The sequence below is a fragment of the Ceratotherium simum genome, chromosome 39, assembly GCF_057802395.1.
Source record: "Ceratotherium simum simum isolate JZ-2026a chromosome 39, ASM5780239v1, whole genome shotgun sequence".
In the NCBI taxonomy this organism is placed as follows: domain Eukaryota; kingdom Metazoa; phylum Chordata; class Mammalia; order Perissodactyla; family Rhinocerotidae; genus Ceratotherium; species Ceratotherium simum.
In genome coordinates, this window is record NC_141938.1 from 404482 (window position 1) to 476570 (window position 72089).

The 72089-nt window shown below is 39.0% G+C and overlaps 2 protein-coding genes and 1 long non-coding RNA gene across 3 annotated transcripts; 2 read left to right on the forward strand and 1 right to left on the reverse strand.

Annotated features, from left to right (window-relative positions):
* Positions 1 to 2170: 2170 nt before the first annotated feature.
* LOC101399186 (olfactory receptor 2M3-like) lies at positions 2171 to 3218 on the forward strand. The gene has a single exon (XM_004443419.2). The coding sequence runs from the start codon at positions 2271 to 2273 to the stop codon at positions 3216 to 3218; it is 948 nt and encodes a 315-aa protein (XP_004443476.1). The 5' UTR covers positions 2171 to 2270.
* A 17950-nt stretch (positions 3219 to 21168) lies between these two features.
* On the reverse strand, positions 21169 to 24550 carry LOC147912085 (uncharacterized). Its single transcript, XR_015550162.1, has 3 exons — positions 24471 to 24550; positions 23113 to 23250; positions 21169 to 21603 (listed from the first exon to the last, which is right to left on the reverse strand). It is a non-coding gene; the product is annotated as an uncharacterized LOC147912085 (long non-coding RNA).
* Positions 24551 to 27216: 2666 nt separating this feature from the next.
* Positions 27217 to 28155, forward strand: LOC101397139 (olfactory receptor 2M3-like). The gene has a single exon (XM_014797639.1). The coding sequence runs from the start codon at positions 27217 to 27219 to the stop codon at positions 28153 to 28155; it is 939 nt and encodes a 312-aa protein (XP_014653125.1).
* The last annotated feature ends 43934 nt before the right edge of the window (positions 28156 to 72089 follow it).

Consider the following 72089-nt stretch of genomic DNA (forward strand, 5'->3'; position numbering starts at 1 on the left):
AGTGTGCAGCAATATTTTTTTTATGCAAGTGACAATTACTTCATTTTTTTTCCTTTAAAACATTTTATGTAATCTGTTCACATATAAAACTTATGGCAAACTGAATTTCCATGCATAATTTAGCAGCATGGAATATGTCTAGTAGCAGGTATATATATCTATATATATTAATCATGGGCTGGGATTCAGCCCCCATTCACCCTGTTGGCCAGGCATTTGTGTTGGACATAACATGCACAGCATTACCAGTCATCCTTGTTTGAGTAAACTCCTAGTAATGCTTCAATATACATATATATATATATTTATATATATGCAGAGTTTATATATATATACATAAAGAGTAGAGTATACATACATTGGTTAAAATACTTTTGAATGCATTGAAAAATAAGTGCTCTTAATTTAAAACATTTTTTACACTTATTTGCATGATAACATGTTCGTTAGAGTTTAATTGATTTTAAATCTATTATTGTAGGGGCATTTTATTTGTTTATTTATTTTATTTATTTATTTTTTTTGTTTATTGCAGTACCATTGGTTTATAACATTGTATAAATTTCAGGTGTACATCATTATACTTCTATTTCTGCATAGATTACATCATGTTCACCACCCAAATACTAATTACAACCCATCACCACACACATGTACCGAATTATCCCTTTCACCCTCCTCCCTCCCCCCTTCCCCTCTGGTAACCACCAATCCAATCTCTGTCTCTATGTGTTTGTTTGTTGCTGTTATTATCTACTACTTAATGAGGAGGTATTTGACCTCCCTCTGACTTATTTCACTTTGCATAATACCCTCAGTGTCCATCCATGTTGTCACAAATGGCTGGATTTCATCATTTCTTATGGCTGAGTAGTATTCCCTTGTGTATATATACCACATCTTCTTTATCTATTCGTCCTGTAGGGCCATTTTAAATGGTACTGGGCTAATATGATTACTTTTGCTAGATATTAATACAAAACAGGTAAGATAATGCATAATAATATCATGTTTTGAATCAGTTTTTGTCAAATAAAATGCACAATTTTAATAAATTTGGTAGAACCACAAGGAAATTTTTTATTCTCCAAAAGTTAAGATAAAAATATCAAGACACTTGTCTAAATTACTCCCAGAAGAGGAATAGCCCATGAAAAGGGATAGAAAGGAAGCCAATGCCTTGACCATTAAAGAGAGTCAAGAGAAAGGAGAGAAAGAGAGGCAAGAGAGAAGAAAAGAAAGAGGTGAGAATATAGAAAAATAAAAATATGCTACTGTGTAGCTAAAGAAATCCTGTGGAAGAGTCTTGTAAAGGAAATGGAAGATTGATTTTATATAAACTAGAATAATCTAAAGACAAAGTCTCTCTTCCCTCCAACAGTATTTATTTATTAAAACATTTATATGGTACAAACTATATTCCAGGTAATGTTCACACACTATGAATGTGATCTCAGTCTTAGGAACACCCTACAATATAAATATTAACAAATATCAAAAATTACAGAGTAGAAAATAAGACTTGCAAAAATTAATTATCTAAGGTGTGTGACCAAAATAATCTATTCCAGATATTTGAACTATGCTCTTGCACTCTCCTCTAGTTTGCTCTGCACTAAAATGGCATATACCAGAATGTCTCGTGGATACACTCATTTTAAGAGATGGAATAAAGGATGGGCAAATTGGTGAGGAACTACTTCCACTACAACTCACCATTATTAACAATAAATATTATTTAATAGACTTCTGATTGATGATTTCTCAATGTCTTCTGTTGACCAGGCATTTGACTAACCCTATCTCATTTTCAGTGGCGCATGCTTCCCCCTACACTTTGGTAGATAGAATTGTTATTAGTGTCATGGTGTGATATTCTAAGTTCCATGGAAAATGCCATTGATTTCCCAGCATTTCATGAGTCTTATGACTTTTAGTGTATTTCTGAAGGGATGATCTGCAGTACATATTTGAGTTGACTGGCTGCTAAAATTAGATTATATGCAATTTTGGCAACCTCCTATGGCCTAATGATAAAACTTTTTATGTCTGTTAGCTAATGTGCTTTATATTTAAAATTGCATCAAGATAAAAATAAGCTTTAATATTACTAGTCTATGAATTAAAAAAATTGATGTCCAGAGAAATAATTTTTCATATGTACAAAATATTGTAAGTGTGATGATCTAGGCTGGAAGTCCTTGACACTTCCATAATACAATCCTGGCTATTTCTCACGTGTTGTGTTCTCCACAGTGAATATATTCATCATGGCATGGGAAAATCAGACTTTCAACTCTGATTTCATCCTGCTGGGAATCTTCAATCACAGCCCCACCCACATCTTCCTCTTCTCTCTGGTCTTGGGCATCTTCACAGTGGCCTTCATGGGAAACACAGCCATGGTTCTCCTCATCTACCTGGACACCCAGCTCCACACACCCATGTACTTCCTCCTCAGCCAACTCTCCCTCATGGACCTCATGCTCATCTGCACTACTGTACCCAAGATGGCCTTCAACTATTTGTCTGGCAAGAAGTCCATCTCTTTGGCTGGTTGTGGTGCCCAGATATTCTTATATGTGTCCCTGCTTGGAGCTGAATGTTTCCTGTTGGCTGCAATGGCCTATGATCGTTATGTCGCCATTTGCCACCCGTTACGATACTCAGTTCTCATGAGCCAGAAAACCTGTGGTCTTATGGCTGTTTCTTCCTGGATTTTTGGCTCCCTTGATGGTATAATTGTCATTGCTGTTGCATTGTCCTTTTCATATTGTAGTGCCTGGGAAATACCCCATTTTTTCTGTGATGTCCCAGCCCTTCTCACTCTCTCATGCACTAACACATTGCTATTTGAAAGGCTAATGTTTATTTGCTGTGTAATTATGCTTCTCCTACCTGTAGCAGTCATTATTGCTTCCTATACTCATGTTATTCTGGCTGTCATTCGCATGGGGTCAGGGGAAGGTCGCCGCAAAGCTTTCACCACCTGTTCCTCCCACCTCATGGTGGTGGGAATGTACTATGGAGCTGCCATGTTCATATACATGCGGCCTGTTTCTGATCGTTCCCCCACCCAGGACAAGATGGTGTCAGCCTTCTACACCATCCTCACTCCCACGCTGAATCCCCTCATCTACAGCCTCCGCAACAAGGAAGTGGCCAGAGCTTTCATGAAGGCGTTAGGGAAGGGCAAATCTGGAGAGCAAATTGCCTAGATTTATAGGTAAGCACACAAGACTTTGAAAGTGGAAAACTATCGCATGCTTGTTTGTTCAAATATTATATTTCTTTTGCTATGGAAATTCAAAGTATGGCTATAAGTAAATATTTGCTGCAAGACAATATGAACAACTGTATACTTTGTTTTACATAACACCAGTTAACAAATGAGAGGTATTTACCCATCACGATACCACATGATACCATAATACCACAGAGCACAGTAAACGTTCTGTGTTTTAACATATAATAGTTTTACCTTTGGCCAATCAAAGAGTTCTGCCGAGTTCAATATCATATCTTGGATTGACCGATTTGTTAAAATGAATGACAAAGTTAATTATATACAAAGTTATAGCTATATTTACAAGATGGTTATAAGATTTAATAAAATACCCAGATAGAGAACAGAGGTATTGGATTGGTGGTCAAGATTTTGGAGCCTATCTTGTAATGGACACTGTCCCTCTTCAGGATACTGGAGGACTGGGGAGCTCCCATCTATTTCCTTTTTCTACAGAAATCAGCCTTATACATGGGAGACCGATATGTGAATATGAATCCTCAAAGTTTGGACTTTTCATCTTCAGATATCTTGATCCTTACTTATCAATGTCATGTTTTCATCATGTAATTCATAACTCCTAAATCACAAAATCTGTTTGCCTGACAGTGTTGTAATTGGTTCTAATTCTGTTTTCATTTAGAAGATAAAAACAACAACAAACACCTAGAGACAGAGATTGGATTGGGGGTTACCAGAGGGGGAAGCAGTGGGGAGGAGGGCGAAAGTGATGATTAGGCACATGTGTGTGGTGATGGGTTGTAATTAGCATTTGGGTGGCAAACACGATGTAATGTATGCAGAAATAGAAGTATAATGATGTACATCTGAAATTTATACAATGGTATAAACCAATGTGATCACAATAAAATTAAAAATAATAATAAATAAATAAGAAAATTAAAAAAAAAGAAAATATGGACTTCTTGAGAGTTCATGTTCAGTCCAGTTATTGCCAGATCTTAGGTACTATTTCTTCAAAACCCTTATCAACAAATAGGCAAAGCTACCCACTTTTTTCACCTGCACATATATGAAGAATATAAGGTATGGTTGGACCACAGTTTTGTTTCTAATCATTTCCTCACTTTGATTCTATCACTTTTACATAGTGGGAAAATTCTGTTTTCTTATCTTTAAACATACACATTAACTAGAAGAATTTAAGTACAAACTACATCCTCTAGTTCCATGTCGGCTGAGATGCTTTCCTATGGTGTGCTTGGTTTTCCTACCTCAAAATTCCTTCCTTTTTTCTTGCCTCACTCCTTTACTTCTTCCTTTCCTTCTTTCTTTACTTATTCACTCATTCCCAAACTTTCTTTATTTCTACATCTGTCACCTCCTAATAACAACTTCTTTACATCTTTCTTCAGTCCCTACCTTCCCTCTCCCACCCACCCATTGTCTTTTTTTTTCTCCTGAGGAAGATTAACCCTGAGTTAACATCTATGTCAGTCTTCCTCCACTTTATATTTGGGTCACCACCACTTCATGGCTGATGAGTGGTATATGTCCACACTCGGGATCCGAACCTGCAAACCCAGGCTGCTGAAGCGGAGTGCACCAAACTGAACCACTATGCTATGGGGCCGGCCTCATCCACCCATTGTCTTTTAACTGACTATTCCACATTCACAATATACCTTTCTCATTTTTGCCTTCATATCTTTGTTCATGCTGCCAAAGAGATTCTCATATAGAAAAGTGTGCACAGATGTTTATAAGGTTGATTTATGGTTAAATACCCTGAAATTGGTCTAATAATTAACTTGTGAGTGTTTATTGGAGGCTTTGAGCCAGGCAGTGATGTATGGAGGGTGGTATATAAAAAGCCTAGTAGTTATTTTTAAGAGAGACATTGTCTAGCGTTGGCGTACATTATGGAAGCAAAAGGTAGTAATATTCAGTTGGTGGGGAAAAATTTAAAATAAGAGGGAGGATATGGACGGCACAGTAAAGGTAGAATAAAGGAAGAAGGAGTAGGAGGAAGGGGAGAAGAAGGAAAAAGAGGAGGAGGGGATAGAGGCTAACTCTGGGGCTGCATACATAGATGGTGTAAAGAAGGTAATGAGTTTATTTTTAGGCCACTTGTGTTTGAAGTTCTGTGGGCACAAAAGAAGATACTTAAAACTTGTTGCTGAATGTGCAATAATAAGCTTCAGGGTATAATTCTGAGATCAGAGATTAAGATTTAGAAAACATCATGGAAAACAATGAGAACACTGAAGGGAGTCACAAATTAAGAAAAATAATGTTCATTACACAACTGAAGATCAACATTACATAGAAGAATTTAGGTTAAGAGCAATATATATATATATGCATACGTATACATATATATATATATACAATCATCTCAGAAGTATATATATTTTAGGAATAAGGTATAGAAGCAAATATACAAATTGTAGGTATAGGTTAAAAAATTGAACTTATTTAGAATTTAAGGGCATTATTCTTTGTTATGCAGCTAATAGAGGGAATATCTATATGAAAACTTGACCTTGTATATGCCATTAATATTATTTACCCCTCAGTTATCTCATCTGTATAATTGAGATAATGTAATAATAATAATAACAACCTTCCTATCTACTTTACCTTCCTAGACTTTACAGATCTATTGTGATAAAATATAGCATTTAGCACATAATAAAGTACCACAATAATATTTTTATTTTATCTTTTCCCAATTTGATGTACAACCTGAAACTAATATGATATTGAACGTCAATTATGCTTCAATAAAAAAGTGCTCCCGGAGCTGGCCTGGTGGCATAGAGGTTAAGTTCACATGCTCCACTTCAGTGGCCTGGGGTTTGCAGGTTCGGATCCTAAACATGGACTTATGCACCAAGCCATGCTGTGGCAGGCGTCCCACATATAAAGTAGAGGAAGATGGCACAGATGTTAGCCCAGGGCCAATCTTCCTCAGCAAAAAGAGGAGGACCAGCAACAGATGTGATCTCGTGGCTAATTGTCCTCACCAAAAAAAAGAAAAAAGAAAGGCCCCTATTATGCTATTTTAATTTACTTCTCTAACTTTATGTTTATTCATTGAATGTGTTTTTACCTCATCAAAGCTGTTAGTCATTCAAAATCACTTAATATGGATTTATCTCTGTAATGTCTTGCAAAGAAAAGATGCTCTCAAATATTTATTGAATATTTCACATTTGAAAATTAATAATGGCTTAAAACACTTATTTTCAATAAGATACAAATGTAAAAATTTGAGTGAAGCAACCATCAGTCTTTAAAATAAGATTTAAAAATTGTTTCCTTTTCAATTCTGTGTAAATTAAACCTATTTATAGCCTTACTTGTGAATCAATTTTATTTTAACAATATGTGAGATATTGACACTATAATCTTGGATTAAAGGGGTAGAAATTTAGATGACTTGGAAAGTGAACAGGAGAGTTCTGTTTAGATTTCTTTTTACCTCTCTTGTGGACAGAGCCCCAGAAAAAGGTGATGGTGCTGCAGCTCTTCTAAACAGAGAGTCTAAGGGAGACAAGTGAGACAGGGTGGCATATGATGAAATAAAACATCTAAAGTACAGAATATAAAATTTATTAGAAGAAAATACAGTGGAAAAGGGACAGCAGAATTTGCTGTTTTAAAGAACTGGTAGTATGAATAATAAACTCAAACACTTAAGTGTATTAATATTTATGTTTTTAAAGTAGCCAAACATTATGCAAGAACTACCATTCTTGACATACATGTCCCAACCATCTCTCCACTTATTCTTTCCGATTTATGACAGCCTCTCAGCAAGCCCACTCTCAAGGTGAGAGCTTCCTCCACTTCTTGTCTCAGATCTAGGATCTGAGCTCCAGGGAGTTTTACCTGGGCCCCCAGGTGAGGTCATGACACCTCAGATTCTCACAACTTTCTACAGTTACCCTATGAAAATTAAGGACCAAATCACTCACAGCTTAATTCAATTTTTTAAATTAGTATATTTTTAAACACACATCTCCTTCATTAAAATATGAACTAGGTAGAGATTATAACGTTTAGTTGACTTATAACTTTGGCACAGCTGATACTCCAAATAAATGTTGTGTTAACAAAGGGTAATTACTAATGATGGCTATTATTGATCATTTGAAAATTACAGAAGTTCTCAAACCACAGAAAAGTTTACATGAAAAGATGGAACTGAGAAGACTGATGTGATAGGACCCAGAGAGCACAGGATGCCACACACAAAATGTTAAAATTGGCTCCAGTTGGCTGTATGGTAAACCAGATTATTGAACAATAGTTCCTAATAAAAAAATAAGAAGGCATTTTTAATGCCTTATTTTTAATGATACTTAAAACAAACTTGAACAAAATTTGCTAAATATGATATTTCCATGGAGCAAACAAAAGAAGATAAAAATTAAAAGCAAGAAATGTGAAAACAGGAAGAGTAAATTTAAGGATACAAATAAAATAGATCATATCAGTTTTCACAGGTAATTTCAATGTCTTAAATTGCTTATTAAAAGGCAACATTGGGGCCGTCCCAGTGGCTTAGCAGTTAAATGAGTGCGCTCCGCTACTGGTGGCCCAGGGTTCGGATCCCAGGCGCACACCGACGTACCGCTTCTCCGGCCATGCTGAGGCCACGTCCCACATACAGCAACTAGAAGGATGTGCAACTATGACGTACAACTATCTACTGGGGCTTTGGGGGAAAAAGGAGGAGGATTGGCAATAGATGTTAGCTCAGAGCCGGTCTTCCTCAGCAAAAAGAGGAGGATTGGCATAGACGTTGCTCACCAAAAAAAAAAAAAAGGCAACATTGCCCAAAATTTAAAAATAAAGATAAATACAAATAAAAGCTAATTAAAATAGAAATTCCTATAAAAAATTGAGATTAAAAAGTTAAAAATGAATGGTTGTTGAAGATGTGGTACATGTAATAAGAAAGTAGAGTTTAATGAATTAATTTCAGATAAAAGAACATTTAAGGAAATCAATAGTGAATGGGACAAAATGCCATATTACGTAAACATTAAAATCCACAATGATTTGTGAATTAAGATATTATTTAAATACCAGGAGTTTCTTATGGCTGAGTAGTATTCCATTGTGTATATATACCACAGCGTGTGGTGATGGGTTGTAATTAGTATTTTGGTGGTGAACATGATGTAGTCCATGCAGAAATAGAAGTACAATGATGTACACCTGAAATTTTTACAATGTTATAAACCAATGTTACTGCAATAAACAAACAAACAAACAAAAAAACCAGGAGTACTCTCTTTCATTGTAACACACCAAAATTCTCCTTGACGAACAGACTTACCAAAAATGGAAAAGGTAAATATGTAGATGGCACCATCATAGAGCTATCCTACCATAAATGTTACCAGCACTATGACCACAACAAAAGAGAGATCAGCATTTCCATTCTAAATGGACAATTAAATAGATAAACGTGTTCCAAACAATGGCAATACAGTATATTACACAACAATGGAAATAAAAATATAGAACAAAAAGCAGAAACTGAAGGCAACAATAAAAATTAAAACTTCTCTCAAAAAAACTGCCCCCCACATTGGAGGAAAAATAAATAAACATTTGAAAATTAAAACAAACAGCTCTTGCAAACAATGTTACATAAAAATATAATATTAAATAATATTTATTCATCACTTAATCTGGAGTATACTCTATATGAGGTACTTCACATAAATCAAAACCTTTCATTCTAATAATGTAAATGGAGGAGTAGATCAATTTTACTCCCAATTTACAAATAATGACATTGAAGCACAGAAAGAAAAAGGAAATTTCCCAAATAATTTACCAGATAACTACAATTTATTTTCATCTTTTTTACTATGAGAAATTTCAAAAAAAAAATATACATAAACAGATACATAAAACAGAAAAAAGAACCCATTACTTAATTTCAATAATCATTATATATTGTATTATATAATACATACATATGTGTATAATATATACATCTGTATATATTGTATAATATATACATATTATACATGTATAACAATATTATACATGTATAATATTGTTTTTCCTACATAATTTGTTCTTTCCCTTCCTAAAATTTTGAAACAATTCCAAATTATATAATATCATCAATATACACTTAGTATATATCTCTAAAAGAAAAAGACTACTTTACAAATGTAACTACAATATCATTATGCTTCTTCAAAATTGTAAAGATATACTTTTCACATTTTCCCAATTGTCTCATAACTTTTTTTTTTTATGAGGAAGATCAGCCCTGAGCTAACATCCATGCCAATCCTCCTCTTTTTGCTGAGGAAGACTGGCCCTGAGCTAACACCCGTGCCCATCTTCCTCCACTTTATATGGGATGCCACTGCAGCATGGCCTGACAAGCAGTGCATCAGTCCGCGCCCAGGATCCGAACCCAGGCCTCCAGCAGCAGAGCGCACACACTTAACCGCTATGCCACCGGGCCGGCCCCAAGGCCCTCATAACCTTTAATCTAGTATAGAATACATTCTTCAAATACAGGTTGAAATGAGGTCCATATATATGTAATAAAAGTCTTCTTTAATCTTCAAGGTACTGCCAATACAATAGACACCAGCTGCATGTGGCTATTTAATTTTAAATTTAAATGAACTAAATTCAAAAAAATTAAAACTTCAGCTCCTCATTCCCACTGGTCTTTTCAAGTGCTCAGAAGACATTTAGTTACTAGTGGACATTGTATTAGGCAGAATAAATAAAGAGCATTTACATCATCACAAGAAAGTTCTCTTGATATGCTTCAAGTTCAACTTTTAGTGAGACTACCTCACATGTTATTTAGTACATCAACAAGGAGGCACATACTGTGTAACAATCTCATTGCGGTATTAGGGTGTTGAAGACAGCATTAAGACAGTCCAAATCCAGCATTTCATTAAGGAGTGAAAACTGCTGATATTATAATGATATTACTCCTTATTTTCTGATCATTTACAGTACTTCTACAAAAATAAATGTCTATTCATTACCTATTTGGCTACCAATGGATAGAATCCACACATAAATGACAAAATAAATGTTTAACTGTTTTCCTCTCTTTACTGGTTTTTTTTGTTGTTTTGTTTTGTTTTTCAATTACTTTATTGAGGTCATAATGGTTTATAATGTTATGCAATTTCTGGTGTACATTATTATGCATCAGTTTCTGTATAGACTGCATCGTGCTCACCACCAATAGTCTATTTTTCATCCATCACCATACATATGTTCCCCTATACCCATTTCACCCACCCCCCCATCCACTTCCCCTCTGGTAACCACTAATCTGTTCTCCTTATGCATTTGTTTGTCTATCTTCCACATATGAGTGAAATCAGTGGCGTTGTCTTTGTCTGGCTAATTTTGCTTAATGTCATCCCCTCCAGGTTCATCCATGTTGTTGCAAATGGGATGATTTTGTCTTTTTTATGGCTATGTAGTATTCCAATGTGTGTGTGTGTATATATATATATATATCTATATATATATACACACACATATTCTTTATCCATTCATCAGTTAATGGGCACTTGGGTTGCTTCTATGTCTTGGCTATAGTGAATAATGCTCCAATGAACATGGGGTACATAAATCTCTTTGAATTGTTGATGTCAAGTTCTTTGGATAAATATCCAGTAGTGGGATAGCTGGATCACATGGTATGTCTATTTTTAACTTTTTGATCTCCACACTGTTTTCCATAGTGGCTGCACCAGTTTGCATTCCCACCAGCTGTGTATGAGGGTTCCCTTTTCTCCAGAACCTCTCCAACATTTGTTATTTTTTGTCTCGGCAATTATAGCCATTCTGAGCAGTGTAAGGTGATATATCATTGTAGTTTTGATTTGCATTTCCCTAATAATTAGTCTTGTTGAACATATTTTCATATGCCTGTTGATCATCTGTATATCTTCTTTGGAAAAATTTCTGTTCCTATCCTCCGCCTATTTTGTTTTGTTGAGGCAGACTCACCCTGAGCCAACATCCATTGCCAATCCTCCTCTTTTTGTGCTTGAGGAAGGTTAGCCCTGAGCTATCATCTGTGCCAGTCCTCCTCTATTTTGTATGTGGGACACCACCACAGCATGGCTGGTGAGTAGAGCAGGTCCACGCCCAGGATCTGAACCCACAAACCCGGGCCACTGAAGTGGAATGTGCAGAACATTAACCACTTGGCCATGGAGCCAGGCCCTCCTCTGCCCATTTTTTGATTAGGTTGTTTGTTTTCTTGCTGTTGAGTTGTATGTGTTCTTTACTGGATTTTAAAATAATGAATTGTTTTCCTAGCATCTGCCACAGTTGACCAAGAAGCATGTTGTTGTTTTGTTATTTTGGCATCATTATAAATGGGTGGAATTAAAGTCATTTGCAATGTTTCTATTCATTGATGTAATAATCCCTTTTGATGTTTAAATTGTCCCATTTTAGTCTAGCGTGATCCTCTTCCATTTGCCTCCTGAAACTTTACACATCACCCAGGTGAACTTGGATATATCTCTTGCTATATATCTGACACAATGAGATGTTCCAGTCTCATCTTGTATATTTCCATGCAACTGGCATCAAGTATTTGTCCAATGGTAAATTTAGTGTGAAATTACATTAATCTATTGAAATCATGGCACCAGAGCTGCACTTTTCTGTTGACTTTGTTTCTAGATTTTATCAATGAAGAAAGCTGAGATCTAACTAAATAAATATATGTGTTATATAAATATTTGAACACAAAATATAATCATGTGGGTTCCTCATTCAGCATGTAAGGCACATGGAAGTTGTCGCTGCATTCTAACGATAAATAAAAAGATGACCAAACACAAAATCAATGACTCTTCTTAGGTCTGTCAGAGAATCGAGGTCACTAGGCAAACTGATGCCTCAAAAATTGGAGAGAAAAATAGATGGATACAGAAAGTGACAACTTACCTGAGCATAAATCTCCAGAGAATCTCCATGGGACCCAGGGCAGAAACCTCTGAGGAAAATAGTATTGAATACCTTTTACCCAGTATTATGTCTGGATTTCAACAAAAATTACAAGGCATACAAAAGGTCGCAAAAGCTTAGTTTGAGGAGACAAAGCAAGCCCTAGAATCATACTGAGGTATGCTAAGAATGTTGGAATTTTCAGACCAGGAATTTAAAATAGTCGTGGCTAATATGCTAAAAACCCTAATGGAAAAAGTATATAAAATGTAAGAATGGGTGGTAATGTAAGCAGTATATGAAAATTCTAAAAAAGAATAAAAGAGAAATGCTAGAGGTCAAAAACACTATAACATAAATAAAGAATGCTTTTGGTAGGATTGTTAGTACAGTAGGCTTGGCTATAGAATTTCTGTTCGAGGATATGTCAATAGAAACTTCCCAAACTGAAAAGTAAAGAGAAGGAGATTTAAAAAAAGAAACAGGATGTCCATGACTTGTGGGGCAAATTCAAGAGGTGTAACATACACATAACGGGAATATCAGAAGGAGAAGAAAGAAATAAAGGAAGAGAAGAAATATTCAAAACAATAATTCCCCCCAAAATAATAATTTTGGAGAGAATTTCCCCCAAATTCGTGACAGACACCAAATCACAGAGCCAGGAAGCTCAGAGAGTAAACGATCTCAAAAGAAGCCTGAGGGGGGGAATACAGATTTCCTATAGAAGAGTAAAAGATAAGAATTACATTTACCTTTGCATAAACCATGCAAGAAGAAGAGAGTGGAGTGAAATTTTTAAAGTGTTGAAGGAAAAATAAAACATAATTCTAGAATTTTGAAACCTGGAAAATTATCCCACAAAAGTGGAGAGAAATAAATTCCTTTTTTAGAGAAACAAAAATTGTAGGAATTTGTTGCCAGTACCTGCCTTTCAAGAAATGTTAAAAGAAGTTCTTCAGAGAGAAGGAAAATTGTCTAGATCAGAAATTTGACTCCACATAAAGAAAGGAAGAGCATGAGAGAAGGCATAAATGAAGGCAAAATAAAAATTTATTTTTCTTAGTCTTAATTGATCTAATATAACATTTTGTCCAAAATAATAAAAACAACAATGCATTTGATGATTATAGATGATGCAGAAGTGAAATGCATGAGAACAATGATGCAAGAATGGGAAGGAAGAGAATACTCGACTATTAGTAGGTATGTGCAGTATCAGTGAAAAGATATAGTTATCTTAAAGCGGACTTAGATTAGTTGTAATTGCACATTGCAAACTCTAAGTCAACTACTGAAAAAGTAAAAGAAAACATGTATAAGTGACATGCTTGAAAAAGAGAACATGGAATCCCATATAAAGCTCAATCAAAAACACAAAAGGTAGAAAAAGAGTACAAGACAAAAATAAGACAAAAGAACAAGGACAACAGGTAGAAAAGAGTAACATAAGTAGGTATTAATCCAAATATAGCAACAATCAATTTAAATCTCAATGGTCTAAATGAACCAATTAAAAGACAGTGATTGTCAGAGTGGATCAAAAAACAGACGCAACTATATGTTGTCTGCCAGAAATCCACTTTAAATATAAAGATACAAATAAATTAAAATTATTATTTTTTAATGTTTATTTTTTGTTTTTTTATTGAAGTAACATTGGTTTATAACCTTACGTAAATTTTATGTGTACATCATTATATTTCAACTTGACGTATAGACTACATCATGTTCACCATCAAAAGTCTAATTTCCATCTGTCACTGTACACAGGTGCCCCTTTACCCCTTATGCCTTCCCCCCAACTACAGTCCCCTCTGGTAACTACCAATCTGTTCTCCATATCCATGTGTTTGTTTATCTTCCAATATGAGTGAAATCATATAATTAAAAGGGATGGAGAAAGATATATCATGTTAACAATAATAAGAAGAATATTGGAGGAACTATATTAATTTCAGGCAGATCAGATATCAGAGCATGGAGAATTATCAGGGATAAAGAGTGGCATTAAATAATGATAAAGAAGGCAATTCTACAAAAAGATATAACAATCCTTAATGTGTATGCACCTAAGTTATCAAAATATATGAGGCAAAATCTGATAGAACTGCAAGGAGAAACAAATGAATATACTATTATAGTTGGAGACTTCAACCCCCTCTATCAGAAATGAACAAACCTAACAGTCAGAACAATTAGTAAGGGTATAGTTAAACTCAAAAGCATTATCTGTCAACTGAATGTTATGCACATCTATAGAATACTTCACCCAACAACAGCAGAGTACACAATCTTTTCAAGCTCATATAGAACATTCACCAAGATAGACCACATTCTGAGCCATATAGCACATAAATTTAGAAAATATAAATTATACAATTTATGCTTTCAGACCACAATAGAAATAAATTAGAAATCAATAACAGAAAAAAAGTGGAAAAATCCCCAATATGTGGAGATTAAACAATGCACTTCTAAACAACACACAGGTCAAAGAAGATATCTAAAGATAAAGTAAAAGAAATAGTTCGAACTAAATGAAAATAAAAACACAACTTATCAAAATTTGTGAGATGCAGTAATAGTGTTCTCAAAGTGGAATTTTAACATTTAATACATATATTAGAGAAGAAGAAAGGTCTAAAAATAATAACCTAAGCTTTCACATTAGGAAACTAGAAAAAGAAGAGGAAATTAAAGTGAAAGTAATGACAAGAAAAAAATAGAGCTAAAATCAATGAAATTAAAAATAGGAAATAAGTAGAGAAAATCAACCAAACCAAGAGCTGGTTCTTTTAAAGTATCAATAAAATCAATAAGCCTCTAGCTAGGCTAAGAAAAAAAAAAGGAAGAGAGAGAACACAAAGTACTCGTATCAGAAATGGAAGAGGGAACATCACCACAGATACAATGCATACTAAAAAGGTAATAAAGGAGCACTATTAACAACTCTATGCCAAGAAATTTGATAATCTAGATGAAACGCACCAATTTTTTTAAGTGCATGTTGTGCCAAAACTCGCGCAAGAAGAAATAGACAATCTGAATAGGCCTATACATATTAAAGAATTTGAATCAATAATTACTAACTTTCCCAAATAGAAAGCAACAAGCCCAGATGGGCTCAATGGAGAACTCTGCCAACATTTCAAGGAAGAAATTATGCCAATTCTTTTCAATCACTTCCAGCAGATAGAAGTAGAGGGAATACTTCCTAACTCATTCTATGAGCCAGCATTACCCTAATGCCAAAACCAAACAAAGACATTACAACAAATGAGTACTATTGACCAATAACTCTCATGAATGTTTTTGCAAAAATTCTCAACTAAATATTTTCAAATTCATTTCAACACTGCATAAACTTAATTATACAGCAGGACCTAGTGGGATTTATTTCAGACATGCAAGGCTGGTTTAACATTCAAAAATAAATTAATGTAATTTATCACATCAACAAATTTTTTAAAAATAACATGATCATATCAATATATGCAGAACAAAACAATTGATATAATGGAACATCCGTTCTTTTTATTTTTATTTTTTTCGTTGAGGAAGATTCACCCTGAGCTACCATCTGTGCCAGTCTGCCTCTATTTTGTATGTGGGTTGCTGCCATAGCACGGCTGATGAGTGGTGTAGGTCCATGCCTGGGATCTGAACCCATGAACCCAGGTGGCCAAAGTGGAGTGCACTGAACTTAACCACTATGCCACAGGGCAGGCCCCTTGAATATCTATTCTTGATAAAAATTATCAGCAAACTAGGAATGCAGGGGATTTCCTCAACTTGATAAAGAACATCTACAAAACACCTACAACTAACATCATACTTATTGATGACAAATTGGAATCTAGTCTGCTAAGATCGGAAAAAGATATCTCCTTTCTTCACTTTGACTCAATATTGTACTGGAGTTCTAGCAAATAAAATAAGACAAGTAAAATAAATAAAAAGAATACAGACTGGGAAAAAAGAAATAAAACCTCTCTTTGTTCACAGATGGCAATATATCTATGTAAAAAAATTGCAAAGAATCAACCAAAAAACCCTTGGAACTAATAAATGATTACAGCAAGTTTGCATAATTGAAGATTAACATGCAAAAGTTCATTGTCTTTCTATATACTAGCATTGAATAATTGTAATTTGAAATTAAAATCACATTACCATTTGCATTAGCACCATCAAGAATGAAATACAAAGGTCTATATATATATAAATCTAACAAAGGTCTATATAAGGAAACTAGAAGATTCTGATGAAAGACACAAAAGAAAAAACTAAATAAATGGAGAGAATTCATGTTCATGAATAGGAAGTTTCAATATGCGTCAAGATTTTTTTTTTTCTCAAGTTCAACTGAAGATTCAATGCAATCCCAATCAAATCCCTGAAAGTTATTTTGTGTATATCAAAAATGTGTTACTAAAGTTTATACAGAAGACAAAGAATCTGGAGGAGACAACAAAACATTGAAGGAGAAGAACAAAGTTGGAGAACTGCCAGTACCCAGCTTGAAAGCGAGGATTAGGCAAGTGTGTGGTGATGGATCGTAATTAGTATTTGGGTGGTGAACATGATGTAATCTATGGCAGAAATAGAAGTATAATGATGTACACCTGAATTTTATACAATGTTATAAACCAATGTTAACTGCAATAAAAAAAAGATATCCTATAAAACTACAGTAATCAAGACAGTGGAGAAATAGATAAATCAATGGAGCATAACAAAGATCCCAGAAATAGACCCTCAGAAAATGATTTTTGACAAAGGAACAAAGCCAACAGAATGGAGCAAAGACAGCCTTCTTAACAAATGGTACTGCAACAACTGGATATTCACATGCTGAAAAATGTATTTAGACACAGACAACACTTTCCACAAAAATTAACACAAAATGAATCATAGACCTAAATGTACAACACAAAATTATAAAACTCCAAAAAGATAAAATAGGAGGTAATTTGGAATACCCTGGCTATGAAGATCATTTTTTAAATAAAATACCAAATGGACAATTCATGTAAGAAATTGATAAACTGGATATCTTTAAACCTAAAACCTTCTCTGTGACAGATGCTATCAAAAGAATAAGAAAACCCAAACTTGGAGAAAATATTGGCAAATACCTATTTGAAAAATGACTGTTATCCAAAACACATAAATCCTTAAAACTCAACAATAAGAAAATGAACCACCAAATTAAAAAAAGAGCAAAAGATCTGAACAGATACTTCACCAAAGAAGATATACAGATGGAAAAGAAGGGTATAAAAAGATGCTCAACATCATATGTCACTAGGGAATTGCAAATTAAAACAACAATGAGATACAACCACAACAATGAGATACCTATTAGAACAGCCAAACCCAGAACACTGACAACACCAAATGCTGTAAGACATGGATTAACAGGAACTCTCATTCAAAGCTGGTGGAATACAAAATGGTACAGCCACTTTGGAAGAAAATTTGACAATTTCTTACAACGCCAAACATGCTCTTACCATACAACCCACCAATTGAGCTGTTTGATATTTATCCCAATGAGTTGAAAATTTTTGTCCACATGAAAAGCTACACAATTATTTGTTTTATCCTCCAAAACTCACACAGCACACATAGAATAACAGTACCCACAAAATCATCACTATTATGAATTTCTGAGACATTTAGTGTTTTTCCATTTTATTTTTTCCTTAGATGTTTTCCATTAAGGATATATAGTCAAATTATTATGTTTCAAAGTTACTTGAATCAGTTCTTTAGCTACCTTGTGATAATATCTTGACATATTTCAATTTGTTTGCTATATTTTTCTTTTTATCTTTCTGAAGTTTTTAATTTTTTTTAATTAGAAATAATGTTATAGTGACAGAATTAGTGAAAATAGGGAAAAAAAACTTTAGAGAAACTGAAGAAAGAAAATCATTCTCAGACAACACAATCCATGACAAGTGTCATTAATCAAATTCAGTATGGACAATGATATATTGAAATGGAAAAAGGAATATAGAAAAAGACACAATAAAAACATCTTTTTTAAAAAAAGCATATTGTGAAAATCTTCCCACTAATAGACTATGAAACCTTAGATAGAATGATTTAGTTACCCAAACTGACTCAAAAAATGTATAAAAATGTATGAAAAGGTTACATATATAATGTAATCCTAAAATAAATTGTCCTAAAAAATCTACTTAAAAGGAAAGAACGTAGAACAGGATGTTTCTCTAGGTATATGCAAGTTACTGTTCTAAAGACATTTACATAACTTCAAATAATATTACGAGGCAGCAGTTGCCGTGTAATTTCATGATATCTAAACTGCAAAATAATATTTCAAAAAATCTTTAGCCTTTCTCAATTGTTAATAATAATTTAACAAATAATCAAAATATATGCAAATAAAATCTAACAAGACAGGAGAAAACAAACAAAACAAATCTTGTGGGAGTCACCCATGAATGCTGGGTTCCAAAATTAAACATTCTAGTCCCAATTATCCATTGTTGCATAACAATCACCCCAAATTTAGTAGCTTTAACCAATATGATAATTTTATTACCTCTCATGTTTTCTGAGTCAGGAATCCAAGCAGGCCTCGTCCGGGCAATCGTAGCATAGATTCCCTCACGTGGTCGGTCATATGGACGCTGACCCTGGAATAGCAGGGTTCTGAGGCAGGTGGGAGCTGCCTGAGGATCTTTCCCTCTCTCTCTCTCTCTATCACATCCTTTCTCTCCGTATAGTCTCTGCATATGGCAAATTTGTTCTCCACATCGTGAAAACCTCAGGGAAGTAGATTGTTTATAACATGGTTGACATATTTAAAAACAAGTATCCCCAAAAGAACAAAGTAGAAATACAGAGTCTCTTCATGGCCTTGCCTCAGACATCACAGAATATTATTTTGGCCGCTCTATTTGTCATTGCAATTTTCCTAATATACAGTTCTTCCTCAACTTATGATCTGGTTACATCCCAATAAACCCATTGTAAGTTGAAAATATCATAAGTCAAAAATACATTTAGTGCGCCTAACCTACCAAACACCATAGCTTAGCCTAGCGTACCTTATACATGGTCAGAACACATACATTAACCTACAGGTGACAAAATCATCTAACGCAAAGCTTAATTTATGATAAATTGTTGAATATCTCATGTAATTTATTGAGTACTGTGCTGAAAGTGAAAAACAGAATGGTTGTCCTTGTGCAGAATGGTTGTAAGTGTGTCAGTTGTTTACCCTCGTGGTGGTGTGACCGACTGGGTGCTGTGGCTCACTGCCCCTGCCCAGCACCATGAGAGAAGACTGCACCATATATCACCATCCCAGGAGAAGATCAAAATTCAAAATCTGAAGTACAGTTAATTTTGAATGTGTATCACCTTCACACCATCATAAAGTCAAAAAATTATAAGTTGAATCATAATAAGTTGAGGACCATCTGTATATTTACGTATAACACAAAGATATATTTGTGAAGCTATCCTGGTACAAGCATCATAAAATTAAAGGAGATCATTGAGACATTATTGAGATCTCAAAATACAACTTAAAGCAATACAAAAAAAAATTCATATAAAAATGACAAAAAAATTGTGACCTGGTGTAGAGAAAGCTTGCTTATTACATAGAGGAAAAACAAATTTAGATTCTTACTTAAACGTATATTCAAGCTGGACTCTAGATTGGTTAAAGTCTTAAGTATGGAATGCAATGGTACAGAATTATTTCAACATAAAATAAAACAATCTATTTCATATGAAGAGAAATCAATTTATTATACAATAAAAGATTAATATAACATTATTTAATTACTTTAACATTAAGAATATTCATCTGGTAAAGGACCGCATGGCCAAAATTATCACACTGAAACAGACTGAAGGAACATATTTTCTACGTTAAAACCAACAAACCAATAAAAACTAAAATATTCAAGGAACCACTACACATTCAAAATTTGTGAAACAAAACAGAGTAACATTTATCTGAAGAGATACATAATTTCATTAATAATCAGACAAACAGCAATTTAACAATGATAAACTATCACTTTGTGCCCAACAGACATGTAAAATTTCAGAAGCTGAGTTATGCTAACTGATGGCAAGGATGAAGACAGAAAAAAATTCTCAAAACTGCTTTTGAAAACATGTTCTGATATTGGCACCTTGGAGAGCAATCAGCTGGTATCTAGTTAATTTATGTTTACATATAAATTAGAAGGTCATTTCTGTTCATGGCTATTAACACTAAACAAATTCTAACTATGATCCAGAATTAAGAAATCATCCAAATAATTTAGAAATTACTTTTAGTTATAAATAACTGATTTTCTATCATATGTGACTTCATATGTGACTGAAACACAAAATAATTCATTTTGTCATGTTAAAACCCAGACTTAAGCAGTTTGAGGATAACATGGGGCTTCTCAAAGGCTCCAGTGAACCACATGTGCTATAATTACAATACTATAAGTCACAACAGTTTTTGAAGAAATTAAAAAAAAAACTGATTATAAGATTAATATGGAAAATAAAGTGGAAAGAATACTTATTAAATCTTTAAAAGTAAAGAATATAACAAGGGATGAAATTGTTGGTGGCACAAACATTTGTTTTTAGCCATAGAAATAAAAACCAAGTAATAATCTAATAAAAAAATGAATCCATTTAAAGAGTCCAGAATCAGAATCTTTAACATGAGAATTTGGTTAATGATAATAGATGGCATTATAACACAGTGTAGAAAGAGGGTCCAAGCCCACAACATAATTCTACAAAAATTGACTATCTATATAAAAAGTATGAAATTATATTTCTATCCTTTTGCTTTCACAAAAGATAAATTAATGATGATTTATTTTTCAATGCAGTTCATTGAAAAGCAAATACAAATAGCCAATAATTACATGAGACAACCACACCAGTCAGTAAAGAAAATGCACATTAATGTAGGAGTGAGAGACCATTTCTCACAACATAGGTTCACAAAAGTTTAAAAAAAAACAAGCAAGCAATATCAAATGAACTTGAGAACATGATGAAAGCAACTGCTTTTTCTGTTTACATAGCTAGTGAGTACATAAAACAGTCCAAGAACTCTTGCATGCAATTATGAAGTAATCCTGAAAATGAAGGTATTTCTTCTCTAAGATATTGTTCCTGCATAACACCTAGTGAGGAGCATCACTAACAACATGGAGGGTGACTTACAAGCTGAAATGGACTTTTTTAAAGCAGTAGATTCATTGGCAGATGAAAGTTCAGAATTTGCCATTGTCAGGATGAGGCAAGAAAGAACTATCAAAGTACTATAAATGGTAGGCTTGTGGTAACATCTGTAATTCAGAAAAAACATACATGTTGAAAACATGCAGATGGAGTCATCATACGTGTGAACAAATCGGAAAGAGAAGCAAGAGCCTAAAAATCATGGGGAATCAAATTATTCCATGGAGAGAAAATTAAGCCAGTATATTTGAGGATATATATTTGATAAGGCAACTAATAGTAGAATCAGAAAAGAGTAACAACCAATGGCAAGCTTTCAAACAAAGAATAATTTGCAATAGTGCTGAAATCTCAAACATAGGAATCTCAAGTTTAATGATGCCCAGAATAAGACCACTTGATTTATCAGTTTGAAAATATTGTTGAACTTTAACAGAGTTCTATTTACTGGTAACTAAGGCCAAAGCACAATGAGGAATTTATCCATTCTATATAAAATGAGAAATTCAACTGCAATTTTTACCTTAATTTTATGGAATTAATAGAGAGAGTTTGAAAACATGAGAGAGAAAAAATGGAGAGTGAAAATGGTATCATTAATATATGAATGAGCCAGGAAGAAAGAGTAGAAAATAATAGAGTTTATATTATTAGTCAAGATAACAGAACTTTCTACTTGATCTTAAAATCAATAAAATTTATATTTCCAAGTTGGAAACTAATTCTACATGAGGCCCTAGGAGAAAAGGTGGATGATAACTCACAGTACTATAATTGAAGACAAGGGACTGAATTCCTTGGAGGGGTATAAAATTAAATCACAGATGACTTAGTAAAATTGTGTTGTGTAGGTTTTCTCTAGAAGTTTAAAGGTTTTCAGTTACTCTGTGAGTCATATCACTTCTTGTTGAGAACATCTAGAAGGTAAGACCGAGGGAGACATACATTCCAAAATATCTAAGGCATTCAGTTCAATCAAATGAAACCAAATTGTATTCAAAAGTTATATACAGTAGAATTTTTGATATTTTAAAATCCTTTAAATAGATAATTTTTCAGGTTGAACTACAACTTATCTCTATATTCTCTGTAAAATCATTATGTTTCTTATATGTCACAGGTTTTTTTGAAGATTAACTGAAATAATACGTGTGAAGATGCAAGTAAACATAAGGCATGATTTAGAACAATGTAATATATGCTAAATTATGAATAATTGCAACATTTTCCAGTGGATCTAGTCTATTTGATAATACTCTCAATCACTTCTGGGGATCTTATGTCCTCCATCTGTGTCCAAACCTCTCTTGTTTGATTAAGAGCATATAAAATAAGCATATAGCTTATGAAACAGGAACCAATGATACAGTAAAGAAAACAGAATATTTTCAAAAATAATCACAGGTGAATAACGGTGGAGGTTATTGGAAGATTACAAAAAAATAAAAATGTGACAAGAATCTGTATAATGATGGTAATGCTCACGTAGTAAATTCATACTGTGAAACATGTATCTGATGTGGAATTTTTAAGAATGAACTCATTCTATCTTTGCATCAACCCTGTGAGGAGTGGAGAGAATTAAAAAATAATCTCAGAGATGTTAGTTAACCTACCTGGTGACATAGGAATTGGTGGCAGAGCAAGATGGCAGACCCAGGTTTGTGTGCTCTGAAAGTCCATGATATTCTCTTTCATACAGAAAGAGGTAGAGGCCACACTTCTGTGAGTTCAATATACACGGAACTTGCTGTCTGCAGAAGAAACAGGCATTAGGAAAGATACGTGTGTGTGTGTTGGAACTTGAAGGAGAGATATGATGTACAAAGGTAACGGGTCGTGGGATATGAAAGACATTCAGGGAAGAGAAACCTCCTCAGAAGAGCCCTAAGCTCAGTTTTACATGCTGTATTATTGGGACCTGTAAGGAGAAATGCAGAGTTTGCACTGGGAAATGGAGAACAGATTACTGGAAATAGAGGCTTGAATGACTCTCTGCAGTACCTCACAAGCAAGATCCATAAGGAGATGGAAGTCTGTTCTGCAGATAATTTGAGCCATTTGAGAGTTGAATTTTTAAGTGGAGTGACACAATCCAATGGTGCTTTGGGAAAATCAAAAAGTAGTGTATGGTACAAACTGAAGAATAGAAAGTTATTTTTATCCATAATATCAGTGGGTGCAGATGCAAAGAACAGGGGGTTTACATACGCACTGAAGAGCCTTTCCAAAAGGCATCAGCAATCATTTTTGTGAGTTGTGATTTGAAGATTCTGCCTGTACGCAGGGGATGTATTAGGTGAATAATGTCAAGTTTCAGCAATGACAGTTCCTATGTGCCACTGTATTTATAATGTAGGGTCTAGTTGTTGTATCTTTGTTAGGAGGTGGGGGCATGACTTCTCTGTGGACAGAATGCAGCACATCTAAGGCAGCCATGCGATCTCAGTGATCCCAATCGGCATTCAACCTACTCCTTCTTGTCTCATTTTTATGTCCCTTATTCATTGTTCCTCTCAAATTTCTCTCCAATTCCATTTTTTCCTTTAATACACACTCTTTCAGTATTCTGCTGATGTAAACTGCCTTTACTCAGTCAACATGACTCCTTTCCTCTGCTTTTCCTACCCACTCCCTCAAATTCCCTGTCATCAGAATATACTCCTTGTAGCCTGTGAATATAATTACTAAAAACAAAAATTAACTGTTAAAGTTGTATCATAGACTATTTTTGAGGTATTTGGGGGCAAATAAAGGCTATTAATTTTATACCATGAGGGATTTGATTGAATTTATGATGTGCATAAGCTTGTGATGAAATTATTATACAATTTATAAAGCAATGAAGTCATGAACATTATGTTTCTAAGTTCATAGCCATAATGTCTACATCAATTTCTCATGCTATTGTATCTATAACAAAATGTGTTCTTATAAATATTACATAACTGACTTTCACTAAGACATCGCTTACATGAGGTTGATGTGGAGGAGCCCGAGTTGAAGGTGTTCAGAAGTAAGTGCCTTGACAACCATGACATTTTCACAGTTGTTTCCTGTAACATGGTAGTAAAAGCAATAAAAATTTATGGGAGGGGTTTGTCAAAAAGAGAGATAATACAATACAGTTCCATACAATATAATATCATATAATAGTTATATCCTTCTATGCATGTCGACCTTGAAGAAATGAGAAACAGAAAAATTACAGAAATATATAGGCTAAACTTCTCCACCTACTATACTGTAAACACTACATTTCTCTACTGGGAATGAACAACTTAAAACTGCTTCTCAACTCAGACTGATCAAGATTTTACTAACTGACGTTAATAGAAACCAGCTTGTCATGATTGGTTCTATTATCCCACACTGCTATACTTCTGGAGGGTTCTATCACAAGCTAAAATGAATAGATAATTTTACAGATGTGGACCTAAAGTGAAGAGACATAAACTTAAAATATATTGCAGTTTGTTGTTAACACAGGGATCATGAAAAGCATCCACGAGCAAAACCTGGGATGGCAAATGAGCCCTAATAACAGAGTGAGGTCTTGCCATTAGTTAATAGTGGGGACTAGGGCAGTATGGTGCTGAACAATTACAGCACTGCCTTAAGCAATTTCTATTTTAAAAGACACTCCAAAGCTATTTGATTTTGAGGTTTGGACTAGAATGAACTTCAGGATGGCAGCAACATTTCACTTTCCCAGATGATCCCAATATGTGAATAAGATTGAAGCTCAACAGCAGTATATGGCTGTGGCTAGGTGGAAAGATAAACAATAAGAAAATTAAATACAGGTCAAAATATTATCTGGTCCATGGAATTCCTCAGGCTGAACAGCTTTCATGGCACTCCTAATCTCCTAAATTATAGAGAAATTGATTATGCAATTTAGGCCCAAATTGAAAGAATTGATGATTCTGTTGTTCTGGATATTATTCCAGGATGCAACACAATTGACTGAAACACTGCTTTATACAACAGACAAAAGGAGCAAATTATCAGGAGATGACTTCATGTGTGCTGTTTTTCATAAATATTAACATTTATTTTTTAAAACACACGGAGAGAGAATATCCACCCATGTGTAACATCATGAGTGAACTTGAAATAGAAAATACATGTCACTTTTTGGGACTGAAATTATACTGAGTCAAGTGATATGATAATTTTCTATTGGGCAATAAATTTCAGTCAAGTGGTATGAAAAATCATGGGCAATTTTCAATAGAAATGTTTGAAGGTTTTCCTGTGGTGTGTATAATGACAGGTTTGCAAAACATTAAAAGAATGTTTTAGAGATTTAATTAGCAGTTTTGTGTAAGAAGATTGGAAAAATAAAAATACCTGAAAAAAATTAAGTAGAATTCTTTATAATTATTCACACAGTGTGGGTTTAATTTCTTGATAAGCATTGTATATGAAAGAATTATTTGTAAGTGTGTTTATAACTAATTAGAAATTTCGGATGTAGTGAACACTGGCTTATAATTGAAATGTTGTTATATGCACAAAATTGGTGACTACTACACAGGTAAAGCGTTTAGGAGGACACAAATGTGGAAGAGACAGAGTTATGTCTACAATTTGTTCAGGCGGTATTAGGGGAGAAAGAAAGTAAAAGAATGTCTTGTTCCTTGGAGAGGGAGGTAAAGAAAGAAAAATAAATAGATGTGAAAATAGAGAATTATAAATATGCTATTGTGTAGCCAAAGAAATCTCGTTAAAGGGACTTGCTAAGAAAATGAAAGAGATTAATTTTATGTAAACAAGAATAGTCTAGAGATAAAGTAGGAGTAGCCTTTCTTCCCTCCAATAGTGTTTACTTATTTAAAAAAAATACTTATACAATACAAACTATATCCCAGATAATGTTCATACTTTATGAATATGATCTCATTTAGTGTTCATAACATCCTATGATACAGATATTATAAATATTCAAATTTGAAGAGTGGAAAATAAATCTTGGAGAAATTAATAATTGCCTAAGATCACACAGCTAAAGTGATCTGTAGCAGGCGTTTGAACTATGCTCTTGCCGTCTCCTCTATCTTCCTTCTTGAGTAAAATGTCCTATATCTGACTTTCTCATGGACACACCTCATTTTTAGAGATGGAGTGAAGAAAGAGCATATTAATAAGGAACTACTTCCACTATAATTCACCATTATTCAAATAAGTATTACTTAACAGACTTCTCATTGTTGATTGCTAGATGTCTCCTGTTTACCTGGCATTTGACTAACAATGTCTCAATTACACAAATACATGCTTCCCTGTACACTTTGAAAGAATTTTTATTAGCATAGTAGTATGATATACTGAGTTCCATGGAAAACCAATGAAAATGACTTCCCAGAAATTCATGAGTCTTTCATGATATCAGTGTAATTATAAAGGGATGATCTACACTACACATAGAAGTTGACTTGTTGCCCTACTTGATTATATGACTTGAAAAAACTCTCATATATTTATTATCTCTATTAACAATGTATTTTGCATTAAAAATCACATAAAGCTAAAAATAAGCTTTAATATCCCTAGTATAAAAATATAAAAATCAATGACCAGAGAAACAATTTTCCCATGCTTAGACAATTGGATAGATGTGATGACACAGGAGGAAAGTCCTTGATATTTTGATAACACAATCCCAGCCATTTCTCACATGACATGTTGTATTCTATGTAGTGAACATATTTATCATGGCATGGGAGAATCAGACCACCAACTCAGACTTCATCCTGCTAGGAATCTTCAATCACAGCCCCACTCACATCTTCCTCTTCTCTCTGGTCTTGGGCATCTTCACAGCGGCCTTCATGGGAAACACAGCCATGGTTCTCCTTATCTACCTGGACACTCAGCTCCACACGCCCATGTACTTCCTCCTCAGCCAACTCTCCCTCATGGACCTCATGCTCATCTGCACCACCGTACCCAAGATGGCTTTCAACTATTTGTCGGGCATAAAGTCCATCTCTCTGGCCAGTTGTGGAACTCAGATATTTTCCTATGTGTCCCTGCTTGGAGCTGAATGTTTCCTGTTGGCTGCAATGGCCTATGATCGTTATGTTGCCATTTGCCACCCATTACGATACTCAGTTCTCATGAGCCAGAAAACCTGTGGTTTCATGGCAGCTTCTTCCTGGAGTCTTGGCTCCCTTGATGGTGTAATTGAAGTGGCAGTCGCATTATCCTTCTCATATTGCGGTACCAGGGAAATTCCTCATTTTTTCTGTGATGTCCCTGCCCTTCTCACTCTCTCATGCACTGACACATTGCTATTTGAAAGAATGATATTTATTTGCTGTGTAATTATGCTTCTCTTCCCTGTAGCAGTCATCATCGCTTCTTATGTTCATGTTATTCTGGCTGTCATTCGCATGGGGTCTGGGGAAGGTCGCCGCAAAGCTTTCATCACCTGTTCCTCCCACCTCATGGTGGTGGGAATGTACTATGGGACAGCCATGTTTATATACATGCGACCCACTTCAGATCGTTCCCCGACCTGGGACAAGATGCTGTCAGCTTTCTACACCATTCTTACACCCATGCTGAATCCCCTCATCTACAGCCTTCGCAACAAGGAAGTGGCCAGAGCTTTCATGAAGGTTTTAGGGAAGGGCAAGACTGGAGAGTAAATTGCCTAATAATCCTTATGCTTTGCTTTTTTCCCTACATCCTTTGCTTTATGCTTAAATTGATTTATTCAACCTATACAATTCAGTATCTAACATTTACCCATTATTATAGATTTATAGCAACAACATAAGGTTTAGAATCTGAAAAAACTGTTTGCATTCTTTTTTTTCAAATATTTCATGTTTTTTATAATAAATTCAACATATGATTATAAGGAAATATTTATTGCAAGACAAAAACGCATAATTTATACTTTTTTAATCACATCAGTTAACAAACGGGAGACATTTTCCCATCATAATGCCCATCAACTGATGGTTGGATAAAGATGTGGTATATATATATAATGGAATACTACTCAGCTGTTGAAAAAAACAAAATCATCCCATTTGCAATGACATGGATGGACCTTGAGAGTATGATGTGAAGTGAAACAAGCCAGACAAAGACAAATTCTGCATGATTTCACTCATATGTGGAAGGTAACAAATACGTGGATAAAGAGAACAGATTAGTGGTTACCAGAAAGGAGGGGGGGTGCGGGGTGGGTGAAAGGGATACATATGTACGGTGATGGACAATAATTAGACTACTTGGGGTGACCACGATGAAGTCTACTGAGAAATTGATAAACAATAACGTACACCCGAAATTACACAATGTTATAAACCATTATGATCTCAAAAAGTTACTGGGGAAAAAACAGAGTTAAATAGTGTCTCAATTAATAAATTTTAATCGAGTAGGAAAAGAAAATGTTTTTAAGAGTGGAAAAATATAAACTTATTACATAATGATAAAGGAGCAATTCTTCAAGAATACATAACAATCTTTAACGTGTACATGCCTAAAAACAGAGTGTCAACTTACATGAAGCAAACTATGATGGAACTGTGAGGAGAAATGGACAAATCCACTATCATAGTTGGAGACTTCAACACTCCTAGATCAGAAATGGACAAATACAGCAGACAGAAAGCAGGAAACATACCTGAACTAAACAACACAATCAGTCAGTTATATAATATTGACATCTATAGACTACTTAACATAATAACAGCAAAATATACATTTTTCTCAAACTCACAGGGAACATCACCATGGTAGGCCACATTCTGGACCATAAGGCACAGCTTAACAAATACAACATAATAGATATCATACATCTGCTCTCAGACCACAATGAAATTAAACTGGAAATCAATAATAGAAAGAAAACTGGAAAATCTGAAAAAAAAAAGTGAAGATTAAACTCCACAATTCTATTTATTTATTTATTTTTTATAATTCTTTCCTTGTTTATTGCAGAAACATTGGTTTATAACATTGCAAAAATTTCAGGTGTACATCATTGTACCTCTATTTCCGCATGGACTACATCATGTTCACCACCAAAACACTAATTACAACCCATCACCACACACATGTACTGAATTATCCCTTTCACCCTCCTCCCTCCCCCCTTCCCCTCTGGTAACCACCAATCCAATCTCTGTCCCTATGTGTTTGTTTATTGTTGTTATTATCTACTACTTAATGAAGGAAATCATATGGTATTTGGCCTTCTCCCTCTGACTTATTTCACTTTGCATTATACCCTCAATGTCCATCCATGTTGTCACAAATGGCTGGATTTCGTCGTTTCTTATGGCTGAGTAGTATTCCATTGTGTATATATACCACAGCTTCTTTATCCATTCGTCCCTTGATGGGCACTTAGGTTGCTTCCGAGTCTTAGCTATCGTGAATAAGGCTGCAATGAACACAGGGGTGCATGTACCTTTACAAATTGGTGTTTTCAAGTTCTTTGGATAAATACCCAACAGTGGAATAGCTGGATCATATGGTAGTTCTATCTTTGATTTTTTGAGGAATCTCCATACTGTTTTCCATAGTGGCTGCACCAGTTTGCACTCCCACCAGCAGTGTATGAGAGTTCCCTTCTCTCCACATCCTCTCCAACACATGTTGTTTCCTGTCTTGTTAATTATAGCCATTCTGACGGGCGTGAGGTGATATCTCATTGTAGTTTTGATTTGCATTTCCCTGATAGTTAGTGATTTTGAACATCTTTTCATGTGTCTGTTGGCCATCTGTATATCTTCTTTGGAGAAATGTCTGTTCAGGTCTTTTGCCCATTTTTTAATTGGGTTGGTAGTTTTTTTGTTGGTGAGATGCATGTGTTCTTTATATATTTTGGAGATTAAACCCTTATCAGATGTATGGTTTGCAAATATCTTCTCCCAATTGTTGGGTTGTCTTTTCGTTTTGTTGATGGTTTCCTTTGCTGTGCAGAAGCATTTTAGTTTGATGTAGTCCCATTTGTTTATTTTTTCTATTGTTTCTCTTGCCCGGTCAGATGTGGTGTTTGAAAAGATGTTGCTAAGACTGATGTGGAAGAGTGTACTGCCTATGTTTTCTTCTAGAACTTTCACAGTTTCAGGTCTTACATTCAAGTCTTTAATCCATTTGGAGTTAATTTTTGTGTATGGTGTAAGGTAAGGATCTAATTTCATTTTTTTGCATATGGCTATCCAGTTTTCCCAACACCATTTGTTGAAGAGACTTTCTTTTCCCCATTGTATGTTCTTGGCTCCTTTGTCAAAGATTAGCTGTCCATAGATGTGTGGGTTTATTTCTGGGCTTTCGATTCTATTCCATTGATCTGTGTGTCTGTTTTTGTGCCAGTACCATGCTGTTTTGGTTACTATAGCTTTGTAGTATATTTTGAAATCAGGGAGTGTGATACCTCCAGCTTTGTTCCTTTTTCTCAGGATTCCTTTAGCTATTCGGGGTCTTTTGTTGTTCCATATGAATTTTAGGATTCTTTGTTCTATTTCTGTGAAAAATGTTGTTGGAACTTTGATAGGGATTGCATTGAATCTATAGATGGCTTTAGGAAGTATGGACATCTTAACTATGTTAATTCTTCCAATCCAAGAGCATGGAATATCTTTCCATTTCTTTGTGTCTTCTTCAATTTCTTTCAGAAATGTTTTATAGTTTTCGTGTACAGATCTTTCACCTCTTTGGTTAAGTTTATTCCTAGGTATTTTATTCTTTTTGTTGCAATTGTAAATGGGATGGTATTCTTAATTTCTCTTTCTGCTACTTCGTTGTTAGTGTACAGAAATGCAACTGATTTTTGTATGTTGATTTTGTATCCTGCAACTTTACCATATTCGTTTATTACTTCTAAAAGTTTTCTGGTGGATTCTTTAGGGTTTTCTATATATAAAATCATGTCATCTGCAAATAGTGACAGTTTCACTTCTTCCTTTCCAATTTGGATCCCTTTTATTTCTTTCTCTTGCCTGATTGCTCTGGCTAGGACTTCCAATACTATGTTAAATAGGAGTGGTGACAGTGGGCATCCTTGTCTGGTTCCTGTTCTTAAAGGGATAGCTTTCAGTTTTTCACCATTGAGGATGATATTAGCTGTGGGTTTGTCATATATGGTCTTTATTATGTTGAGGTACTTTCCTTCTATACCCATTTTATTCAGAGTTTTTATCATAAATGGATGCTGGATCTTGTCAAATGCTTTCTCTGCATCTATTGAGATGATCATGTGATTTTTGTTCTTCATTTTATTAATGTGGTGTATTACGTTGATTGATTTGCGAATGTTAAACCATCCCTGCATCCCTGGAATAAATCCCACTTGATCATGGTGTATAATCTTTTAACGTATTGTTGTATGCGATTTGCTAGTATTTTGTTGAGGATTTTCGCATCAATGTTCATCAGTGATATTGGCCTGTAATTTTCTTTTTTGTGTTGTCCTTGTCTGGTTTTGGTATCAGGGTAATGTCAGCTTCGTAGAATGAGTTAGGAGCTTTCCCTCCTCAATGTTTTGGAAGAGTTTGAGAAGGATAGGTATTAAGTCTTCTTTGAATGTTTGGTAGAATTCACCAGGGAAGCCGTCTGGTCCTGGACTTTTATTTTTGGGAGGTTTGTGATTACTGTTTCGATCTCCTTACTGGTGATTGGTCTATTCAAATTCTCTACTTCTTCTTGATCCAGTTTTGGAAGGTTGTATGATTCTAAGAATTTATCCATTTCTTCCAGATTGTCGAATTGGTTGGCATATAGCTTTTCATAGTATTCTCTTATAATCTTTTGTATTTCTGAGGTGTCTGTTGTAACCTCTCCTCTTTCATTTCCGATTTTACTTATTTGTGCTTTCTCTCTTTTTTTCTTGGTGAGTCTAGCTAAAGGTTTGTCTATTTTGTTGATCTTTTCAAAGAACCAGCTCTTGGTTTTATTAATTTTTCTATTGTTTTTTTGGTCTCTATTTCATTTATTTCTGCTCTGATCTTTATTATTTCCCTTCTTCTACTGATTTTGGGCTTTGTTTGTTCGTCTTTTTCCAGTTCCTTTAGGTGCATTTTTAGATTGTTTATTTGAGATTTTTCTTGTTTGTTGAGATAGGCCTGTATCGCTATAAACTTCCTTCTTAGAACCGCTTTTGCTGTATCCCATAAATTCTGGCATGTCGTATTTTCATTTTCATTTGTCTCCAGGTATTTTTTGATTTCTTCTTTGATTTCTTCGTTAACCCAGTCGTTGTTCAGTAGCATTTTGTTTAATCTCCATGTATTTGTGGCTTTTCTGATTTTCTTCCTATAGTTGATTTCTAGTTTCATACCGTTGTGGTCAGAAAAGATGCTTGGTATTATTTCAATCTTCTTAAATTTATGGAGACTTGTTTTGTGGCCTAATATGTGATCAATCCTGGAGAATGTTCCATGTGCATTTGAAAAGAACGTGTATTCTTCGGTTTTTGGATGGAATGCTCTGTATATATCTACTAGGTCCATCTGTTCTAAGGTGTCATTTAAGGCCAATGTTTCCTTATTGATCTTCTGTTTGGATGATCTATCCGTTGGTGTAAGTGGAGTGTTAAAGTCCCCTACTATTATTGTGTTACTGTCTATTTCTGTTTTTATGTCTGTTAATAATTGCTTTATATATTTAGGTGCACCTACATTGGGTGCGTAGATATTTACAAGTGTTATATCCTCTTGTTGGATTGTTCCCTTGATCATTATGTAATGCCCTTGTCTCTTTTTACAGTTTTTGTTTTAAAGTCTATTTTGTCTGATATGAGTACTGCTACCCCAGCTTTCTTTTCATTGCCATTTGCGTGGAGTATCTTTTTCCATCCCTTCACTTTCAGTTTGTGAGTGTCTTTAGGTCTGAAGTGTGTCTCTTGTATGCAGCATATATATGGGTCTTGTTTTTTTATCCAGTCAGCCACCCTATGCCTTTTAATTGGGGCATTTAGTCCATTGACGTTTAAAGTAGCTATTGATAAGTATGTACTTACTGCCATTTTTTAACTTTTTTTTTTTCCCTCAGTGTTTTAGTAGTCCTTCTCTGTTCCTTACTTCTTCTATACAGAATTGATGGTCACTTTACTTTGACCTCTGTCTGAAAGCTGTACTCTTTAACTACCCTCCTCCCTCCTTTTATGTTTTTGATATCATATCTAACCTCTTTTTTGTGCATTTGTATCCATTACGTTCTAATCGTGGAAATAGATAATTTTTCCTATTTGTGGTCTTCTCTTTCCCCTTAAATCAGTCCCTTTAACATTTCTTGTAACACTGGTTTCTTGGTGACAAACTCCTTTAATTTTTGCTTATCTGGGAAAATTTTGATCTCTCCTTCCATTTTGAACGATAACCTTGCTGGGTAGAGTATTCTTGGCTGTAAGTTTTTTCCTTTTAGCACTTTAAATATATTGTGCCATTCTCTTCTAGCCTGTAAGGTTTCTGCTGAGAAGTCAGCTGATAGCCTTATGGGGTTTCCTTTGTATGTAACTTGACATTCTCTTGCGGCTTTTAGGATTCTCTCTTTATCTTTAATTCTGGACATTTTGATTATGATGTGTCTTGGTGTGGGCCTCTTTGGGTTTATCTTGTTTGGGGCTCTCTGTGCCTCCTGTACATGGATGTCTGTCTCCTTCCTTAGGTTAGGGAAGTTTTCATCTATTATTTCTTGAAATAGATTCTCTGCCCCCTTGTCTCGCTCTTCTCCTTCCGGGACACCTATAACACGGATGTTAGTGCGCTTGATGTTGTCCCAGAGGTCCCTTAGACTGTCCTCACTCTTTTTAATTCTTTTCTCTTTTACCTGTTCACCTTGGGTAATTTCTTCTAGTCTTTCTTCCAGCTCACTGATCCGTTCTTCTGTATCCTCTACTCTGCTTTTGAGTCCCTCTAATGAGTTTTTCATTTCCAGTATTGTATTCTTCATTTCTGATTGGTTCTTTTTTATATCTTCCATTTCTTTGTTGACATTCTCACTGAGTTCATCTATTCTTCTCCCCAGATCAGTGAGCATCCTTAACACTCTTAGTTTGAACTCTCTGTCAGGTAGGTTGCTCATTTCTGTTTCACTTAGTTCCTTTTCTGGGGTTTTGTCCTGTTCCCTTACTTGGAATGTATTCTTTTGCCTCCTCATTTTGCCTCTTTCCCTGTGCTTGTGTCTATGTATTAGGTAGGTCAGCTACGTCTCCTGCTCTTGGATAGGAGTCTTATGTAAGTGATGCCTTAGGAGGCTTCCAGTGTGCTTCCGTCAGTTCTCAATGTTCCAGGGGTGGCCCCTATGTGGGCTACGTGTGTCCTTCTATTGTGGCCTGTTAGCTCTCCCTATAGGTGCCCAGAGAGGCTGAGTTATGCTCCTGGCCAGCTGTTGTAATGCTCAGCTGCTTGTAGTTGTTGTGGGCCCTTCAGTCTCTTTATCAGGTGTGGGGAGCCCCAGCACAGTTGGCTGTAAATTCTAATACCACATTTGTGTTGCAGTATTTCTTTTAAGTGAGTAGGCCCCCAGTGTGGCAGGTTGTTAGGCTCAGGGCCTTAGAATTTCTGTAAACCTCTAGCCTATTAGGTCTCTTGTCAGCTCTCAGAGGATTGCAGCTGGGTGGGGCTGCCCTCAGGCACAGGAGCACCCAATTGTTTCAGGCTTTGGAAGGTGGGGCAAACCTCCTATGTGGGTCTTTGAGAAGCACAAGTCTTCTGCAGCTGACAAGCCCTGTTGCCCACAGGTCCACACACACAGTCAACACACTCCTGCCCCATGTGAGTGCCCCGACCTCCCCAAGCGGACCCAGTCTCTCCACGGCGGGAGCCCCACACACTCCGCCACCACCCCACACTCTCCACCCGCTCCTTATGCACACCCTGCCCCGCTCAAGTCGGCTCAGTTGCCAGGCTGCAGAGAATCCAGTCACCAATCTATGCAGGCCCACAGGTTGCCTGAGGGCTTGTTGTTGGGTGGGGCCAGTCTCTAGGGTGGGCTGCCTGCCCTGGCTGAGCTGGATTAAATTGGTGCTCTAGCGGGTGGAGCAGACCCTGGGCTAGCAGGTCTCGGAAAACTCCAATGGCGTCTGTGTCAGCACGCTCACACCAGGCCACAACAATGGCCGCCGCCAATGTCCCAGTCCCTGGAGAGGTCTCACCCCTCACCGAGATGCACTCAGGGCCTATTAGGTGAGTCTCTTGTCACCAAAGCACTGTGCACCTTTCTTTCTGGTGATTTTAGGATGCTTTCTGGAAGGGTGAGTTTGTGCGTGGGCCCTTTAAGAGCCAGTTTTAGTTTCTTTGTGAACCGGGTTTTCTGGGGGTGCTCCCCAATGCTTTAGTAGCAGGCAAAGTCAGATATTATGCCACTGATGTCGATTGTGCTGGGTCCACAAAATGCCCACAGCGGGAGCGCTCCCTGGCTCAGGGCCCCGCGCCTCCAGGGAGGCTGCATACCTGTGAGCTGCTCCCAGCGGCCGTGAAGCTGGTGGCTTGTGAAGGCGGCGTTTTTCCTCTCCGGAAGGGAGTCTCTGCCTCTTCTACCCCAGTTAGGATTGACCGTTGTTGCAGGAGTTCCTCTTATCCAGTTTTCAGTTCTGTCTCAGGGGTAATTTTTCCACGAGTAGTTGTAAATTGGCTGTGTCCATGGGAGGAGGTGAGTTCAGAGTCTGCCTACACCGCCATCTTGACTCCTGTTCCTTGCTTTTAGATAGCGTGACAATGGCTAAGGAGCCAAACTCCACAATTCTAAATAACACATGAATCAGACAAGAAATCTTACCATAAATTTAAAAAATATTTTGAACTAAATAAAAATGAAAACACAATGTATCAAAATTTGTGGAATGTAGCAAAGGCAGTGCTTAGTGGAAAATATAGATCATTGAATGCGTGTATTAGAAAAGAAAAAAGATCTGAAACTAATAATTTAAGATTTGATGTTAGGAAACTAAAGAAATGAATCTGAAGTAAGTAGAAGATAAGAAAATAATAATTAGTATAGAAATCAGTAAAAATGAAAACAGAAAACAATTTGAGAAAATCAGTGATATCAAGAGCTTTTTATTTGGAAAGATCAACAAAAAGAAGAAACTTCTAGCTAGGTTAACTAAGAAAAAAATAGAAAGAACATAAATTACTAATATCAGAAATTAGACAGGAGATATCACTTCATGCCCAATGACTATTAAAAGGAAAATAAAAGAATACTTTATAACCAGAAATTTCATAACCTACATGAAATGGACCAATTCCTTGCAAGATATAAGCTGCCAAAATTCACACAAAAATAAATAGAAATCTGAATAAGCCTATATATATATATATTATATATTAATATAAACAAAATCAAATCCAAGTTAGTAACATTCCAAGAGAGAAGACACCAGGCCCAGGTGTGTTCACTAGTGAATTCTACCAAACATATACAAAAGAAATTATACTGATTCTCTACAATCTCTTCCAGAAAATAGAAGAGAGGGAATACTATACCATGGCTAACTGGGAATTAGAATAGAAATTCAAGGTTGATTTAACATTCAAAAACATTCTTTGTAGTTAAACATAGTATATAAATAATAAGAAAATTTATGTGATTATCAGCATGGATGCAGAAAAAATGACAATATCAGATCTCCATTTTTTAAAATAACAGTAAATAGAATAGAGATATAAAGAAAATTCTACAACCTAATGCAGAGAATCTATGAAAACCCTACAAGTAATATCACATTTAATGGTAAAAATATGAATGTTTTCCCTTTAAAATTAGGGAAAAAACAAGGATTTTTCTCTCTTACCATTTCTATTGAACATTGTACTGGAGGTTCCACCAAGTGTAGTAAAGTAAAGGGAAAAAAACAAATCCAGATTAAAATAGGGAGGGGTGACTATCTTTATTCACAGAGACTAAGATCATTTATGTAAATATATCAGACTTTTGATTTCCAGTCTGGCAAATAAAAAGCTTAGATTTTGTCTCTTTTGTCCACACAACAGAAAAAAGTTGAACAAAGTGAAAATCAACAACTCTTTTTACACATTTTTGAAAACTAAAGTTATAAAGCAAATAGCTATCCCAAATTTAAAAGGACAAAAAGGTGGATACAGAGAAAATAAACTTACAAGAACGGAAGCCACGGATCAGAGAAATCTGTGAGAACAAGTAGTAGGGCAGGAAAATAAAGTAACTGGTGAATTCCTGGAGGCTCACACACAAAAGTTTGAGAGCTAAAAGCTCCAGTCGGGATCTGGAACCCCCACACCTTTAAGTTTTACTTCCAGAAGTCTTACCACAGTCTCACAGCAAAGATCTGAGCATATCCCCTTGTACTTCTGGCAGGAAGAGCTATAAAGTAGCCATTTTTAGGTGAATTCAGACAATTATATTCTTCTTATCAAGGCTTACATATAATAGAAACAATTTTACCATAACCTATAAAGAATTTTCTAGAGAAACCCAAAGACAAGTGGGGAGACAAAAACTATTATAGACAGAAAAGTTTATCCTCTGACACCTACGATGACAACAAACAGTAAAAACCGTATACCCTCTCGCAAGAAAAAACATTAAACATCATACTAATGTCCTATTTACCTGTTACTTTTATGCAGAAAGTTATGTTCAGGTTAAAACAGAAAATTACAAGGGACACAAAGAAAAAAATAAAGAGAGAGAGAAAGAGTCAGAATCAGAATCAGATATGATAAAACTGTTGGAATGATCAGATCTGCAATTTAAAACAACTGTGTTTGTCAAGTTTTCCATAAAAACAGAACTAAAAGTAGATTTTGTATATACATACATGTAACTTATAATAATTAATGATTTAAATTATGAATAAATATAAATTTATAATTTATACATTTCTAATGTATAATATATATTTATATATTATATTATAGCATTATTAGATTTATATTATATATAAAGAATTTATATAATAATTATATATCTGGTTATGGAGGCTGAGGAGCTCCACAATCTGCCATCTGGAAGCCAGAAAACCAGGAAAGCAGGTGGTACAATTCACTCTGAGGCTAAAGGCCTACAGTCTTGAGGTGAATGATGTAAAAGCCAGAGTATAAAGGTCAGAAAACCAAGAAAACCTGATGTCCAAGGACAGAGAGAGATGGATGTTCCAGCTCAAAAAGAGAGGAGGAATATACCCTTTCCTTGTCTTTGTTCTATCTGTCCCTCAACAGATTAAATAATTTCTTTCCACATTGTTCAGGGTGGATATTCTTTACTCAGTCTACTGAATCAAATATTAATTTCCTCAAGCACATCACTATAATCCAGTCAAGTTAACACATAAAATTAACCATCACAACAAACATGATTAACATGCTAATAGCTCTAATGAAAAGAGAAGAATACGGAAGATCAGATGTATAATCTGTGCAAATTGATGGAAACTCTAAGAAAGTATCGAAAGGAAGAGCTACAAGTCAAGAATATCATAACAGAAAAAATAATGCCTTTGATAGGCCCATCAACAGACCAGAAAATTCCAAGGAAAGACTCAGACAGTTTGAAGAAATGTCTATAAAAATATCAAAAACTAAATATCAAAAACCTGGCTGCTTATTTCTTGTAAGAGGTTTAATAATAATATCCAATAAAAGTATTTTGCTTATCTCTATAAAGCACTCATGCCATGGACTATTAGTGCTCTCTTTACTACAGCAAATTAAGTCATTGGCATCTTTATATCTAATCAGACAAAGGAGTCAAGTTGAGAAACCCCAGGCCAATTCAGAAAACTCATCCTGGGCCGGCCCCGTGGCTTAGCAGTTAATTGCGTGCACTCCGCTACTGGCGGCCTGGGTTCGGATCCTGGGTGCACATCGATGCACCGCTTCTCCGGCTGTGCTGAGGCCGCGTCCCACATAAAGCAACTAGAAGGATGTGCAACTATGACATACAACTGTCTACTGGGGCTTTGGGGCTAAAAAAAAGAAAAAAAGAGGAGGATTGGCAATAGATGTTAGCTCAGAGCCGGTCTTCCTCAGCAAAAAGAGGAGGATTGGCATGGATGTTAGCTCAGGGCTGATCTTCCTCACAAAAAAAAAAGAAAGAAAGAAAACTCATCCTTAAAATTTTATTCTTCTATACTCATTTATGCTACCCAAATCTGTATTAGTTATTATTCTCCAGATAAATAGAACCAATAGGAGATTTTATATATATATAATTTGGCAAAACCAGTAGAGTATCCCTGAGTCTGCTGACGAGCTGAGAACCAAGAAAGCTGATGGTATGGATTCCAGTTTGAGCCTGAGGACCAGAGAATCAGGAGAGCTGAGGGTAGGAGAATATTGGTGCCTCTGCTCAGGCAATCAGAAGAAAGGGCTGAAATCTTCCTTTTTACATTTTTTGATCTACTAAGGCTTTCAAAATACGGTGGAGGGAAAATTGCCTTATGAATCCACCCATTTGAATGCCAATTTCATCCAGAAATGCCCTAACAGTCAAACTCAGAAATAATACCTAGCCAAATATTGGGGCATTCTAGATCCAGTCAGGTTGAGGCATAAAATTAACCATCATAATAATCAGCAGGGAAATGCAAATTAAGACTACAATAAGATATCACTTCACATTTGTTGTGATGGCTATCATAAAAAAATATGTAACAAGTGTGTTAACAAGGAGAAAATGCATCTACACTCTTGTTCATAATGTAAATTGGAGCAACCACTATGAAAAACAACATGGAGATCTCTCAACAACTTAAAAATTGAACTGCCATATTATCTAGTAATCCACTTCTGGATATATATACATCTACAAAAGAATCTCAAAGAGATAACTGAACTTCTATATTTATTAGAGCATTATTTACAATAGTCAATATGTGAAAGCCACCTAAATATCACGGTGGATGAAAGGGTAAAGAAAATGTAATGCATACATACAGTGAAATATTATTCAGCATAGAAAAAGAGAAAAATCCTGACATCTGCAGCAACATAGATGAACCATGAGGACATTATGCTAAGTAAAATTAGCCAGACACAGAAGAAAAAGTATTACATAATCCCACTTATATGAGAATTATAAAATTGCCCAAATCATAGAAACAGAGAGTAGAATGGTAATTATCAGAAGTGAGGGGATTGGGGCTGGCCTGGTGGCACAGGTGGTTAAGTGTGTGCACTCCACTGCGGCAGCCCGGGGTCCACCGGTTCAGATCCCAGGCGTGCACCGATGCACCGCTTGTCAAGCCATGCTGTGGCGGTGTCCCATATAAAGTAGAGGAAGATGGGCATGGATGTTAGCCCAGGGCCAGTCTTCCTCAGCAAAACAAAGAGGAGGATTGGCAGATGTTAGTTTAGGGCGGATCTTCCTCACAAAAAAATAAAAAAGAAGTGAGGGGATTGACAAATGGGGAGATATTGGACAAGGGTACCAAGTTTCACTTACACAAAATTAATTATTCTTAAAGATATACTCTACCTATAGTATCATTAGTTAACCATACTGTATTGTATATTTAAGAATTTTCTAAATGTATAGGATCAAAGAACAAGGACACAAATATAAAACAGTAACAAATATGATAGATATTAATCAAATTATATCAATAATCACTTTAAATATCAATGGTCTAAATGCACAAATTAAAAAACAGAGATTGTTAGAATGGATTAAGAAACAAAATCTAGTTTATGCTGTATATAAAAAAAACACTTTAAATGTAAAGACACATACTATTAAAAGTATGTGGATGAAAAATAATGTATCATGCTAATGCTGACTAAAGAAAAGCAGTAGTTGTCATTGTTAGTGATAAATTGATTCCAACTGGTAGTGACCCCGTGTACAGCAGAGCAGAGCCCTGCTTGGTTTTCTTGTGCCATCCTCTCACTTTCTGGTGCTATATCAGACAAAGCTCTAGTGCTGTTCATAGAGCTTTCATGGCCAATAATTTTGGAAGTGTGTGGCCAGGTCCTTCATCCTAGTCTGTCTTAGTCTGAAATCTCTGCTGAAATCTGTCCACATGGGTGCCTCTGCTGGTATTTGAAATACCAGTGGCATAGCTTTCAGCATCACAACAACATGCAGCCGTCACAATATGATAACTGACATACAGGTGATATTGGTGCATGACTGGAAGACAAACCTGGGCTTTGGTGGTGAGAGAGCCACATCTTAACCACTAGACCAGCAGGTCTGGCTAAAGCAGGAGTAGCTATATTAATTGTAGAAGAAGCAAAATTCAAAGCTCAGAAAGGGATTGGGATAAATATGGGAATTACATATTGATAATGGGGTCAATTCTTCAAGAAGACATAATAATCCTTAATTGATATATGTATAACAACAGAATATCAAGTTATGTGAGACAAAAACTCATAGAATTACAAAGAGAAATAGAGGAATCCATTATCATTCTGTTGCCAATTTTGCTTCCCTCTGGTGGGACTTGAACCCACAAGCGGAGGGCACCCAAGGAAGAGCCCAGGGCCAGTGGGCCGCAAACCCACAATCAGCCCTTTTCTTCCTTGGAGGGTTCTTTTCTGTTTGGTGTCACAGATCTGAAACAAAACTGAAGCTGAGCATGCCACAGCACAAGCTTTATTCAATGGCCAAAGAATGGAGACATGGGAACTATGTTCACAAATCAACTTCTCAGCTCTTGGGGTGATCCAGCAGTGATTATAAAGGTTCAAGGCAATGCAGGGGAGGAATATTCATAGCAATACTGCATAGGGAACTGTGCAGGCATTTCTGATAAATGGGGTTGTCACCCATCTTTGGTCCTTACATGGTTTGTTTCCATTGTTGTTGTGGCAATTGTAAACTGTCATGGCACCAGTGGGTGTGTTATGTAGCATGATAATGTATTACATGCTAATGTATACATGAGTGTATAATGAGCTGTGGGGTCTATGTCAGGTCAAGTCAGACTGCCATGTTGCTTTCAACTGTCTTTTACTGGTTTCAACTTTACCTCAGCTTTCTTCTTCCTCTTTTTGTGGTTTTCTGTAAACTAGAGATAATATGTTAAGCTTGTTCTGTGCCTGGTTGTGGTTAATGTCTTATGGGGTCGGTGGGCTGGGTAACAATATGAGGAGATTTCAACACCCCTCTATGAGAAATGGAAAGATTCAGCAGGTAGAAAATTTGTGAAGACACAATCAAATTCGACAGCACCATACACCAACTGATTATAACTCTCATCTCTAGACTACTTCACCCAACAACAGTAGAAAGCACATTCTTCTCAAGCTCACATTAAACATTCACCAAGATAAATCACATTCTGGGTCATGAAACACAGTTAGCAAATTGAAAAGAATATATATCATACGATGTCTGCTATCAGATAACAATAGAATTAAACTAGAAATCAATAACAGAAAGATAACTAAAAAAATTCCAAAATATGTGATGATTAAACAACACACTTCTAAATAATACCTTTCAAAGAAGCAATGTCAAGAAAACAAAAATATTTGAAATAATTGTAAATGAAAATCCATTTATAAATTCTGAAACTTATCAGAATTTGTGGAGTGGAGAGGAAAACAGCTCTTAGAAGGCAATTTGCAGGATTGACTGAATATATCCAAAAAGAAGAAAAGATATAAATCAATAATCTATGTTTACAAATAAGGAAACTAGAAAAAAAGAATCAAATAAATCCAAAGTAAGGAGAAGAGAAGAAATAACAAGAATTAGAGCAGAAATCAATGAAATTGTAAATAAGACATCAGTAGAGAAAACCAACAGAACCCAAAGCTAGTTTATTGAAAAGGTCAATAATATCAATAAACCTTTGTTAAGTTAAGGTTAACTTAACAAAGAGAAAACGATAATACAGGATAACTATGAAAAACTCTATTTCCACATTTTGATAACCTAGATGAAATACACCAGTTCTTTGAAACACACAAGCTTCTAAATTTTATACAAAAATAAATAAACAATATTAATAGGCTTATATCTATTTAATAAATTGAATCAATAACTGAAAATTTTCCAAAATAACGCAAGCCCAGAAGGGGTCTCTGGTGAATTATATCAAACATTTAAGAAAAAAATACCAATTTTATACAGACTCTTTCAGAAGACAGAAACAAAAGGAATACTTCCTAACATTCTTTGAGGCCAGCATTATCCTAATACCAATACTAAACAAGGACATTACAAGAAAAAAACCCTACTAATTAATATCTCTCTTAAACATGGTTGCAAAAATTCTCAACAAAATGTCAACAAAGCAAATCTAATAATGTGTAAAGAGAACTATACACCTGATCAACCAACTAGGATTTATGCAGTGTATACAAGGCTGGTTCAATATTAAAAGATCAATTAATATAATAAAACCAATAGGCTAAAAACAAAATCACATAATCATGTCAATAGATACAGAAAAATAATTCAACACACATCCATGATACAAGGTCTCAGAGAACTAGGAATAGAGGTTATCTTTGTCAACTCAATAAAGAATATGTACAAAACAATCTGCAGGCATCATATTTAACCGTGAAAAACATGAAGCTTACCCACCATGATCAGGAGCAAAGCAAGAATGTTCCTTCTCACCACTTCTTTTTAATGTTATCCTGGAAGATTAGCTAATGCAATAAGACAAGAAAATGAAAAAAAATATATACAGATTGGGAAGAAAAAAATAAAACTGTCTTTCTTTGCAGATGATATGACTGTCTATGTAAAAATCCAAAAGAAAAGACAAAAACTCCTTCAACTAATAAGCCATTATAGAAAGTTTTCAGGCTACAAGGTTAATATACAAAAGTCAATAGTTCGCCTATATACTTGCAATGAACAAGTGGAAATAGAAATTTAAAACACAATACCATTTACATGAGGAACAATAAAAATTAAATACTAAGGTATAAATTTAACTAGATATGTACAATATCTATATAAGAACAACTGCATACCTCTGATAAACAAAATCAAAGAAGAACTAAGTAAATTAAATAAATGGAAAGATATTCCAGCACTAGTAGTAAAAGTGTACACATAAGCCCAGAAAGCATGCCTTTCTAGAAAGCAGTTAAGAAAATGTTTATTCACCACAGGTGGTTCTCAAGGCTCAGTGTCCTACTCTTTGGTAAAGATCTTCCACACATGTCTTCAACGATAGAGAAAGGAAGCTATTAAAATACCCTATTAAAAAAGAATACAGTGCAATAAAAGAAAAAAAAAGAATAACGGTTCAAACAACAGAAAAAATAAATCTCCAGAAGCAGTCAATAAAGAAAGAAATAAACCAGACATACTAGACAAAATTCTAAAAACAACTGTCTTAAGTATACTAAAAGAGCTAAAAGAAAACACAGGCAGATAATTCAAGAGATTCAGAAAAATTATATATAAGCAAAATGAGACTATCAACAAAGAGATATAAATTATTTTTAAAAACAAACAATGCAAATTCTGGGGCCAAAACATACAAAATCTTAATTGAACAATTTACTAAAGGTTTTCAACAGAAGACTGAAGAGGCAAAAGAATCAGTGAACATGAAGATAGGTGATTTGAAATGATGAAATCTGAAGAGCAAAAATTTAAAACAGAAGAAAGAAATGTGAACAGATCCTAAGGCACTTATAGGATGTCAACAAGCAGACCAATATATGTAGAGGGGTATCCCAGGAACTGAAGAGAAGGAAAAAGAGAAAGAAAGAATATTTGAAGAGATAATGGCATAAATATGCCCAAATTTGAGGGATGATATGGCTATACATATCAGAGAAGCTCAGAGACTCCCATTCTTCTCAAATTTTTGCAAAAAATTAAAAAGATAGGATTATTTCCTAACTATCTATGAAGCCAGCATTACCTTGATACCAAAGCCAGACGAAGACAGCACGTGAAAACTACAGGCCACTGTTTCTGATAAATAAGGATGCAAAAGTCCTCAACAAAATGTTAGTACACAAATTCAACAGCAAACTCCTGATCATGGTGGGTAAGCTTCATGTTTTTCACTGTTAAATATGCCCCACATCTGTGCATTCAGGGCTAGGCCCAGGAGAGGGCCTATCTCGGCCCTTATTGTTGGATATCTCTCAAGGGTAGTGCCCTAAACAGCAGGAAAGCAGGCTTTCCTGACTCCAGAGTTGAGGGTGGGTCCTGCCGGAGGAAGAGCATTCGCAGTGGCTACCCGTTCATTCCCTATGTGGCCTGCATGGCAAGCCTTTCTCAGTCTTCTGACTTGACAAATTCTTTCCTCATCCTGGAGTCAAAGGTTCATTCCTGCAGTGAGGTTGTGTTTCTTGAGCAAAAAATAAGGCCCGGAATGAGCCAGCAGTCTGAGGAATCGCCTCGGTGTCCTCCGCAGTCTGTTGTTGGCACACAGGGCCAGAAAACCTGTTCCAGGAATGCAAGCAGCGTCCTGAGCAGAAGGGTAAAAAAGGATGTGAGACACAGCTGAAGGAAGTGTGAAACCGAGATGCCAGCACCTGCACCTGGCCACCGCCAGAGGGCGCCCCCACATTCTCAGAGCCCCGCGGACCCACCGCTTAGCAATCACTGTGAGAGTCATTGTGAGCCCAGAGGCCCCAGTTGGCCGCACATGCGCAGTTGCGATGACGGGTTTAACAAGGGAGCAGGGCTCCCAGAGCAGTGAATCAGAGGGATGGGAGAGGTTAGGAAGGTGTAGAGGGTGGCCGTACGACCACCGTCATCTCCTCAGGTCACTGAGAACCCAGATCTCTGGGTCGCAGCTGCCTCTGCCGTCAATGTTGCTGCCCCCCCACCGCAACTTCTCCCACCACTGCCAACAAAATCACAGCGTAGGACAGAATTGGCAGCAAAAGGCGGCTTCCCTGGTCACAGCCCAGGCCTCCAGTGCGGACATTGGTGCATGGGGAATGGATCAGATGGGGGTGGGTGGGCAGGGGGGAATCCACTGAGGCAGGGGCCCTGAAGATCAATGGGCCTGCAGGGCTCGGAGGGTGTGGGGGCACACTCTTGTGGCGGCCAGGTGCAGATGAAGGCACACTGGGTTCACATTTGCTTCAGCTGTGTCTCACATCCGATTCAACACTCCTGCTCAGGTCATTGATTGAGTTCTTTGGAAGCGGCAGCCTGGCTCTGTTTTTCAACACTGGATTGGGGAGGAGATCAAGGCTATCCCTCAGCCAGCTAGTTGGTCCCAGGCCTTGTTTCTTCCTTGAAGAAAAACACGGCCTCACGTCATGCCCACACCTTTTGGCTCTGGGGCCGGAGAAACTTTGTCAAGTCAGAAGGCTGAGACAGGCATGTCAAAGGAGTGTGGCCACACTAGCCAGGATGGCTAGGGAATGGGGAACTCACCAGGCATGCCCCTTCCATCAGCAGATCCCAACCTCTTCTCTGGAGTTGGGAAAGCCTGGCTTTCCAACAGCCTAGGGCACGACCCTTGGGAGATATCCATGAATAAGGGCTGAGATAGGCCCTCTACTGGCCCTCTCCCTGAGTGCACAGATGCAGGGCAGAGGGAGAGGAGCACCCTACAACTTGCCTACTTTGTCAAAAGGAGGCCAGCCGTCCCAGCCACCTGGGCCAGGCCCTTGTCAGGGGGACAGTTTTTGGAGGAAAGAGACTTGAGTCCTGAAAGTTTTCTGGGGGGTGTCATTGGCCACGTCAGGGGAGGAAGCTGCTGGGCAACTGGTGTGCCCGACCTGGGACGTGGCAGGCTGCTACATCTGGGTCCCTATTGCACCTGCCCAGGCTCCTGAGGCAGGACGATGGTCTTGGCAGTGGCGAGAGGAGGGGCACTGGTGCTGAGGGAGGCATTCAATAGTTTCCTGGGATGCACTGTGAGAGTCAAGGGCCACTCTGGTATGGTGCCTGGGAATGGGCTGCTTCTGGCCAGGTCTGGGGGAGGAACCCATCTCAGGGTCAACAGACTGATGGATGCCATGGCCGTAACTTGGAGTGGGACTCGGGGCTCTTCATCACCCCGGCCTCACTGGCTATCTTCCTGCCCCACCACCCCCGTATGACCCATTCCCCATGCACCCAGGTCTGGATTTGAGACCACAGAGGTGACGGGGGAATGCTGCCTCTCACTGCCATGTGCATGCAGCCCATCCTGCGGTGGTCTTGGCAATAGTGGGGGAAATGGCACTGGTGGTGGCGGCAGCAGTGGCAGCAATGGCAGCGGTGGCAGTGGCGGCAGAAGCAGCGTCCCGGTGGTCTGGGATCTCGGGACCTGAGGATAGGATGGTGGGTGCAATCACACCCTCCCCACCTTCCCGAGCTCTCTCATGAGCCCTACTGTCTGTCCTCTGGCCTCACAATGACATTTGTGGTTCTTAAGCAATGGGCCTGTGGGGCTCTGAGGGTGTGGGGGCGCACTCCCACAGTGTCCGGGTGCAGGGGAAGGTGCACTGGGTTCACATTTGCTTCAGCTGTGTCTCACATCCCCTTGAACACTCCTGCTCAGGTGGCTGCTTGTATTCTTTGGAAGCAGTGATCTGGCCCTGTTTGCCAACACTGGACTGGGGAGGAGATCAAGGATATCCCTCCACCAGCTGGTTCATCCTGAGCCTCATTTCTTCCTCAAAAATAAACACAGCTTCACGTCACACCCGCTACTTTCAATTCCTGGGGGAGGAGAGACTTGGTGAAGTCAGAAGGCTGAGACAGGTGAGGCCGTGTATTTTGAGCAATAAATCAGGCCCGGAATGAACCAGCTGGCAGAGGGATAGTCTTGGTGTCCACCCAAGTCCACTGTTGTCAAACAGGGAATGAATACCACTTCCAGGAACAGAAGCAGTGACCTTAGCAGAAAGGCAGAAGGGGATTTGAGACCCAGCTGAAGGGAATGTGAACCCAAGTTCCCTGCACCCGCACCTGGCCACCGCCAGAAGGTGCCCCCACACCCTCACAGTGCCACAGACCAATCATTTAGCAGGCTCGAGTATCATTGTGAGGCCAGAGTCTCAGGTCACTGTGCATGCACAGTTGCAAGGACAGGTTTAACTCAAGGAAGCAGGGCTCCCGGAGTGGTGAGATTCAGTAGGACCTACAGGAGAGTTCGGGTAGGTGGGGATGGTGCTGATGTGCCCAAGATCGTCTCCTCATGTCCCCAATATCCAGGGTGTCTGAGTCTCAGCTGACCAGCCTCCAAATTTGCCACCCCATCCACTGTCATTTCTCCCACCATCATCAACAAAATCGCGGTGTAGGCTGGACATGGCAGTGAAAGACTGAATCCTTGGTCACACCTGTGGCCTCCAACCTGGACCTGGGTGTGTGTGGAATGGATAATATGGGGGTGGTGGGGCAGGACTAAATCCTCTGAGGCAAGGGTGATGAAAATCCCTGAGTTCTGCTCCAAGTACAGTCATTGCAACCGTCCATCTCTTGAACCTGAGACGGGTCCCTTTCCCAGATGTGGCCAGAGGAATCCCGTTCCCTGGCACCACAGCACTGGAGTCCTTGCCTCTCCTAGGGAAACCCAAGAAACTATGAATTGCCCCACTCATCATTGGTGTCCCTCCACCCACTACCACCAAGACCATCATCCTCCTGGGTGGGGGGGGGTGCTCCTGGGCATGGCCAGCAAGGACCTGGACATGGCGAGTGCTAACTCTGGTGTCAGGCATACAACATGACCTATTTCTTCTTCCACTGACAGGGCCAATGACACCTCCCAGAAAACTTTCAAGACACAGGCTCTATTCTCCGTAGGAGGATTCATGATGTGAGGCCGTGTTTTTTTGAGCAAAAATGAGGCCAAAACAAGCCCGCTGCTAGAGGGATAGCCTTGGTGTCCCCCTAGCCTGTTGTTGGCAAACAGGGTCATAAACCTCCTCCAAAAACACAAGCAGTGCCTAGAGCAGAAGGGTAGAAGGGGCTGTGAGACACAGCTGAAAGAAATGTGAACCTGAATTCACCAGCAACTGAACCTGGCTGCTACCAGAGGGGGTCCCCTCACCCTCAGAGACCCACAGACCCATTGTTTAGCAACCACAAGGGTCATTGTCAGGCCAGAGGCCCCAGCTGCCATGCATGTGCAGTTGGAGTGACGGGTTTAATTCAAGGCAGCAGGGTTCCCAGAGTGATGAGAGTCAGTAGGACCAATGGGAGAGGTCGGGGAGGTGGGAAGGGTGCAGGTGTGCTCATATCCTCTCCTCAGGTCCCTTAGATCTCAGATGTCTGCGTCACATCTGCCCCTGCCGCCAAAGTTGACACCACCAACACCGCCATTGATCTCACCTCAGCCCCTACAATTGGAGTGTAGGCTGGAAATGGTGGTGAAAGATGGGTTCCCTGGTCACATCAGGGGCCTACAATCTGGACCTGGGTGTGTGAGGTATGGATTAGATGGGGGTGGTGGGGCAGGATGAAATCTGCTGAGGCAGGGGCTATGAAGATTCTGGAGTCCTGCTCCAAGTGATGGTCATGGCAACCATTAATCTCTTTACCCTAAGATGTGTGCTTCCTCCAGACATCGCCAGAGGCAGCCCGCTTCCTGGAGCCACATCACAGGGGTCCCTGCCTCTCCCAGAGTAAGCCAGGAAACTGGAATACCTTCATCAAAGCTGGCTTTCCTACACCTACAACCACCAAGAACCATCATTCTCACTTGGGAAGCTGGGCATGGCAGGCAGGGCCCTGATGTTTTGGGTGCTACCTCCCATGTCAGGCACACCACATGACTGGTGGCTTCCTCCCCCTACACGGCCAATAAGAGCTCCCAGAAAAACTTCAGGACACAGGTCTCTTTCCTCCATAGTTGTCCCACTAACAGAGTCTTGCCCCAAGTGTCTGGGTTGGCTGGCCTACTTTCAATAAAGTAGACAAGCCATAGGGAGCTCCTTTCCCTCTACCCTGCATCTGTGCACTCAGGAAGTGGGCCAAGAGACGACATATCTTGGCCGTTATTGCCACATGTCTCCAAAGGCTAGTGCCCAAAGCAGCTGGAAAGCGGGATTTCCTGACCCAAGAGTTGAAGGTGGGACCTGCTGGTGGAAGAGCATGCCCGGTATGTTCCCCCTTCATTCCCTAGGTGTCCTGCCTACTGTGCCACACTGCTTTTGCAAGCCTTTCTCAGCCTTCTGACTTGACAAAGTCTTTCTTCCTCCTGGAGACAAAAGTTCCATTCATGATGTGAGGCCATGCATTTTTGAGCAATAAATGAGCCCCAGAACTAGAAAGCTGGCAGAGGGATAACCATGGTGTCCTCCCCAGTCCATTGATGAGAAACAGGGCTAGAAAACCACTGTGAACAATGCAAGCAGTGTCCTGAGCAGAAAGGTAGAAGTGGATGTGAGACACAGCTGAAGGAAATGTGTAGCCAAGTTCACCTGCAGCTGCACCTGGCCACGGCCAGAGGGCTCCCCCACTTCCTCAGAAACGCAGGGCCCATTGCTTAGTAACCACGAGGGTCATTGTGATGCCAGAGTCCCCATTTGCTGTGAATTGGCAGTTGGAGTGAGGGGTTTAACTCAAGGGAGCTGGGCTCCCAGAGTGGTGAGTTAGTGGGACCGATGGGAGAGGTTGGGGAGGTGGGGAAGGTGCAGTTGCATCCACCATTCTCTCCTCAGTTCCTCTATATCCCAGATGTCTGGGTCGCAGCTGCCCCTACAGCCAAAGTTGCCACCGTGCTCACTGAAATTTCTCCCACCACCTCCATCAAAATAGCAGTGTAGGCCAGACATGGCAGTGACACGGGCATTCCTTGGTGACATCCGTGACCTCCGATCCAAACTTGTGTTGGTGGGGAATGGAACAGATGGGGTTGGTGGGGTAAGATGAAATCTGCTGAGGCAGAGTCGAGAAGCTTCCCGAGTCCCACCCAAGTGATGGTCGTGGCAACTGTCAGTCTCTTGACCCTTAGACGGGTCCCTCCCCTAGACATGACCAGAGGGAGCCTGTTCCCTGTCACCACATCACAGCTTCCCTGCCTCTCCCAGGGGAATGCTGGAAACTACTGAATGCGTGCCTGATCACCCGCCACCAAAAAGACCAATCGTTTTCCCTCGGAAGCCTGGGCACAGCCGATAAGGACCCGGATGTGGCATATGATACCTTCTGTGTCGGGTACAACACATGACACATGACTTCCTCCCCTGAAAGCACCAATGAGACCTCCCAGAATACTTTGAGGAATCATGGCTCTTTCCTCTGTAGTTTTACCACTGTGAGAGTATTGCCACAAGTGGCTGGGATGGATGGTCTCCTTTGGATGAAGTAGGGAAGCCATAGGGTGTTCCTCTCCCTGCGACCTGCATTGGTGCACTCAGGGAGTGGACCATCAGTGGGCCTACCTCACCCCTTATTGTCAGATATCTCCCAAGAGTAGTGTTCTAGACAGCAGGAAAGAGGGCTTTCCTGACTTCATAGTTGAGGGTGGGACCTGTTGATGGGAGATCATGCTGAATGCATCCCCGATTCGTTCCTTAGCCAGGCTGCCTGCTGTGCCACACTCCTGGAAGGCTTCTTGGCCTTCTGACTTAACAAAGTCTTTCCTCCTCGTGGGGTCCAGAGATTCATTGGTAATGTGAGGCCGTGTTTTTTCAAGCAATAAATGAGGCCCATAATGAGCCAGCCAGCAGAGGGATAACATTGGTGTTCTCTCCTGTCCGTTGTCGGCAAACAGCGCCAGAAAACCACTTCAAAGAACACAAGCAGTGACCTGAGCAGAAGGGTAGAAGGGGAAGAGAGACACAGCTGAAGGAAATGTGAATCCGAGTTCACCTGCAGGCTCACCTGGCCACCTCCAGGTGGTCCACCCAAACCCTCATAGCCCCAGGCACCGATCGCTTAGCAGCCGCGAGGGTCATTGTGAGGCAGAGACCCCAGTCATCGCGCAAGAACAGTTGCAGGGATAGGTTTAACTCAAGGAAGCACAGCTCTCAGAGTGGTGAAAGTCAGAGGGCCAATGGGAGAGTCCAGGGAAGTGGGGAGGGTGAGGGTGCAGCCTCCACTCTCCCCTCAGGTCCCTGAGATACCAGATCTCTGCATCACAGCTGTCCTCATGACCAAAGCTGCCACCACCCCCACCACCATTTCTCCCACCACTTCCAAGAAATTTGCAGACTAGGCTGGACATGGGAGTGAAAGGCAGGTTCCCCGGTCACATCTGTGGCCTCCAATCTGGACCTGGGTGCTTGGGGAATGGATCAGATGAGGATGGTGGGGCAAGATGAAATCCACTGAGACAAAGGAGATGAAGAGCCCCGAGTCCCACTCCAAGTGACAGTCATGGCAACCGTCAATCTCTTGATCCTGAAATGGGTCCCTCTCCCAGATGGCAAGGACATCAATATGGCAAACACTACCTCCCATGTCAGGCACACCAGACGATCAACAGCTTCTTCCCCCGACAGGGCCAATGAAAGCTGCCTGAATACAGGGCTCTTTTCTCCATAGTTGTCCCATTGACAGAGTCTTGTCACAAGTGGATGGGATGGCTGGTCTCCTTTGGAGAAAGTGGGCAAGCCATAGGGTGCCCCTCTCCCTCTGGCCCACCTATGTGCACTCACGGAGAGGGCCAGGAGAGGGTCTATATTGGCCTTTATTGTCAGATATCTCCCAAGGGTAGTGAACTAGGCAGCAGTAAAGCGTGGCTTTCCTGAATCCAGAGTTGAGGGTGGGACCTGCTGATGGAAATGGATGCTCCTTGGGTTTCCCTTTCATTCTCTGGTGGCCTGCCTGCTGTGGCCACACTCCTTGGCAAGTCTTTCTCGGCCTTCTGACTTGACAAAGTCTCTCATTCTCCTTGAGTCGAAAGGTTCATTCCTGACTGAGGCCTAGATTTTGAGCAATAAATTAAACCAGGGATGATCAAGCTGGCAGAGTGATAGCCTTAATGTCCTCCCCAGTCCGTTGTTGGCAAACAGGTTCAGAACACAACTTCCAGGAACACAAGCAATGACCTGAGCAGAAGGGTAGAAGCAGATGTGAGGCACAGCTGAAGGAAATGTGAACCTGAGTGTGCCTGCAGCCTCACCTGTCTACTGTCAGAGGGCGCCCCCACACCCTCAGAGCCCCGCAGACTCATTGCTTAGCAACCATGAGGGTCATTGTGAGGTCAGAGGCCCCGGGAGCCACGCATGCACATTTGGATTGATGAGTTTAAATGAAGGTCGCCTGGCTTCCAGAGGGGTGAGAGACAGTAAGACCAATGAGAGAGGGTGAGGAGGTGGGGAGGGTGTGGGTTCGGCACCGTCCTCTCCTCAGGCCCCCAAAATCCCAGATCTCTGGGTCGCAGCTGCCCCTTCTGCTAATGTTGCTGTGACCCCCACAGCCATTCTCCCACCACCGCCAAAATCGCAGTGTAGACCAGACATGGCAGTGAAAGGAAGGTTCCACAGTCACATCCATGTGCTCCAATCCAGACTTGTGTCCATGCAGAATGGATCAGATGGAGGTAGTGGGGCAGGATGAAATCTGGTGAGGCATGAGTGATGAAGATCCCTGAGTCCCATTCCAAATGACGGTCATGGCAAGCATCAATCTCTTGACCCTGAGACAGGTCCCTCCCCCAACGTGGCCAGAGGCAGCCCATTCCCTGGCACCACAGCACAGGGGTCCCTGTCTCTCCCATGGCAACCCAGGAAACTATGGAATGCCCCCTCACCACTCGTGTCCCACCAACCTCCACCACCAAGAACATCATCATCCCTCAGGAGGCTAAGCATGGCCGGCAAGGACCAGGATGTGATGGGCACTACCACCCGTGTTGGGCACAACACACGACCGGTGGCTTCCTCCCATGACAGTGCTGATGACACCACCAGGAAAACTTTCAGGACTCAGGACTCTTCCCCCATAGTTGTCCCACTGACACAGTCTTGGCACAAGTGGCTGGGATGGTTGGCCTCTTTGGATAAAGTAGGCAAGCCATAGGGGGCTCCTTTCTCTCTGCCCCGCATTTGTGCACTCAGGGAGTGGGCCAGGAGAGGGCCTATTTTGGCCCTTATCATCAGATATCTCGCAATGGTAGTGCACAAGGCAGCAGGAAAGCAGGCTTTCTTGACTCCAGAGTTGAGAGTGGGACCCGCCGATGGAAAAGCATGCCTGGTGGGTTCTGCATTAGTTCCCTAGGTGGCCTCCCTACAGTGTCACACTCCTCCAGCAAGCCCTTCTTGGCCTTCTGACTTGACAAAGTCTTTCTTCCTCCTGGAGTGAAAAGGTTCATTCGTGATGTGAGGCCATGTTTTTTCAAGCAATAAATGCAGCCTGGAATGAGCCAGCTGGCAGGGGGACAGTTTGGGTGTCCTCCCTAGTCCGTTTTGGCAAACAAGCCCCCAAAACAACTTCCAAGAATGCAAGCAGTGATCTGAGCAGAAGGATAGGAAAAGATGTGAGACACAGCCGAAGGAAATGTATTATTGAGTTTCAAAAGAGAAAACACACAGCAACAATAGCATATACGTTGGGAAGGGAGTTTAAAGAAATTAAAGTGTATTGACTGTTAGGTCTTTTTAAATGTAAAAACCCGTATCTCAGAGGTAGTTAGGAATACAGGACTAAAGATGAGGAGAGATCCATGCACGTGGTCAGCCATGAAGTAATCCTTGAGCCTTGAGAGTGAAAGAAAGCTCTCTGAAAAAGAACTAGAAGAGAAGGAGCCAGATACTGATCTGACGTTTCAGTAGGAGGACCCATTCAGTAGTGAGAACGTTGGGAGGAGATATTCCAAGAAAAAGAGCACTTCCTGTCACTGGAAACGTTCAAGCAATGGACAGGAGATTTGACTAATGATTTCCCAACTCTGCAGTTCTCTTATCCTGACCAATACCTAAAAACATCATTTCCTTCAGTACTGAAGAGCACTGCTTTCAGAATCACACATGTTCACTAGAGCTACCAGAATCAACCAGTGGCTTGATGACTCCGATGTGGACATGTTCAGGTATCATGGGCGTGCTCAGCTCTAGGCTCTCTGTGCATTTTCACAGGCCTGGTCCCTGGCCCCCTAGAAGTATTGGTCAGACCACGTGGGTTCATGGATGTGTGACGCTAGAACCAGGGATGATATTCAGAATATCCAACAACTGGAATGACATAGGCACCGACAATTAGGACAGACGCTGGCTAAACCATCAGTATAGTCATACTAGTGCACACTGGCTGATTAGAACTAAAGTAAAAACTAATTCATGTTTTCTCTAAGGCGAGACATACAGTGTAATTCTTTTTGCATAGTTCTTGTTTACAAATTTGTGAAAACATTTTCTTCTAGCCACAAAAATGGTGGTTAAAAATAGTTATTTTTTTTCTTAGATAGTTATTTTTTTTCTTGAATGTTAGAATAAATATCAAGATGATGAGAGGTTGGTGAATTTCCAGAGATTGACAATGGCTGTAAAGTGATGAGACACATTTTAGTTTCAGGTTCATAAATCCATTTCCTATCTTTATGTCAGATCTTACCTGCCCTTCTCTTAATGTAATGGTCATAAATATAAATCTTTCCATTTGCTGCATGAGCCACTGAAGTACGGTACTACAAATTTGTCATCAGACTTTTACATTTTTACTTGTTTCTTTGATCTTTCACAGATCCTTGTCAATACTATTCTTTATACTCTTTTCAGAGATATCATTTCCAATTCTCTACTTTCTTTCCTAGCTTTCTTCAGTCCAGTTATTTGATGTTATTTCCTTAAGGAAGGTGAGAGACTGTTAAGGAAAGTCAATAGGAGATATTTTTGTGAGGACTCACTTTTTTTTTTAATCTTAAGGCATTTATAAGTTTTAAACCAAACAGTTACCAGACAAAACTAAAATAATGTTCTGTCTTGGGGCTCTGGTTCTGTGAGAATGCTAAGATAAATGTAAGACTCTGAGGATATTAAAAAAGGGGCTCTAAAAACCACAAAAACAAACATGGTCGGCTTTGTGAGTTCCAGGCTCAGTTCTGTCAGCACCATCTTATCAACACAGCTAAGTGCGTAAGAGAAGGTGCAGGTATGCGTTAAATTTTAGTTTTTGAATATTCACACGTTCAAAATTAAAAATGGTATACAATAAAAAATCTTTCCCACCTCTTGTACTACAACCACCCAGTTTTTAAAGTCACCAGAGATATTTTATTCATATAAGAGTAAATATGTATAAAGATGCATGTATAGTCCACCTCCACCCACAGATAGTGGCTTTCCCTATACTTTGTCCTAGCCCTGGATGCCGTGTTTGGTGCATATTTTTGTATGCCTACACAGGCTGTACAGTGTATCCTCAAGAACGATCATGATAAAATGTTATGCTTTAAAGATTTCTATGTATTAATTTTGTTTTGTTCCTTTTTTCTCAAGTTAACCTTGATTCTAGACTTACTACCAGAAACATAAAGGAAAAGGGATGAAAAATACCTCTAAAAACTTAGAGATAGGAGGGCAAGGGTGTCAGGACCAGCAGGATTCTCTGGACAGCTAAAGGCCTCCTATGCCCCCGTGTCTTGGGACATTCTAAGAATAGAGTAGACCCTCTTGTAGGCTGATGACAGCCTAGGCTGTGGACAGTCAGCTTTGAGGGATGTTAGCAAAAAGAATCATGTGGTACTTTGCCCTAGCAAAACCTTCAGGACCTAAATGTAAAGCTTCTTTTAGTTAATGCTAAGGAAACTCTGATTACCAGGATATAGTAAATAGAATACTGTGAATGGGAGGCTTTGTAAATGGCAAAGTCCTATAGAAGTATGCTGCATCAGAGTAGATTTGAGCCGTTACCTGCAGCTGATGAGCTCCAAAAAGAGCGAAACCTATTAGGTCCTGCAGTACTGGCTTAAGAGTGTATAAAACCTTGACTCTGTTCCATTGTATGTTGTTGTCTTTTGTCATATTTTGTATTTGGGAAGGGAATAACTCCTATTTAGTCTCCTTGTGCTCGGGTATTTCCTCTCTAGTCCAGTCTTCTCAGAAATCACCTCAGTGAGATCATCCTGAAAGGGAAATATGATTGGATCCTGACCTGGTCTAATCTAAATGGCCTGGTTTTTCTCCATAGGAAATCTCATTTACTACCATGTTTAATTCCCGCTATATGATGACAACTCCAGAATCTTCTTTGCTAACGTCTTTTTCTGATCTCCTGAGTCACTACTGGATTTGTGTACTTTGGATGTTCAACTGGCATTTCAAGTCAGCCAAGCTGATTGTTCCCTCCCTACCTCCTCTTCCCTCCACCTTACTGCTACACACCACCACACACATACACATCCCCAAACAAAAACATTTCTTTTACATTTCTTGCTCAGTTGTTCCAGTACAGTCCCCCCAAGACATGTAAACTAAAAGCCTCAGAGGTATTGTCTACTCTTTCCTCTTCTCACCATCTCCCACAAATAACTGGATATCAAGCCCTAAAAATTTGCCTCCAAAATACATCTTAAGTCTCCATGCCAGATCCTCAGTTACTGCCTTAGCTCAGGCCTTTATCCCACTTTTCTGGACTGCTGTGATAGCTGCCCGACTAGCTTTCCTCTCTCTAATTTCTCATCTTATTCACTGTCTCCACTTCTCCTGGGGTGATCTCTTTGGAGACCAGATGTTGTCATGTCACTCCCTTCCTTAAACTCTTCAGTGGCTCACCTGCAGGATACATTCACGTTCCTCAGCCTGCTGTACCAAGCTTGTCTCGATCTAGCCCGACTCCTTTACCCTTCAGCAGCCTGCTACTCGTAACTTACCGGACGGGCCATGTGTTTTATTTGTTAGTTGTAGTTGTATGACCTGTTTGCTCTCCCTGGAATTCCCTCTCCCTGGATCCATCCGATCACCCCGTCCGGTCGTGTGCTGGAGCCAGCTCCCACCAGCTGGGGAGAGCCAATCGTTACATATTCAGGGATTGTACAAACCAGCTTTTAACTTGGAAGCAGCCACAATGGGGGTATTTACACTGCAAACATCAGCAAATATTACAAACCAGGGCTACCCCCGCCACCACCCCTGCAAAAGATGGTCCCAACACATGACTACCCCTATCCGACTGGCAGCCTTGGCCCAAATTCTGGCTTAGGTGGTGCCTCTTTAAAACCTTTCCTTCCCAGCTCTCTTTTCTCCACACACATAAAATTGATTGCTACTTCTAAACATTTTACATGATTATTATAGCATTTGTCACCTTGTAGTGTAACTCTTTGTTTACATGTGACTTTTTAATACTAAACTCAGTTCCTGGGTGCAGAGTCCATATCTCAATTGTCTTTGCATCTGTCATTCATTCATTCTCTCAGCATTCATTAAACAGATACACACTGAACTGATGCATTTAATGTGAATCAGGCAGTGTTTTCAGAGTACAAAGATGAAAGGATTTAGCCACTGTCTGCAGGAAGCTCATAGTCTAGTCTATGGGAAGAGAGAGATTCATAGTCCATTACAATGCAGTGAGACAAATACTTTGCTAGAAGTCTGTACAAGACACATTGGAGCCTGGAGGGAAAAACCCTGCCCTGGGTAATGGGAAGTCTTCATAGAAAGAGTAAGACTTAAAGAATAAACAAAAACTTGTTGCCTGTAAGTGCTACAACTAGTATTTTTAGGTATGAGGACCTTCTTGGGCATTTCTTGTAATGGGGGTCTTGTGGCAATGAACTCCCTTAGCTTTTGTTTATCTGTGAAGGTTTTTATTTCTCCATCATATCTGAAGGATATTTTCACTGGATAGAGTAATCTTGGCTTAAAGCTTTTATCTTTCAGAATTTTGAATATATCATTCCACTCTTTCCTAGCCTGTAAGGTTTCTGCTGAGAAATCCGCAGAAAGCCTGATAGGACTTCCATTGTAAGTTATGTTCTTCTGCCTTGCTGCCCTTAATATTTTTTCTTTGTTACTGACTTTTGTCAGCTTTACTACTGTATGCCTTGGAGAGGGTCTTTTTACATTGATATAGTTAGGAGATCTGTTAGCTTCATTCATGTGTATTTCCAGCTCCTTCCCCAGGTTTGGGAAGTTCTCAGCTATTATATATTTGAAAAAGCTCTCTGCTCCTTTTCCCCTCTCTTCTCTCTCTGGAATACCTATAATCATTATGTTGCATTTCCTAATTGAGTTGGATATTTCTCAGAAAATTTCTTCATTTCTTTTTAGTCTTAGTCCTCTCTCCTCCTCCATCTGAAGCATTTTTGTATTCCTATCCTCTAGATTGCTAATTCTATCCTCCATATTGTCAGCTCTGTTATTGAAGGACTCCAGATTTTTCTTTATCTCCTCCACTGTGTTTTTCATCTCCAACATTTCTGATTGGTTTTTCTTTATACTTTCAATCTCTTTTGTGAAGTTCCTGATTTCATTGAACTGTCTATCTGTATTTTCTTGTAACTCATTGAGCTCTTTTGTGATAGCTATTTTGAATTCTCCATCACTTAGATTATAAATTTTTGTGCATTCAGGATTGATTTCTGAGTGCTTGTCATTTTCCTTCTGGTCTGGAGATTTAGTATATTTTTTCATATTGTTTGACAGTGTGGATTTGTGCCTCTGCATAATGATAGTATCTGGTCACAGCTAGCACCTGCAGCCACTGGTTGGGGGTCAAGAGCTGTGTATTCTGAGCCTGCCACGATCCCTGGCCTCTAGCTGCTGCTTTTCTAAGGAATGCATGGGGGCTCTGGCCGACCCTCTGAACTGGAACACTGGGCAGGGGGAGGGGCGCTTTCTTTCACCTGTGTGATCCCAGGGGCTTCTCACTCTTCCCTCACTATCTGCTCTCCTGGCGTACTATCTTGATGAAGACACCCCCACAATAGTTGAGGCACCTCCATGTGGGGTTTTCCACAGGCTGTGGAGGGAACTTGGAGAGCAACAGTGTTCCTGCAGAGGGCTGCCCCTCACCCCTCTCCTCTCAGAGCTGCATGTGGCAGAGCCCAGGGTCATTGCCATTGGGGGTGGAGAGGAGGTCTCCTTACCTCCTTCCACTTCCTCTGGGGGGTCCAGCACCTCCACCTTCAGACATATGGCTGAGTGGGTCTCTCAGACGTCTTTTGTGTTGTGTGAATGCCCTCTATTGGTTTATGAATCTCCTTTTTGTTGTATCTTAGTGGGGGGATTCTAAAGGGAGAGCTCACTCTGCCATAATGCTGACATCACTTCAATTAGTGTTGTTATATACAGAACTTTTTAATAGACATTTTTTCCACTCTAGACATCTGAATTACACAGGGTTCTTTGTTTCACAGTAAATAACAGTTTTATGTGGAAACCCTGTGTAAATGTCTATGAATTAGACATTCTTTGAATGAGTAGAGAAAGCACTGAATACTGTTTCTGTTACACTGTAATGTGTAGCAAACCATCCCCAAACTCCATGGCTGAAAACAATGACAATTTATTATTTCCCATGAATCTAAGGACCAACTAGGCAATTCTGATCTGGCCAGGATTAGCTGATTCTGGCTGGTCTCACTCATGCATCTGCCATCATTTGGCAGGTTAGCCTGAGCCTGACTGGTTAGGATGCCCTTGGCTAGGTCAGCTCAGCTCTCTGCCATGTGTCTCTCCCAGCTGTCTAGCAGGATAGCTCATGCATGTTCCCATGGTGGTAGCAGGGGCTCAAGAGAGGAAGTGGAAACATGCCAGTGTATATGCAGGCCTCTGCTTGCTTCAAGCCTGCCTCTGTCCTCTCAACCAAAGCAAATTACATGGCTACATCCAGAGTTATTGTGAGAGAAATGGATGCAGGGAAATGTGAACAATTGGGGCCATTACTGCAGTCAGTCCACCACAAACACATCCTCTGTGCTAAGCTCTGTTCTAGACCTTGAGTTACGCTGCAGATGTTACTTGCCAGGGAATTTGCTTCCAGCTGGTTGGATGCTCTGTGGTGATAACGAGCAAACTTCTCTGAGCAGTCTAGGCCTATTAATCTTTTTTCAGTTTTGGGTGTTCATTTTTATCCAACTATTGAAATAACATTTATTATTTGGGAGGCTGAAGAAATTGAAGAATCACTTGTTTAGTGATATCCATGTCATGATATTAAACTCCTTTACATATTCTAGTCATTGAGACTTTTTGACTTAAAAGATGTGATATCCACAACAAGGAGGAAACATCTTGGAGAATTTTAAAAACATGTCTGTTTTGAAGGTCAATTATTTAATGTCTCTGACAGCATTTGATGAACTTGATTTCTCATATGAATGCAAGACTTCAAACTGGGAGAAATTTCAGCCTTTCTGTGAAAAGAAAACAGATTTTATTTATTGAGGCCTTAGAAACAGAGCAACTCCTTTACTTTTAACTAGTGACTTTGCGAATAGGAAACATTAAATAACAGTTTATTAAATGTGTTTTTTGGGTCTTTGTCCAGATGTGACTAAACATCCAAAATTCAAACCTGTTGTTGTTGTTTTTATAAGATTCATATGATCAGTGTTTGCTTAGTTTGTTTCATTCTCATCTTTGGTGAGAATGGGAAAGGGAGCCGGAGGGGCTTGTAGTAGAAGGACAGTGGACAGAGAAAGGACTGAGACAAGTGGACAAATGGAAAAATGTTCCAATGGGGTCCCTGAAGTGGAAAAGTCGGTGGCTGGGACAGAAAGTACATCTGCAGAGCCAACTTCGGAGCAAGAGGTTGGACCAGCAGAATCCACCACCCAGATGCACCCCAATGGCTCTTGCCCCCAAAAGGAAGGTCAGTGTGGCATGAGGGATCACACAGGTAGCCTTGACCTCAGTGTCTCTCTGTATCTTAGTGTTTCTGCCGGGTTTTCCCACAGGTTACCTGCTTCCAGCACGAGGTGGAAGGGCTTGTTACAGTTCTATAAATCTAGTGGGGGGTGGGCAGGGAACTGGTTAATGAAAGCAGCTGCCTGAGGAAAGACTTCACAATCAAATTTTTTAAAGGGAGATAGGGTTAATCTCAAGAAAATGATTTTTTTTTCAAAATTTAAGGTGCTGATTTTAAAAATAGGATACTATTCAAACAGTCCATAAATTACTCTATGGGCATAAATTCATCCTTGCAGTGGCTGCTTTCAAAAAAATAATCCAAGGTCTTCTCATAGTGTAGTGTCATGGGAGGGCAGTGGCCAAGTGGTCTGGGTTCTAGCCCCACTCTACCCTCTGCTTCCTGTGTACATCTGTCTCTCCAGTGTATGGTGAAGGCTTTTGGATTTGAAGATCTCTTGGGATGCTCTCAATTCCAGTACGCTGACATGTTCTTTGGGTCTCTGAGGTTGTGGTAGATCTTGACCTCAGTAACACCGTATTTCTGATCTATTCTAGAGTAAGATGAGTGGAGTGAGGGAACTGTTATGTGGAGGCACAAGGGGGTAGTATTGGTGGCAGAAAGTCCAAAGAGGCTCCATACAAGTGAGTATAAACCTCAGTTACCTCCTGCTTTTTCCCCCAGGTGGTGATCAGACATTTGAAAGACAAGAATTGACTTTACTAAGACCCCAAGGTTGGCTATCTTAAGAAATGAAGAAACTTTAAGTTAATGCTGTAGCTCCTTTTATGTATGTCTTAAGTGCTGTCAAACAAATCAGCAATAATTTAAGCAGTGAAAAGGTAGCGTTACCTGTAGATTGTACCTTAGGTATCGCTATCTAAGGTATAGTTTATACCTAGGTATAGTTATCTAAGGTTAGGAATCTTTTATCACATAGGGGGATATGATGAGAGTCTATGAAACCATGATGAATATAAAGTAAGCAACAGACAATTGATGACTTCATCAAATTCTGGTATACTCGAATGAAGGACCATTCTTTTAAACCTTGAAATTGGTTAAGATGAAGATACAGATATAAAAACAGTATTTATTAACACTAAAGATGCTGCCATGTGGAAATATAAACGTTTTTGTTCAAAAATAAGGGTAAATATGTGCATGAAAAGTCTATCAATGAACATTAATAGAAATGAGAAATGCTTAGGGAACATCTCTGAACTCTGGATGTGACATCAAGGGAGACAGCTGTGCCCTTCTTCTACATCAGAGGTTGGCAGACTTTTTCTGTAAAGGGTCAGATAGCACATATTTTAGGCTTACAGGCCGTATGGTCTCTGTCTACTCAACCTACCATCATATTGTGAAGTAGCCATATACACAATGTAAACAAATGGGTGTGACTGTGTTCCAATAAAACTTTATTTACAAACACAGGCAGTGGGCAAGATTTGGTCTGTGTGCCATAGTTTGCTGACCTGAAAGCTAGGGTCCCTAAGTGTTTATCCTTTCTAGGCCTCAGTCTCTGGCTCCTGTCAAATAAGGAGTTGGTTTAGATGATCTCTGATGTTTTTCAGGTTTTGTGTCTTTTAGTACTTCTCTCTGAAGCTACGTGATCCATGAGGCTGACCCAGAGTGATCCTTCTTTTATTTGTAAGGTCAAATTTTTAAAAATCCAGCTTGGACAAATTTGTAAGTCTCTAGAGCAGGGTTTCTCAGCCTTGGGACTGTTGACATTTGGGGCTGAATAATCCTTTATTGTGGGGAGCTGTCCTGTGCATAGTAGGCTCTTGAGCAGCATCTCTGAACTCCTCTATGCACTAGATGCCAGTGGCACATACACTCCCTCCCCGCCCGGTTATGACAACGAGAAATGTCTCCAGACATTGCCAGATGTCCCCTGGGAAGCAAAATCACCCCCCAGTTGAGAACTACTGCTCTAGAGACTTTAAGAGTAAATAGAAGAATACCAGAAATGGAAATCTGGCCATGCAACCCAGGATGGCCACCAAGATAATAAACACACTTCTTCAGGTACAGGGTTAAAAAAGCCCGAACCAAAAGGAATAACCAGCTAATTAGAAAGAGAAGGGCAATGAGAATTGTATTCACCCAATCAAAAGAGGCTGGAAAGTTGGTAGCAGATTGCTTTTTAATATTGATTTAGATCATTTTATGGACAGTGTTCCTGAAACCATCGAACCAATATAGAGGCTTATCTATAATGGGCAGCTGAAAAGTCAAAAAGAAACATGGATGAAGAGAGATCATCATTAGAGAACACCAAGAGTATTTACTTTTCTCTACTTTTATATTGTTTGATGAGATCTCTAGCAGAAAGAATTCATACTGGGTGAATTCATTAGCCCTTATCTATGAGGCCTGGGGTTTTTGTTTTGTTTTAAATGGATAAATCAAGTGTGGTTTATTCCTACAGTAGAATACTATTTAGTCGAGAAAGTGAATGCAGTATAGCTTCACACAAGTGTGTAGAGGGATATTTGAAGGTAGGTTTTAAATGTCAGTAGAGCTGGTCCTTTAACAAATCTGGGTCACATAGCTGGCCTGTGAGCTAGCTACAATTAAAAGCTAAAAAAATTTGTATTCAACATAAGGCTGCACTTGATTTCCATCTACCTTTCATTTATGCCCATAGTATTTCTTTGAAGAGGTAATTGTCTTCCAGCTGTGAGTTAATATAGTTGACAAGCCCTGAATGTCCAAATGGCTTTGTACAAGGAATTTTTTGTTTTTGTCTTGTTTTGCTTCTTATTTTCCTACAATGACTTTAACAGTGTGATGTTTTCTGAACAGCGATCTAAGAGCTCTAGAAACACAAATTCTAGTCTCAGTCTCTGCTTTGACTTGCTCTGTGACCTCGTGCAGTCTCTCCCTTGCTGAGGAAATGGTTTCTTCATCTGTAAAATGGCAGAGAGTTTCCCCATCTCTGGCCTCAGGGTGGCTACATAAGAATCATCATTGCAGCCTTGTTTAAAATTTGGATTTCTGTGCTTCTCTCCTAGCTTCTGATTCTGTAGTCCAGGCTAAGGCCTAGGAAGCCCAAGTGATTCTAGTGGGTGGCCGTGTTTGAGAACAATTAGAGATGATCTCTAAGGTCCTTTCAGCTCTAAAATGAAGTGGTTATGTGAAATACCTATTTCCCTAAATGTCCTTTATTATATACTACAAGGAATCGTTGAGATTAATACATTGTAAGTTCCCCCACATACACACATTGGTATAGCTTTACATAAACTTGGTTGCTCTAACGTGGTCAGCTTATGGCTTGAGAGATAATCTTGATTTCCAATAGATGTTGGAAGATGATATTCCTTTTCACCAGGATGCCATCTCATAGCGTCTTTGTTTTCAGTTTTGGATTTAGAGAAGAAGTAAATAGTTTGATATCTTGATTTCCATATAACAATAAAATGTAATAAAATTAGAAATTCCGTGTGGTTGTTAATTTCTGTTTGTTTTTCTTTAATTTACAGAATGCTCTTTTCAGTTGCATTAGCAGAAATGAAATTAAGTAAATTCTCGATGGTTATATAAGCAGTCCAAAGAGCAAAACATAGTTTACAGGTTGTGATTTAGCTGTTATAAATATTGCCAAGACCCTGGCGTTATAACTTAGGCTGTCAGTAAGCCATTGGAAGTAATGTACACAGCAGGATTCTGATAGGCTCTTTCCTCTGGAGTGTTCAGGCCATTCTTGAATTATAGCAATTCCCCTGTCCTAACTGCAGATTTACAAAGCAGTGACCAGTGCTAGATGTGCTAGAGGAGAGCGTGCCCCACTTGAATAAATAGAATCACTTTTAGAAGGTTAGCCTCCCAAGTGACACAGTGTAGCACTTGCTGAGGGCTGCCTCTCAGTCCATTCAGCAGACGTTCATTGACTACGTGCTCTGTGCAGGGCAGATGCACATCTGTGGGGACATAACCTGTGCACAAAGAATGCTGGGACGTGGTGCATATGGGATAGTGTCACTGATAAAGTGCTGTGGCGGTTCAGAGGAAGTAGGGATCACACCCTGCAGGGGTGCTAAAGGTGACTTTGATGACTTGGTAGCTGAGCTGGGCCTAGAAGGATGGACAAGATGTGAACAGTAGAGAGTGGAGGAAGAACATTCCAGGTGAAGGGAATAGTGAGAATGGTCAGCGATGGGGAAACACATCTGAGGAACAAGGAACAAGGAGTTGTTTAGGTTAGCTTGGCAGTGGGGTGTATCAAAGTGATGAGAAACATGGCTGTCTCTACTTTGTCTTCTATCCTTTCTAACTGGTGTTTGGTTCAGGATTTCCCAGATAGTCTCCAGCATGTGATCCTATGTGCCCCCACACTGGTGAAGAAGCCAGCGTAATGGGGCAATCGGAAGATAGACATCTTTCCTCTTCTCACTTGTATCTCTTCTGTCCTCAGCATCACCTCCCCCACCCCCCGTTTATCCTCATTGAAGTTGAGAGTGATAAATGTAGCCAATAATAATTGTTCTTTGTGCTGAAAATGAAGAATTCAGCAATGCACACAGTAAATTTGGTAGTAATTACAAGTCAAAAACTTAGGTGGCACAATAGGTATGAAAGTTTTCTGGTCCAGGAAACTGAGGCTTATCACACATCAGTTCAGTCCTAGTTTAGTTAATTGTATATGATTTTATCATTATCATTATTTCTGGAAGTTGCCTGAATTCCCTGCTCATTCCTGGTCTGTGGAATTCACCAGAAACCTGATTCTGGTTCCTCCACAACCATCTCTAATAATTTTCAGAGATTTCCTACTTGTCTTTCTCTTAACCTTTTCCTGCCATACCTCTGCCTTGGCTCCCTTCAGCCTCCTGCAGACCCCTTAGCCTCTCCTGTGGGAGTCTCTTGCTCTTCTCCATTATAAATCCTGCATCTGCACCCCTAGCCACTCACCTAGCTCTGCCCAGATACCTTAAATGGTCCACTTTGCTTTATAAAAATACATAAGTTCAGAATCATATTTATTTCAAATATGGGTTTTACTCTTCAGTATTGAAGCAGGTCATATCAGTTGTGAGGTGAAGACTGTTTCAATTTAGGTGTGTTCTTGGAGATGTTCAAACAGTATAGAACTTTTGTGATTTTGTTTCAAGATACACAGTTATGTAATTGTCAAATTTATGAAATATCATGATACCTCTTAGTTTGTAACAATGTGAGACATTTGGGGTTTTGTTTTGTTTTGTTTCTGTTTTGCTTTGCTTTCTTTATAAATATCCACAAATCTGACATGGAAAGAAGCCCTTCCACTGGTTTTCCACGTGGGTATCCCTGGCATTTGGGGAGAGAGTTTCGGTTGTGTGAGACTGTCCTGTACTTTGCAGAGCATTTAACAGCCCTGACACCTGTGCATTAAAAGCCAACAGTGGTCCTCCAAGTCATCATGAACACCAGAGACACTTCCAGAGGTATTCATATTCTCCCAGGGAGGTGGTACCGCTCCTGCTGAGACCCACTGGACTATAGACTGTAAGTCGATGGATAGTGACTTTCTTATACCAGTGAGTACCTGGGTGCCCCCGTGGCTGTGCCTCCAGTAGAGCTGACTTTAAGTTTTAAGATGGTAAAAATTCTTAAGCTTTAATACTGATTTTAAGACAGTACTTGTCTTCTATGGTATGGTTTTATTTCTCAAATTCAAAAAGACACACATTTTTCCAGCATTATGGGAATGATTTAGTGTTAGCAAATAGCTGGTTCCATTTCAATGTCATCTCCTTTTCTTCCTGCACTGGGGTCAGTTTGTTGCAGTTAAGCAGGCCATCACACAAACTGTTGAGAATACTGTCAAGCCATTTTTCAAACAGACTCTTCTCCTGGTCCATCTCACATCAAAGCAGTGGAAAATTATTGTGCCTCTATTCGTCCACAATTAATACACCATGTGAAGAGTTACACCCAATCTTATCCAATGAGGAACCCAACAGATAGTAAGTAAAAAGGGACATATTCCTCTCATTTCGATCTTTGGTAAAATAATTTGTAAAAAGGAACTAAATTCTTGAAGATATCTGCATTCTGGATCATTTGGGAAACACCAGAATTCCTTTGGTGTTTAGATTTGGCAGATTGGACGTTACTGTCACAGCCAAAAGATGCCAGGGAAGACAGAACTGTCATGAGTGTGAAGAAATAGTCAGTCTCTATTCTGGGTGGGAGAATTCAGTGGTATGGATATTTTGGGGGACAGTGGAGTTTTGACCGTAAGAAGTTAAAATTAATCATACCTTTTAATCTAGCAATTCCATTTCTCAGAATTTGTCCTTCAAGAAAACTCACAAATTTGCACAAATGTATCTATGCATATAAAGGATGTTTGCTACAACATTGGTGGTAATAGACAAAAATTAGAAATAACCCAAACATCCATCAATAGAGTATTGATTAAAATTGATCCAATAAATCTTATATCTATATAATAACAGCACTGTACAAACAACATAAACAAATATGTTTACATTGAAGTCCAAGACATAATAAGCAAAAAAAAAGTTGCAGAATTAAATGCATAGTATGACCTATTTATTTTTAGTTATATACCTATTTGTTCCACATTATATGTGGAACTGTAATGTTTGTTTGTAATGTTTCAGCTTTTACCAATGAACAGTTATTACTTTTATAATAAAACATCATAAAAATGAGAAGACGTCTTGATAACTATTTTTAATCAGGGCGTCCTAATGAAGCTGCACCTTATGGGGTCTTCAGGGTCTCAGCATTGTACATCTTATAATCCATCTTCTTCATTTAGAGATGATTAAACTTTAAGAACCGACTAATTACCCAAACTGACAGGAGACTTACAAGATTTATAAGCCAGATGCCAATGTTTTGATTTATGCAGGGATGTGAGAGACTAGTTTTTGTAAACTCAAAAGCATTCTATGTGCCTTGGTTGGCTGGCATCTAAAGCGGAACTACAAGACTTCAGCCTTCTGCGGTGTGGCTGTGTGATGAAGGTCAGAGGATGGAGCATTTGCCACAGACAGCCTTCATTCATTGTAAAGGCAGATCTGTCTTTACTGACATTAGGCTGTCCAGAGGTGCTGCTGGAGCCTAGGTGATAGCAGCTCCAAAAAAAGCAGAAAGATGTTTCAGGGGCAGAAGAACCATCTCAAATGTCTGTGATAATACAGAGGAAATCTGGAAAAGAAAGCTACAAACATATGCCTGAATAGGTTTCTTAAAAAGTCAAGACACCTGAGAAAACTACTTCAAAAAAACACTTCTGAATTCTGTAGTCTGGTTGAAAGTATTCTTCTACTTTCTAATTCTTTGTAGAACATTAAAGGCTGAAACCAACTAATATCTTGTCAGAGTTTGCTATTGTATTATTTAAATTACATCTTAGATTAATTAACTTGCACAGATTTATAAAAGCTTTATATCTCAGAATGTGAAGAAATATGGTGTTTGTGGTTACTGCTATAAAAATGTCATCTCTCTCATTATGTCAAGAACATAATCCCTTTTAGGCAGTTGTTTCTAGCGTGAAATAGTTCCAGTTTGATCTCCAATGCCTTTTCCAGGAACATAAAACACCTTGCATGTAAAGACTTGTCAGGTGTAGGATGACCTTTCATTTATGTAAGAATGATGCGAGAGGCCTTATGATTGGGGACAGTGGTGAATTCTGGTAACAGATACCTAGTCCACCTGTGAGGCTGCTGGCAGGGAGGAGGATGGTGAGATAAGGGAATCACAGGTGGATGTCCTTGATTGTTTCCATGGTTGATGGTGGATTTTGGTGCCAGGAAGCCAAGGAGTTGGGGTTGAGAAGCCTCATCTTCTCGATATTCCCTGGCCAAATGCAGGCTGGCCAGATGCAGGCTCATGGGAAACCACCAGTCAGCAAGGCCACAGGCTCCCCCTCCCTACAAGCAGCTACATTCCTCACAACCTTTAAAAACCCTTTGCCCCCATCTTGTGGTGAGATGGGACAAATTTGAGAGCTCTCATCTCCTGGCTGACATCACCCAAAATAAAACTCTTTCCTTGCCATAAGCCTGGCATTCCAGTTTTATTTGGCCCCTCTTGTGTGGCAGGTAAAGAACCTAGGTATGTATCTGGTAACATAAATTCTAGGAGATAGATCTTAGTCTTTTGGATTTGTACTTTTTTTTCTCATTTATATTCTAAAGTACAGGTCATAGAGTTTGAGTTTTATGCGAATCAAATATTTATTCATTTGGCTCATCTGTTTCTGCAATTGTGCTTTTGTTTCAGGGAACTGTGCACTAAACTTTATAACAGGAGCTGGGGCAATATACAGAGTTGGCAAGAGTTTGAGTGCTTTTGTAAATATCATCCAGTGGAAGTGTGTGTTGATCTGTTTAGTAGATGTTCGGGAACCTTGTCAGTTGGGCTGTAGAAATCTCACTTACTATACTAATTTTAATAATAGGTAAGAGCAAATTATTGTCCATGGAATGGGAATATTTTTATCATTAATTATCTTGTTTTTTGTGTGTGAGGAAGATTAGCCCTGAGCTAATATCTGTTGCTAATCCTACTCTTTTTGCTGAGGAAGACTGGCCCTGTGCTAACATCCGTGCTCATCTTCCTCTACTTTATATGGGATGCTGCTACAGCACGGCTTGACAAGTGGTGTGTTGGTCCGCACCTGGGATCCAAACCTGTGAATCCCGGGCCACCAAAGTGGAACACGCGAACTTAACTGCTACACCACTGGGCAGGCCTCTAATTATCTTGTTTTTAAATAAGTGAAAAGACCACTTTACTCTGATTTTCTTCCTGCTAAGATAAAAGGAAGTAGTATTTCTTTATGATTTCATCTTTAAATGGTATATTCCATCTAGTAAATCACCCCTGGGAAAGGAAGCACTGTAACCAAGTCCTTTCTAATCTAGAAATACTTCAAGCTTCTAGAATTCAAAGACTCTCCTCTGCCTTCAGTCTACCATTCTTCCTCTCTCCCTTCTACTACACCACCATGGACACAATTAATTGCAGAATAAATCAGTGAACACTTTGGTCATCCAGATGCCCTCTTGTGGACAGTTTACTTTGAAGGATGTACAGACTGATTGAGGTTCCTACTCAGTTAGTCCTCTATTTCTTTACAGAAGCAATTTGAATAGGTATGTTCCTGAGGATTCAGTAGGGTAAGAAAAATAAGGGTCAAGAACTGGATTAACAGCTGAAGAGGCAGTGAAGAAAGCAGAAAAAGGGCTCCCTGAAGTGTGGAGAAGGCCATATCAGAGAAGCCAGAGAGGACGGGTCACTGAAGAAGAGGGGGCTGGTTTTGTGAGCTGCAGCCCAGAGATCGGGAGGGCAAAAAGGAAGAGAATCATTCAGTTAGGACAGAAGAAAGTTCAGAGGATGTTTACCTCAAGCTAACACACATCCTATCCTCTTAAAAGTATTCAGATTATTACTATTGTTGTTATTATTATTATTTTACTGCACTCAGGGAGCCTGCGCCGTGACTTCTAGCAGGCTCTCCCCGCCTGGGTGCAGGGTACCACCCAGGCATTTTACCAGAAGCAGGCTCCCTTGGTCACACAGCTGACAGTCCACTGTCATCAGGTTTCCAGGGGAAGTGAGCTGGATAGCTAATCCAAGACCTGTTCCCCACCTCAAAGGAGAAAGGGGTTTTGAACACCTCTCATAGCCTGTTGGATCTTGTAGAATCCTGGCTCAGTTTTTTTTTAATTGATGTCATAACAGTTTATAACGTGAACTTTTAGTTGTACATTATTGTTTCTCAATAAACATATAAATGCATCCCTTCACCCCTGGTGCTCACCCCCAACCTCCTTCCCCCTGGTAACCACCAAACTGTTCTCTCTGTCCATGTGTTAGTTCATCTTCCACGTATAAGTGAAATCATGCAGTGTTTGTCTTTCTCTGTCTGACTTATTTCACTTAACGTAACACCGTCCAGGTCCAGCCATGTTGTTGCAAATGGGACAATTTTGTCTTTTTTTATGGCTGAGTAGTATTCCATTGTATATAT

Coding starts and splice junctions, on each gene's coding strand:
- LOC101399186 (XM_004443419.2), top strand. CDS start 2,271: ATGGCATGGGAAAATCAGACTTTCAACTCTGATTTCATCCTGCTGGGA.
- LOC101397139 (XM_014797639.1), top strand. CDS start 27,217: ATGGCATGGGAGAATCAGACCACCAACTCAGACTTCATCCTGCTAGGA.